The following is a 72,089-nucleotide window of genomic DNA, read 5'->3' as shown; positions in this document are numbered from 1 at the left end:
GATCATTGCTCCTTTGTGGTATGAACTAGTTTGATGACCATTGCTCCCATGTGGTATGAGCTAGTTTGACGACCATTACTCCCTTGTAGTTGGAGCCAGTTGACAGTGATTGTTATGTATTTAAACTTGCATGTAACCTATACGCCAAGGCTCCCACCTTGTTGTAGTTTGAGGTCTGAGCCAGTCGACAGTGATTATTATACATCAGGATTTGCATGTCTCCTATCGACCAGGGCTCCCTCTCGTTGTAGGATGACGTGAGAACCAGTCGACAGTGAGTATTATATCCTGGGCTGCCCACAGTGATCTGTGGTAGAGTGATCTCGTGCAGTCCGTATCTAGATAGCTCTTTCTGTCTGTCTACAGTGATATGTGGTAGAGTGATCTCGCGCAGACAGGAATCCTGACATTTTAGACTGCCCATAGTGATCTGTGGTAGAGTGATCTCGCGCAGTCCCTAGCTAGATAGCTAGATGTTTTGGTCACTTGTATTTCTTGTGGTAGAACGTTGCTCCCACATATGATGGCTTGCCTGTGGTTTTATCCTTGGGTTATTATACCCTGGGCTGCCTACAGTGATATATGGTAGAGTGATCTCGCGTAGCGCATAGCTATATAGCTACTTCCTATCTGCCTACAATGATCTGTGATAGAGTGATCTCGAGCAGTCCCTAACTTGATAGCTAGATATCTTGGTCACTCATGGATTGTTTGTGGTGGAGCGTTGCTCCCACATATGATGGATTGCTTGTGGTGGAGTGTTGCTCCCACATAGGATGGATTGCTTGTGGTGGAGCATTGCTTCGACATACGATGGATTTCTTGTAGTGGAGCGTTACTCCCAGATATGATGTATTCTTGTGATGGAGTGTTGCTCTCACATTTGATGATCTATTACGATTATATGTACTGGCACATGCTTAGGCTTTGCGGTATCCATGTTGCTTATGTGTAGACTCATGTTGCATATATTTGAGATCTTGTCATGTTTTATATATGTACATTTATTATACATGGATATACTGTCATATATATTGCCCAAGTGTTATGAATAGATCTGTTATTGATCCCTAGCGAGTTACTGATCAGTATACTATTTGTGTTAGATCGGTACAGATATGTATATTTGTTATGTCGTATATATATTATTGGATCGAAAGCGCTAGAGGGGGGGGGGGTGAATAACGCTCGTGGCTTTCACTTTCATTTCGAAAAACTTAATGAATAGACGCAGCAGAATAATAACACAAACATAGAAAGGACATCAAGGATTTTTTTACTTGGTTCGGAGTCTGGGGCGACTCCTACTCCAAGGCCCGCACGTAAGAGTGCTTTCGATGGGTAAATATTATAGTTTCGGAAAGATTACAACAAGTACAATAAGTGTAGTTAATAAATTATATCGACAACAAAGTAATCTCAAATTCACAGCTTCTGGTTGTCGGGGTCAAGCTCTGGCTTCGTCGGAACGTCTTGTTGGCAGTGCGCAGTTGAAAGATCACTTAGAATTCGTTGTATCTAGCTCCTGCTCGAGACAAGCTTATAAAGTTCGTTGAGGGCGCCTCCAACACCGTGGAGGGTGCCCTCAAACCCGCTGATTTCGCAGCGTGGATGAGATCTGAAGAAGTCGCCTCTTATCCGCCTGAGGGTGCCCTCAACCTCCATGAGGGTGCCCTCAACCTCCATGAGGGTGCCCTCGCGCCATGATCCAGAGCGCCCTCAAGCTCCATGAGGGCACCCTCGCACCGGTGTCCAGAGCACCCTCAAGCTCCATGAGGGCGCTCTCGTGCCTTGCAGTGAGGTTGCTTCTCCAGGTTCACTTCCTGCAAAATATGTTAGTCCAACATACCCTGCAAAACAAAGTTAGGATAATAGAGATATGTAAAATCAAAGTATTTGACAGTCATCGGACTGTCCGGTTCTGACTTCGGATTCCCGTCCGGAACCCTACGTTGAACCAACTCCTATTTTTCCCTCACCGGGGAACGCATCCTCAGCTACTCCACTCAGGAGAGTTTACCTGTTGTCAGTGTTGGTTGCTACTCGGAAAGCCTAGAGGTTCCACTGTACAAAAATTTTGTACAAAGGTCTGAACCTTTTCCTAGCTACCATGTGTTCTTTTAAATTAAATTTTGGATCGCCTGCGGAACTTAACACGTTTGATCCAAAACTTAATCTATTTGTTCTTTTAGGTTTTGACTTGGATCTCCTGCGGAACTTAACACGTTCGACCCAAATCACCTTAAGTTATTAATTCCATTAAATATTAATTTCCATAATTGGTTCCCAGTACTGACGTGGCGAGGCACATGACCTTCTTGGATATGAGAGCAACCACCACCGACTAGACAAAACCTTTTATAGAAATCTAATATTTAATTTCCTAAAATAACTTTAGGTTAACCGAAAAGAACAATCAAATCACAAGGAAAAAATAAAACAAAAGAACACAACTTCGAAAAACATATTGAAATACTAGAATCGTAAGCCTCTTGTATTTGGTATTATTTCCATAAATAACTAGCATGATGCGGAAAGAAAAATTACTAGTTATACCTTTTAGAAAGACCTCTTGATCTTCTCAGTATTCCTCTTCTAACCTCGGACGTTGTGTGGGCAGCGATCTTCCGAGATGAGAATCCACCAAAGCACCTTCTTCTCCTTTCTTCAAGTTTGCCAAGCACAAAGCTTCCAAAAGATGAAGATCTTTTCCACTAACCAAGCTCCAAGGGATACAAGCTTTCTCCTTCTTCTTCTTCTTCTCCAAGTAGTATCCGCCACCACAAGAGCTCCAAGCCAATAGAGAAGGTTCGCCACCACCAAGAGGAAGAAAGGAAGAGAGGTTGGCCACAACACCAAGGAAAAGAGGAGAGAAATAATAGAGGTTGTTCACCATGAAGCCTTCTCTACCCCTCTTTATAATCCTTGGTCTTGGCAAATAAGGAAATTTAATTAAAACTTCCTTAATTTTTTTCCATGAAAAGGAAAATTTATTTAATTAAAAACAATTTTCCTTTTCTCAATTTACATGGGCCACCATCAAGTTATAAACAAGGAGAGTTTTAATTAATTAAAACTTCCTAATTTGTCTCCGAAATTTATAAAATTTCTCCAATAATTTAATCCCTTCATGATTGGTTTATAAAAAGGAAATTTAATAAATTAAAATATTTCTTTTAAACATGTGGATAAAAAGAAAGTTATCTCTAAAAATTAAAATCTCTTTTAATCTACAAATAAGGAAAGATATCAAATCTTTTCTCAATCTTTTGTAGAAACTAATAAAAGAGAATTATTAATTTTTAAACTTTCTTTTAAATCATGAACATGGTTAAAAAGGAAAGTTTTCTTAAAATTTAAAATCCTCCTTTAATCAACAAATAAGGAAAGATTTCAAATTTTAAATTCTCTTTTAAACATGTAGATGATTTACAAATAAGGAAAGTTTTTACCAAAAATTAAAACCATTCTTTTAATCTACAAATAAGGAAAGAGATTAATCTCTTCTCTTAATCTTTTGTAGAAAGTTATAAAAGGAAATTTTTAATTTTTAAACTCTCTTTTAAAATCATGATATCCACATAAGAAATAATTTTAATAAAAATCCTTTTAATATTCTAGTGGCCGGCCACCTAAGCTTGGGACCCAAGCTTTGGCCGGCCACCTACTTGACTCATCCACTTGGTCTTGGCCGGCCCTAGCTTGGGTTCCAAGCTAGCTTGGCCGGCCCCATTGGATGGGTAAGAAGGTGGGTATGCGGTGGGTATAAATCTCTATATACTAGAGGCTACGATAGGGACCGAGAGGAGGAATTGGTTTTGGTCTCCCGATGAAAAGCATCCCGTGTTCGCCCCAACACACAACTTAATTTCATCAATAATAATTCATTCCACTAAAGAACTATTATTGAACTATCGCACCAATCCCAAATTACATTTGGGCTCCTTCTTATTATGAGCATGTTAGTCTCCCGTGTTTAAGATATCGAATGTCCACTAATTAAGTGAGTTAACGACAACTCATTTAATTAATATCTAGGTCCAAGAGTAGTACCACTCAACCTTATCGTCATGTCGGACTAAGTCCACCGCAGGTTTAACATGACAATCCTTATGAGCTCCTCTTGGGGACATTATCAACCTAGTATCTCTAGGACACAGTTTCCTTCTATAATCAACAACACACACTATAAGTGATACCATTTCCCAACTTATCGGGTTTATTGATTCATCGAATTAAATCTCACCCATTGATAAATTAAAGAAATAAATATCAAACATATGTGCTTGTTATTATATTAGGATTAAGAGCACACACTTCCATAATAACTGAGGTCTTTGTTTCTTTATAAAGTCAGTATAAAAGAAACGACCTCTAATGGTCCTACTCAATACACTCTAAGTGTACTAGTGTAATTATATAGTTAAGATAAACTAATACCTAATTACACTACGACCTTCCAATGGTTTGTTCCTTTCCATTATGGTCGTGAGCTACTGTTTATAATTTATAAGCCGATAACATGATCCTCTTCGTGTGACACCACACACCATGTTATCTACAATATAAATTAATTGAACAACTACATTTATCATAAATGTAGATATTTGACCAATGTGATTCTTATTTCTAGATAAATATTTATACCAAAAGCTAGGCTTTTAGTATACACTCTAACAATCTCCCACTTATACTAAAAGACTAAGCTGCCATATCTGCTGCCATACATCTGATTCCCAACCCTTCAACATGTCCATCAAAAGCTCTCGCCTTAAGGACCTTAGTGAAAAAATCTATAGGTCATCATCTGATGCATTCTAGGCAGCAACAACTTCTCCTCGTTTATACGATTTCTCGTATTGGGTGGTACTTGCGCTCTATTGTGTTTACTTGCCTTTATAGACTTATGGTTTCTTCGAGTTTGCTACTGCACCAATATTATTACAATAAATTGTAATAATCTTTGGACAAACCAGAAATCATATCTAAGTCTATCTTGAGGTTATTGAGTCATTCAGCTTTTATGGCTACCTCAGAGGCTTGCCATATACTAAACTTCTATGGTGGAGTCCAGAAAAACACCTATGCTTATCACTCTTCCATAGTTATGACTTTACCTCCTAAAGTAAACACAAAACCCCGAGGTTGACTTATTATTGTCCCTATCCGATTGGAAGTCAAAATCCATGCAACCCACAAGGACCAAATTAACTGCCTTGTAAGCTAGCATATAATCTCTAGTGCATCTAAGGTACTTCAATATATGCTTTACTACAGTCCACTGTCCTTGTCCAGAGTTACTTTGATATCTGTTAACTATGCCCTTGGCAAAACAGATTTCTTATCTCGTGCATAGCATTCATTAGGCTTCCGACAGCCGAAGCATAAAGAACTGCCTTTATTTCCTTTATCTCCTTTAATGTCTACAGAGACATATCTTTAGATAAAGTTACTCCATCCTGAAAAGGTAAGAAACCTTTCTTGGAGTTTTGCATGCTTTAAAACGAGCAAGGATTTTTCCGATGTATGAAGCTTGGGATAAGTAAAATATTCTTTTCTTGCGATCCCTTATTACTTTGATCTCAAGAATATATACATTCTCCCAAGTCCTTTATATCTAATTGTTTGGACAACCATACCCTTACTTCGACAACATTTTGATATTGTTTCCAACTACCAAAATGTTATCTACGTATAGTACAAGAAATACCACCACGCCCATCACACCTTTTGTATACACAAGACTTATCCGGTTACTAAATAAATCCATAGGTCTGAATTACTTTGATAAACCGGATGTTCCAAGACCTTGAAGCTTTGCCTCAGTCATTGATTGAGCTTTACACAAGATGCTCTTAGCCCTTTGCAATGAACCCTTCCGTTGCTTTATATGGATGCTTTCTTCAAGACTTCCATTAAGGAATGCTATCACGACATCCACTTGCCAAATAGATAAAGAATCCGGATAGACTTAAGCATGACTACCGGTGAAAAAGTTTCCTTTTCATCAAGCCTTGCTTTGAAGGTTTCAACCTTCCTGCTATCCTCTTTTCCTATTATAGACCTTTTACACCCAAAGGCTTTTACACCACTTGGTGGTTCTATAAGCTTCCAGATTTTATTAGAATACATATATTCTAATTCTATTATTCATTACTCTTTGCCAAGATGCTGCATATTTATCTTGGAGTGCTTCGTCATATGTCCGGAGATCAGGTTTATGTCCTTCAGGGATCGAGTCCAAAAACTCTCCCAAAACATGAACCTATTTAGGTTGCCTAACAACCCTCCCACTATGACAAGACACTTTATGCAATTGTGTATCATTTGTGATACGTATTGCAGTTTTCTTGTGGTATCTCATCTTGTACAGTTGGTACTAGGTTAGACATGTCCTTTATTATTTCCTTAAGAACAAATTTACTTATGAGCACTTGGTTCATTATATAGTCCTTTTCTAAAAATCAGTCATTGATGCTAACAATGACCTTCTGATTTTAAGACTATAAACCTACTTTTGTTTATCTAGGATAACTTACAAACAAGTGAACTCCTATCCAACTTATCATTGTCTCTCTTTAACATATGTGCTGGATTACCCGAATCCGAATATGCTTCAAAATAGGTTTTCACCTATTCAGCAATTCTATATGAGTAGAGAGTTCTAACTTGGAAGGTACTATGTTCACTTTCGTTTTCGAGTTTATCCTTAAAACAAATTTGGTAATTTTCTGAATAACTCATCATCTATCTAATTATTCCATAAGAGTCCTTTACCTTCTTTCTACTACACCATTCATTGGGGTGTACGAGATGCAGTTAGTTGGGATCAACTTCGATAAGTGACTCCTAAAATCTCTCAAGAGGTACTTGCCACTACGATCTTCCATAGTGACTTTTTACTTTAACATTTCTCCGCATCAACCTTGTACTCTTTGAACTAATCAAAGTACTTAGTCTTGCGGTACATTAAGTAAATTTATTTGTATCTTGAATAGTTGTCTATAAAATAGACAAAATATTCAATACTACCTCTTGTCTGGATAGTCATAGGATCACACAAATTAGAATGAACCGATTTCAACATATCTTTGACTCCATACCCCTTGGACTTAAAAGCTTCTTGGTTATTTTCCTTCCAAGTAAGACTCGCAGGTTGGAAAGATTTCCACTACCAATGAACCCAAAAGTTCGTCAGCTACCAATGAATCCTACTCAAGTATAACCTAGCTTTAGATGCCAAAGATATAATTGGTTCATTTTCGAAGGTTGCTTTCTCTTAAAATTAGAAGATGTGTTACTAATTTCCATTTGTTGCATCGTGGGAGTTTATTGGATTATAAATTGTCAACCATCATACCAGAATAGATAACTTTCCTATTTTTCTTGATAACAACTTTGTTATCAAAATAGACATAATATCTATAATAGTTTAGAAACCCAAATCGGGTTCTTTCTAAACTTGGTACGTAAAGACAATTACTTAAAATCCATATTTTATTCTTATCAAAGGATAAACATCTCCCACTGCAACAGCTACCACTTTTACAGTAGTGCCCATGTGGACGGTGATTTACCTTTCATTTAGTTGTCGGGTTTCCTGGAACCCTGCAATGAATTGCAGACATGATTAATGACATCTTGTATCTACACTCCAGGTTCTGGTAGATAACACCACTAGACATGTTTCAACTAATGAATTAAATACACCTAAATTGTTCTTAGTTCTAAGAAGATAGTCTACCTTAATGTCCAAGTCCTATTTCCAATCATTACAATTGGGACTACTAAGTCTTTTTCTATAGTATGACTACTAGGGATTGACAAACATCCTAAGAATCACAAAAATATTTGGTCAAGATCAACTCCTTAAAATCTCCATGAATTTTGTGTATACAAAATCGAAGAGGAGATTTTATTCATTAATTTTATTATCTCGTCAACTTTACTTTATGACTGAATAAAATTAATAGTTGATCCGTCTTTGATCAAATATTTGGTCAAAACTCTTTGAATTTAAAATAACATTGATTCTCAAACAATATTATTTAAATTTACCAACACCTCAAACACCGTGAATTTTGCATGCCACGTTAGTGTGGACGATACAAATTCAACATTTGTAAAAGGAGGGTTTTACCCATTAACTATCTTGTCAACGTATCTTTATGACAAATAAAATTATCTCAACACCGTTAATTTTGTATGCCACGTTAGTGTGGACGATACAAAATCAATCATTTGTAAGAGGGTTTTAACCCTTTAATTTTATTATCTTGTCAACCTAGTTTTATGACAAATTAATAGTTGGTTTCATTTGGTCACACAAATAATAGCAGTGACTCATGGGGAGGATACTATTAAATGTGTCTAAGTGTATACCATTACTTGACACTAAGTCCATTAATAAGATTATGCCCCTTCTGTTGGGGAAGATCACACGCTCTTAATTAACTTCCTATAGTCATCCAAAATGGAAGTCTGTTCTAGTGATCCACAAACAAGCTCATCCGTTATGGAGGAAGGCACTCAGAGCCAACGCACAAGCTTGTTTGCATCACTTACAAACCAGTAATGGAGACCATGGGATTTACTTAAAAATCCCTCTCCCACTTAGTTATTTATAAATGAGGAATTTTAACTATGCTAGCCTACTAAATATGTAAACCAACATGCACACACAGCACAATATAAAAGCAATAAATAGAAAATCTAATTTTCAACTATTATGGCTTTTATCTCTAGTTGTCCTCCGTGTGTTGTCATCCCAAGCTGCTGCCATATTTGGCCACCGCCACCGGGTCTAGCTGTCGCATCCATCTTGCTCCTAGTTCCGCTGCGCCTCTGGTCCTCAGAAGGTTCCACGCTTTACAAGATTCGATCCGCGACATAAATAGAATTTTACATTTTTGATCCTATATTCCATAAAAGGAATGTACATGTATCTAGATCAAAAATAAAATCCTAATAAAACTAAATACAGCTCCTGCTGTATTTTATAATACAATCATGCACACACAATAAAATGCCCTTGACATGTCCAAGGGTCCAATCACACACATAATAACTATAAGCCATAATAGTTGGATCCTACATCCACAAAGTTAGCACATCCTACTATTATCCTGCCTAAATTATGTATGACATGTGCATAATTAAACTAATACCAAATACACAGAGGCAAAACCCTAGCTCTGATACCAATTGTTGGTTGCTACTCAGAAAGCCTAGAGGTTCCACTGTACAAAAATTTTGTACAAAGGTCTGAACCTTTTCCTAGCTACCATGTGTTCTTTTAAATTAAATTTTGGATCGCCTGCGGAACTTAACACGTTTGATCCAAAACTTAATCTATTTGTTCTTTTAGGTTTTGACTTGGATCTCCTGCGGAACTTAACACGTTCGACCCAAATCACCTTAAGTTATTAATTCCATTAAATATTAATTTCCATAATTGGTTCCAGTTCGACGTGGCGAGGCACATGGCCTTCTTGGATATGGGAGCAACCACCACCGACTAGACAAAACCTTTATAGAAATCTAATATTTAATTTCCTAAAATAACTTTAGGTTAACCGAAAAGAACAATCAAATCACAAGGAAAAATAAAACAAAAGAACACAACTTCGAAAAACATATTCGAAATACTAGAATCGTAAGCCTCTTGTATTTGGTATTATTTCCATAAATAACTAGCATGATGCGGAAAGAAAAATTACTAGTTATACCTTTTAGAAAGACCTCTTGATCTTCTACCGTATTCCTCTTCTAACCTCGGACGTTGTGTGGGCAACGATCTTCCGAGATGAGAATCCACCAAGTACCTTCGTCTCCTTTCTTCAAGTTTCGCCAAGCACAAAGCTTCCAAAAGATGAAGATCTTTTCCACCAACCAAGCTCCAAGGGATACAAGCTTTCTCCTTCTTCTTCTTCTCCAAGTAGTATCCGCCACCACAAGAGCTCCAAGCCAATAGAGAAGGTTCGCCACCACCAAGAGGAAGAAAGGAAGAGAGGTTGCCACAACACCAAGGAAAAGAGGAGAGAAATAATAGAGGTTGTTCACCATGAAGCCTTCTCTACCCCTCTTTATAATCCTTGGTCTTGGCAAATAAGGAAATTTAATTAAAAACTTCCTTAATTTTTTTCCATGAAAAGGAAAAATTTATTTAATTAAAAACAATTTTCCTTTTCTCAATTTACATGGGCCACCATCAAGCTATAAACAAGGAGAGTTTTAATTAATTAAAACTTCCTAATTTGTCTCCAGAAATTTATAAAATTTCTCCAATAATTTAATCCCTTCATGATTGGTTTATAAAAGGAAATTTAATAAATTAAAATCTTTCTTTTAAACATGTGGATAAAAAGAAAGTTATCTCTAAAAATTAAAATCTCTTTTAATCTACAAATAAGGAAAGATATCAAATCTTTTCTCAATCTTTTGTAGAAACTAATAAAAGAGAATTATTAATTTTTAAACTTTCTTTTAAATCATGAACATGGTTAAAAAGGAAAGTTTTCTTAAAATTTAAAATCCTCCTTTAATCAACAAATAAGGAAAGATTTCAAATTTTAAACTCTCTTTAAACATGTAGATGATTTACAAATAAGGAAAGTTTTTACCAAAATTAAAACCATCCTTTTAATCTACAAATAAGGAAAGAGATTAATCTCTTCTCTTAATCTTTGTAGAAAGTTATAAAAGGAAAATTTTAATTTTAAACTCTCTTTTAAAATCATGATATCCACATAAGAAATAATTTTAATAAAAATCCTTTTAATATTCTAGTGGCCGGCCACCTAAGCTTGGGACCCAAGCTTTGGCCGGCCACCTACATGACTCATCCACTTGGTCTTGGCCGGCCCTAGCTTGGGTTCCAAGCTAGCTTGGCCGGCCCCATTGGATGGGTAAGAAGGTGGGTATGCGGTGGGTATAAATCTCTATATACTAGAGGCTACGATAGGGACCGAGAGGAGGAATTGGTTTTGGTCTCCCGATTAAGCATCCCGTGTTCGCTCGAACACACAACTTAATTTCATCAATAATAATTCATTCCACTAAAGAACTATTATTGAACTACCGCACCAATCCCAAATTACATTTTGGGCTCCTTCTTATTATGAGCATGTTAGTCTCCCTGTGTTTAAGATATCGAATGTCCACTAATTAAGTGAGTTACTGACAACTCATTTAATTAATATCTAGGTCCAAGAGTAGTACCACTCAACCTTATCGTCATGTCGGACTAAGTCCACCTGCAAGGTTTAACATGACAATCCTTATGAGCTCCTCTTGGGGACATTATCAACCTAGTATCTCTAGAACACAGTTTCCTTCTATAATCAACAACACACACTATAAGTGATACTATTTCCCAACTTATCGGGTTTATTGATTCATCGAACTAAATCTCACCCATTGATAAATTAAAGAAATAAATATCAAACATATGTGCTTGTTATTATATTAGGATTAAGAGCACACACTTCCATAATAACTGAGGTCTTTGTTTCTTTATAAAGTCAGTATAAAATAAACGACCTCTAATGGTCATACTCAATACACTTTAAGTGTACTAGTGTAATTATATAGTTAAGATAAACTAATACCTAATTACACTACGACCTTCCAATGGTTTGTTCCTTTCCATTATGGTCGTGAGCTACTGTTTATAATTTATAAGATACTGATAACATGATCCTCTGTGTGTGACACCACACACCATGTTATCTACAATATAAATTAATTGAACAACTACATTTATCATAAATGTAGATATTTGACCAATGTGATTCTTATTTCTAGATAAATGTTTATACCAAAAGCTAGGCTTTTAGTATACACTCTAACAGTCAGTTGATCCTCCAGACCAACTAGACTTTTGCTCAGTGCCCGAGGCTCTAGGATTTTCCGCTGGACATTCGCTCCACGACCCACCCAGTCTTTCACCTGGTTTGCGACACAAGGACTTTTCACCTAGAGTCCTTGACTCTAGGACTTTTGCCCGAAGCCCTCGACTCTCCAAGACTTCTGCCTAGGGTTACCACCCCTTAAGATTTTTCCCTTTGCCTAACCGTAACTAGGACTTTTGCTTTAGGACTTTCCTGCAAGCTCATTCAAACACGTTAGATAACAAATAACCTTAACTTTAAACCCTTTGCCATTATCAAAACTTAGGTTCAATTGTCGGATGCTTCCCGCACCAACAATCTCCCCCTTTTTGATTATGGCAACAAAAATTCAAAGTTAAGTAAAACAAGAGTACAAAAAATATTAAGCATCAAGTAAATTAGAACACTTTAAGTGATTGTAGCAAATTGAGCAAAATGTTCTAGTTTTATTCATTTTAATTCATTTGTTTACTTTAACTTTCTCTTTCTTAATTTTCACTTTCCTCTCCCCCTTTGTCATATATCAAAAATATATAAAGTATAAAAAAGGAAAGAAAGAAATGAATGTTTGCTCCCCTTGAAAGGAAGCTTTGTTACTTGAAACTAGTAGATGTAACCAAGCTAAGTATAGAGAATTTAAGACTTAAAGTAACAACTTAGCAAAAATATTTTTCCTTTCAAAGACAAGTTAAAATGTAATTTTATTTTATACCCAATAATTTTTTTTAAGTAAAAAATAATTTTCCAAGTATAAAAATTTTTATTTTAAATTCAAAAATAATTTTCAAGTTAAAATAAATTTTCAAGTCAAAAAAATAATTTTGTTTTAAAACCAAGTCAAAAATAATTTTCCAAGTCAAAGAATAATATTCAAATCAAAATAATTTTTCAAGTCAAAGTTACTTTTTTAAAAACAAGAAACAACTTGGTTAAAATATTTTTTTACTCCCCCTTGATTCATGCTAGCCAATTAAAAAATTTAAAGTCCCATAGTTCAAGCATGAGTAACCAAATTATTTACTAACAACCAGCTGTCTAACCTTTAGTTACTAGCTGTTTGCCAAGAGGTAGTAACTTTCACTTGATTAGTCAAGTTAAGTAAATGTTCTAGTTAGTTTTGACTAAGCATGGATTACTTAACTTGATTAATATGATTTTGATATTTATTACTCAGACTTATGTCAATGCACAAACATAAGCATTCTTAAGTCCAGGCAGTACCCTATACATCTCACACCATTCTAAGTGTTTTTCATATACAAGCAAGGTAATCCTAGTGTGCTTGTGAGATGCTTTGGCTGAAACTAGGGGAACATGCTTTCTAGAGGGTTAATTCCTAGGCTAAGTCCAATATTTTTGAAAAACTAATAACATTGGGATTTTGAAAATATTTTTCTTACGATTTGAAAACTAAGTAACAAACTAAAATATCAGTTAAACAAATCCAAGTCAATAAAGGATGTTTATCAAAACAAATTAGAATAAACTGTCTATAGATAGGGTATCAAATATATACACAACATAGATAAATATAAGAACTTATCAAGAAGGAGCATCGTCAGTAGGTGGTGGTAATGGTCGCTTAGGGGCCCGGAGAGTTTGAAGAATCTGGTCAAGTCTGGAGGTCACGTCATCTTGGAGAGCAGTCATCTCTCCCCAGAGTGTGCTGAAGTCGTCTGAGATTGACTATTGTAAATGAGCGGAGGACTCCTTGAGACGAGCAAGGCGATCCTCGACGGACAGTGAAGTCGAGGGTCGGGTCGAAGTCGAGAGCTGTACTGGAGGAGGATCCTCAAAGAGATCTGCCTCTGCAAACTCTAACCACTCCTCTCCCTCAGCAGGGGCATAAAAGTCATCTCCTGCTGGAACAGCTGGCAGTGGCCCATCTCTCCAGGCAAGGATCCCCTGAGCGGTGATATCTACATGCACTAGGGCTAACTGACGCTGTCCGAACTCATCGTAAGGACCAAGGGAAGTAACCCTCCCCTAGGTCGTGTTTATCTCTAGGGTCGAAAACACATATGTCAAGATATGACAGTAGGGCATATAGATCTCAAGCCTAGTGATGAGATTGGCAGCACGTATGATGTTATAGAACATATGTAAAGCTATATCTATGTCCAACCACTGACACAGGGCGTATAAAAAGAAAGAATGAGAAGGGCGCATCTTCAGAACGTTCCGAGATGCGATCAGCAAAATGCAAGAAGTCAAGACTCGGTATATAATATAGTCATGGACCCTAAGAAAAAGTGACCTGAAGTCAGTCACTATAGGTGGTCTCTCCTCCCCAAAAAGATACATATAAATAGTATCCAGGGTCATGTGGGAGTAGGGCTCACCAAATGGCAAGTCCCTACTAGGTTAGTACAAAAAGGAACATGTGGATGACCTAAGTGTTAGGATGTATACTAACAGCCTAGCTTTTGGTATAAACATTTATTTAGAAATAAAAATCACATTGGTCAAATGTCTACATTTATGATAAATGTAGTTGTTCAATTAATTTATATTGTAGATAACATGGTGTGTGGTGTCACACACAGAGGATCATGTTATCAGTACCTTATAAATTATAAACAGTAGCTCACGATCAAAATGGAAAGGAACAAACCATTGAAAGGTCGTAGTGTAATTAGGTATTTGTTTATCTTAACTATATAATTACATTAGTACACTTAGAGTGTATTGAGTAGGACCATTAGAGGTCGTTTCTTTTATACTGACTTTATAAAGGAACAAAGACCTCAGTTATTATGGAAGTGTGTGCTCTTAATCCTAATATAATAACAAACACATATATTTGATATTTATTTCTTTAATTTATCAATGGGTGAGATTTAGTTCGATAAATCAATAAGCCCGATAAATTGGGAAATGATATCACTTATAGTGTGTGTTGTTGATTATAGAAGGAAACTGTGTCCTAGTGATCTAGGTTGAGAATGTCCCCAAGAGGAGCTCATAAGGATTGTCATGTTAAACGCTGCAGGTGGACTTAGTCCGACATGACGATGAAGTTGAGTGGTACTACTCTTGGAGCTAGATATTAATTAAGTGAGTTGTCAATAACTTACTTAATTAGTGGACATTTGTTATCTTAAACACAGGGAGACTAACACACTCATAATAAGAAGGAGCCCAAAATATAATTTGGGATTGGTGCGGTAGTTCAATAATAGTTCTTTAGTGGAATGAATTATTATTGATGAAATTAAGTTGTGTGTTCGGGGCGAACACGGGATGCTTAATTTCATCGGGAGACCAAAACCAATTCCTCCTCTCGGTCCCTAACGTAGCCTCTTGTATATAGAGATTTATACCCACCACATACCCACCTTCTTACCCATCCAATGGGGCCGGCCAAGCTAGCTTGGAACCCAAGCTAGGGCCGGCCAAGACCAAATGGTTGAGCCAAGTTGGTGGCCGGCCAAAGCTTGGGTCCCAAGCTTAGGTGGCCGGCCACTAGAATATTAAAAAGGTTTTTTATTAAAATTATTTCTTATGTGGATATCATGATTTAAAAGAGAATTTAAAAATTAAAATTTCCTTTTATAGCTTTCTACAAAAGATTAAGAGAAGAGATTAATCTCTTTCCTTATTTGTAGATTAAAAGGATGGTTTTAATTTTTAGTAAAAACTTTCCTTATTTGTAAATCATCCACATGTTTAAAAGAAAGTTTAAAAATTTGAAATCTTTCCTTATTTGTTGATTAAAAGGTGGATTTTAAATTTTAAGAAAACTTTCCTTTTTAAACATGTTCATGATTTAAAAGAGAGTTTAAAAATTAAATATTCTCTTTTATAAGTTTTTACAAAAGATTAAGAAAAGATTTGATATCTTTCCTTATTTGTAGATTGAAAGAGATTTTAATTTTTAGAGATAACTTTCTTTTTATCCACATGTTTAAAAGAAAGATTTTAATTTATAAAATTTCCTTTTTATTAACCACCATGAAGGGAAAAATTATTTGAGAAATTTTTATAAATTTCCGGAAGCAAATTAGGAAGTTTTAATTCTTGTGTGAATTAAAATTTCCTTGATTAAGGGATTAAAGGTGGCCGGCCATTATAATGATGAAAAGAAAATTATTTTTAATTAAATAAATTTTCCTTTTCAATGGCAAAAGAATTAAGGAAGTTTTTATTAAATTTTCTTTATTTGCCAAGACCAAAGGATTATAAAAGAGGGGGTAGAGGAGGCTTCATGGTGAACAACTCTATTATTTTTCTCCTTCTTTTCTTCCTTGGTGTGGCCGGCCCTTCCCTTTCTCTTCTCTCCATCTTTGTGGCCGAAACCTTCTTTTCTCTTGGAGATCAAGTGGTGGCCGGATCTTAGCTTGGAGAAGAATGAGAGAAAGCTTGCATCCCTTGGAGCTTGGTTGGTGGAAAAGGATCTTCTTCCTTTGAAAGTCTTGCTTGGCCGAAACTTGAAGGAAAGAAGAAGAAGGTGGTTTGGTGGTTCTCATCTCGGAAGATCGTTGGCCACACAACGTCCGGGATTAGAAGAGGAATACGGTAGAAGATCAAGAGGTCTTTCTAAAAGGTATAACTAGTAGTTTTCCTTTCCGCATCATACTAGTTATTTTTGGAAATAATACCAAATACAAGAGGCATACGATTTTAGTATTTCGAATTTGTTTTCGATGTTGTGTTCTTTGTTTTTTCTTTTCCTTGTGATTTGATTGTTCCTTTCGGTTAACCTAAAGTTATTTTAGGAAATTAAATATTAGCTTTCCTTAAAAGGTTTTGTCTAGTCGGTGGTGGTTGCTCCCATATCCAAGAAGGCCATGTGCCTCGCCACGTCAGTACTGGGAACCAATTATGAAAATTAATATTTAATGAAATTAATAACTTAGGTGATTTGGATCGAACGTGTTAAGTTCCGCAGGAGATCCAAGTCAAAACCTAAAAGAACAAATAGATTAAACTTTGGATCAAACGTGTTAAGTTCCGCAGGCGATCCAAGTTTAATTTAAAAGAACACATGGTAGCTAGGAAAAGGTTCAGACCTTTGTACAAAACTTTTGTACAGTGGAACCATTAGGTTTTCCGAGTAGCAACCAAAAATTGGTATCAGAGCTAGGGTTTTACCTATGTGTATTTGGTATTAGTTTAATTATGCACATGTCATACATAATTTAGGTAGGATAATAGTAGGATGTGCTAACTTTATGGATGCAGGATCCAACTATTATGACTTATAGTTATTATGTGTGTGATTGGACCCTTGGACATGTCAAGGGCATTTTATTGTGTGTGCATGATTGTATTATAAAATACAGCAGGGGCTGTATTTAGTTTTATTAGGATTTTATTTTTTCATCTAGTTACATGTACATTCCTTTTATGGAATATAGGATCAATGGATGTAAATTTTATTCTATGTTCGATCTAATTTACATGTACATTCCTTCGAGGAATATAGGATCGAAAAATGTAAAATTCTATTTATGTCGCGGATCGAATCTTGCAAGGCGTGGAACCTTTTGAGGACCAGAGGCGCAGCGGAACAAGGAGCAAGATAGATGCGACAACTAGACCCGGTGGCAGTGGCCAAAGATGGCAACAGCTAGGGTTGGAGACACACGGAGGACAACAATAGATACTATTTATTGCTTTTTATGCTGTGTTGTGTGTGCTTGTTAGTATGCATACTAAGTAGGCTAGCATAGTCAAAATTCCTCACTTTAAATAACTAAGTGGGAGAGGGATTTATTTTTAAATAAATTTCACGGCCTCCATTACTGGTTATAAGTGATGCAATAAGCTTGCGCGTTGGCTCTGAGTGCCTTCCTCCATATCGGATGAGCTTGTTTGCAGATCACTAGCTTAAACTTCCATTTTGGATGACTATAGGAAGTTAATTAAGAGCGTGTGATCTTCCCCATCGGAAGGGGCACAATCTTATTAATGGACTTAGTGTCAAGTAATGGTATACACTTAGGCACGTCTAATAGTATCCTCCCCATCGGAGTCACTGCTATTGTTTGTGTGACCGAAGAAAACCAACTATTAATTTATCAAATAAATAGGTTGACAAGATAATAAAATTAAAAACTCCTCTTACAAATATTTGATTTTGTATACGTCCACACTATCGTGGCATACAAAATTAAAGGTGTTTGAGGTAATTTTATTTGTCATAAAGATTTATTGACAAGATAATTAATGGGTAAAACCCTCCTCTTACAAATGTTTAAATTTTGTATACGTCCACACTATCGTGGCATGCAAAATTTACGGTGTTTGAGGTGTTGGTGAATTTAAATAATATTATTTGAGGAATCAATGTTATTTTAAATTCAAAAAGTTTTGACCAAATATTTGATCAAAGACAGATCAACTATTAATTTTATTCATCATAAAGAAAAGTTGATGAGATAATAAAATTAATGGATGAAATCTCCTCTTTGATTTTGTATACATCCACACTATCGTGACATACAAAATTCATGGGAATTTTAAGGAGTTGATCTTGACCAAATATTTTTGTGACTCTTAGGATTTAAAATGTTTGTCAATTCCCTAGTTGTTATACTATAGAAAAGACTTAGTAGTCCCAATTGTAATGATTGGAAATATGACTTGGACATTAAGGTAGACTGTCTTCTTAAAACTAAGAACAATATAGGTGTATTTAATTCATTAGTTGAAACATGTCTAGTGGTGTTATCTACCAGAACCTGGAGTGTAGATACAGATGCCATTAATCATGTCTGCAATTCATTGCAGGGTTCCAGGAAACTCGACAACTAAATGAAAATTAAAACACCATCCACATGGGCACTACTGCAAAAGTAGCAGCTGTTGCAGTGGGAGAGGTTTATTCTCTAATGGGAATAAAATATGGATTATTAGAAATTGTCTTTACATACTAAGTTTAGAAAGAACCTGATTTCAGTTTCTAAACTATTATAGAATAGATATTGTGTCTATTTTGATAACAAAGTTGTTATCAAGAAAAAAAGGGAAGTTATCTATTCTGGTATGTTGGTTGACAATTTATAATCCAATAACTCCCATGATGCAACAAATAGAAATTAGTAACATATCTTCTAACTTTAAGAGAGAGCAACCTTCGGAAATGAACCAATTATATCTTTGGCATCTAAGGCCAGGTTATATTAACTTGAGTAGGATTCATTGGTAGCTGATGAACTTTTGGGTTCATTAGTAGTGGAAATCTTTCCAACCTACGAGTCTTACTTGGAAGGAAAAATAACCAAGAAGCTTTTAAGTCTAAGGGGTATAAAGATATGTTGGAATTGGTTCATTCTGATTTGTGTGATCCTATGACTATCCAGGCAAGAGGTAGTATCGAATATTTCATCTATTTTATAGATAACTATTCAAGATACAAATACATTTACTTAATGTGCCACAAGACTAAGTACTTTGATTAGTTCAAAGAGTACAAGGCTGATGCGGAGAAACGTCAAAGTAAAAGTATCAAGACACTACGGTGAGATCGTAGTGGTAAGTACCTCTTAGGACAATTTAGGAGTTACTTATCAGAAGAAGGGATTCACTCCCAACTAACTGCACCTGGTACACCCCAACAGAATGATGTAGTAGAAAGAAGGTATAGGACTCTTATGGAAATAATTAGATTGATGATGAGTTATTCAGAAAATTACCAAGTTCGTTTTAAGGATATACTCTGGAAAAGAAAGTGAACAAAGTACCTTCCAAAGTCAGAACTCTCTACTCATATAGAATTGCTGAATAGGCGTAAGCCTATTTTGAAGCATATTCGGATTCGGGTAGTCCAGCACATATGCTGAAGAGAGACAATGATAAGCTGGATAGGAATTCACTTATTTATGGGTTATCCTAGAGAAACGAAAGTAGGTTTATAGTCTTAAAAATCAGAAGGTCATTGTTAGCATCAATGACTGATTTTTAGAGGACTATATAATGAACCATAAGCCCATAAGTAATTTGTTCTTAATAAAAGACATGTCTAATCTAGTACCAACTGTACAAGATGAAATATCACAAGAAAATGCAACACGTATCACAATTGATACACAATGCATCATTGTAGTGGGAGGGTTGTCAAACAACCTAAAAGATTCATGTTTTGGGAGAGTCTTTTGGACTTGATCCCAAATGAACATGAGCCTGATCCCGGACATATGATGAAGCACTCCAAGATAAAGATGCAGCATCTTGAGCAATGAATACAGAATTAGAATATAATAAAATCTGAAAGCTTGTAGAATTACCAGATGGTGTAAAAGTCATTTGGTGAAAATAAGTCTACAATAAGAAAAGATGGATAGACAGAAAGGTAGAAACTTTCAAAGCAAGACTTGATGAAAAAGAAAACTTTTTCATTGGTAGCCATGCTTAAGTCTATCCGGATTCTTTTATCTAGTGGATGTCAAGACAACATTCCTTAAATGGAAGTCTTGAAGAAAGCATCCATATAAAGCAACCAGAAGGGTTCATTGCAAAGGGCAAAGAGCATCTTGTGTGCAAGCTCAATCAGTCTATGGATTGAGGCAAAGCTTCAAGGTCTTGGAACATCCGGTTTATCAAAGTAATCCATACCTATGGATTTATTTAGTAACCGGATAAGTCTTGTGTATACAAAAAGTGTGATGGAAACGTGGTGATATTTCTTGTACTATACGTAGATAACATTTTTGGTAGTTGGAAACAATATCAAAGTGTTGTCAGAAGTAAGGGTATGGTTGTCCAAACAATTCGATATGAAGGACTTGGGAGAATGTATATATTCTTGGGATCAAAGTAATAAGGGATCGCATGAAAAGAATATTTTACTTATCCAAAGCTTCATATATCGAAAAAATCCTTGCTCGTTTTAAGCATGCAAAACTCCAAGAAAGGTTTCTTACCTTTTTAGCATGGAGTGACTTTATCTAAAGAAATGTCTCCGTAGACATCAAAGGAGATAGAGGAAATGAAGGTAGTTTTTTATGCTTCGGCTGTCGGAAGCCTAATGTATGCACGAGATGAGGAATCTGTTTTGCCAAGGACATAGTTAGCAGATATCAAAGTAACCCCTGGACAAGAACATTAGACTGCAGTAAAGCATATATTGAAGTACCTTAGAGGCACTAGAGATTATATGCTAGCTTACAAGGCAGTTAATTTGGTCCCTGTGGGTTGCACGGATTTTGACTTCCAATCGGATAGGGATAATAATAAGTTAACCTCGGGGTTTTGTGTTTACTTTAGGAGGTAAAGTCATAACTATGAAAGAGTGATAAGCATAGGTGTTTTTCTGGACTCTACCATAGAAGTTTAGTATATGGCAAGTCTCTGAGGTAGCCATAAAAGCTGAATGACTTAATAACCTCAAGATAGACTTAGATATGATTTCTGATTTGTCCAAAGATTATTACAATGATATTGGTGCAGTAACAAACTCGAAGAAACCATAAGTCTAAAAGGCAGGTAAACACAATAGAGTGCAAGTACCACCCAATACGAGAAATCGTATAAACGAGGAGAAGTTACTGCCTAGATTGCATCAGATGATGACCTATAGATCTTTTCACTAAGGCCCTTAAGGCAAGAACTTTTGATGGGCATGTTGAAGGATTGGGAATCAGATGTATGGTAGCAGATATGGCAGCTTAGTCTTTTAGTATAAGTGGGAGATTGTTAGGATGTATACTAAAAGCCTAGCTTTTGGTATAAACATTTATCTAGAAATAAGAATCACATTGGTCAAATGTCTACATTTATGATAAATGTAGTTGTTCAATTAATTTATATTGTAGATAACATGGTATGTGGTGTCACACACAGAGGATCATGTTATCAGTACCTTATAAATTATAAACAGTAGCTCACGACCAAAATGGAAAGGAACAAACCATTGAAAGGTCGTACTGTAATTAGGTATTAGTTTATCTTAACTATATAATTACATTAGTACACTTAGAGTGTATTGAGTAGGACCATTAGAGGTCGTTTCTTTTATACTGACTTTATAAAGGAACAAAGACCTAAGTTATTATGGAAGTGTGTGCTCTTAATCCTAGTATAATAACAAGCACATATATTTGATATTTATTTCTTTAATTTATCAATGGGTGAGATTTAGTTCGATAAATCAATAAGCCCGATAAATTGGGAAATGATATCACTTATAGTGTGTGTTGTTGATTATAGAAGGAAACTGTGTCCTAGTGATCTAGGTTGAGAATGTCCCCAAGAGGAGCTCATAAGGATTGTCATGTTAAACCCTGCAGGTGGACTTAGTCCGACATGACGATGAAGTTGAGTGGTACTACTCTTGGAGCTAGATATTAATTAAGTGAGTTGTCAGTAACTTACTTAATTAGTGGACATTTGTTATCTTAAACACAGGGAGACTAACACACTCATAATAAGAAGGAGCCCAAAATATAATTTGGGATTGGTGCGGTAGTTCAATAATAGTTCTTTAGTGGAATGAATTATTATTGATGAAATTAAGTTGTGTGTTCGGGGCGAACACGGGATGCTTAATTTCATCGGGAGACCAAAACCAATTCCTCCTCTCGGTCCCTATCGTAGCCTCTTGTACATAGAGATTTATACCCACCTTCTTACCCATCCAATGGGGCCGGCCAAGCTAGCTTGGAACCCAAGCTAGGGCCGGCCAAGACCAAATGGTTGAGCCAAGTTGGTGGCCGACCAAAGCTTGGGTCCCAAGCTTAGGTGGCCGACCACTAGAATATTAAAAAGGTTTTTTATTAAAATTATTTCTTATGTGGATATCATGATTTAAAAGAGAGTTTAAAAATTAAAATTTCCTTTTATAGCTTTCTACAAAAGATTAAGAGAAGAGATTAATCTCTTTCCTTATTTGTAGATTAAAAGGATGGTTTTAATTTTTAGTAAAAACTTTCCTTATTTGTAAATCATCCACATGTTTAAAAGAGAGTTTAAAAATTTGAAATCTTTCCTTATTTGTTGATTAAAAGGTGGATTTTAAATTTTAAGAAAACTTTCCTTTTTAAACATGTTCATGATTTAAAAGAGAGTTTAAAAATTAAATATTCTCTTTTATAAGTTTCTACAAAAGATTAAGAAAAGATTTGATATCTTTTCTTATTTGTAGATTGAAAGAGATTTTAATTTTTAGAGATAACTTTCTTTTTATCCACATGTTTAAAAGAAAGATTTTAATTTATAAAATTTCCTTTTTATTAACCACCATGAAGGGAAAAATTATTTGAGAAATTTTTATAAATTTCCGGAAGCAAATTAGGAAGTTTTAATTCTTGTGTGAATTAAAATTTCCTTGATTAAGGGATTAAAGGTGGCCGACCATTATAATGATGAAAAGAAAATTATTTTTAATTAAATAAATTTTCCTTTTCAATGGCAAAAGAATTAAGGAAGTTTTTATTAAATTTTCTTTATTTGCCAAGACCAAAGGATTATAAAAGAGGGGGTAGAGGAGGCTTCATGGTGAACAACTCTATTATTTTTCTCCCTCTTTTCTTCCTTGGTGTGGCCGGCCCTTCCCTTTCTCTTCTCTCCATCTTTGTGGCCGAAACCTTCTTTTCTCTTGGAGATCAAGTGGTGGCCGGATCTTAGCTTGGAGAAGAAGGAGAGAAAGCTTGCATCCCTTGGAGCTTGGTTGGTGGAAAAAGATCTTCTTCCTTTGAAAGTCTTGCTTGGCCAAAACTTGAAGGAAAGAAGAAGAAGGTGGTTTGGTGGTTCTCATCTCGGAAGATCGTTGGCCACACAACGTCCGGGATTAGAAGAGGAATACGGTAGAAGATCAAGAGGTCTTTCTAAAAGGTATAACTAGTAGTTTTCCTTTCCGCATCATACTAGTTATTTTTGGAAATAATACCAAATACAAGAGACATACGATTTTAGTATTTCGAATTTGTTTTCGATGTTATGTTCTTTGTTTTTTCTTTTCCTTGTGATTTGATTGTTCCTTTCGGTTAACCTAAAGTTATTTTAGGAAATTAAATATTAGCTTTCCTTAAAAGGTTTTGTCTAGTCGGTGGTGGTTGCTCCCATATCCAAGAAGGCCATGTGCCTCGCCACGTCAGTACTGGGAACCAATTATGGAAATTAATATTTAATGAAATTAATAACTTAGGTGATTTGGATAGAACGTGTTAAGTTCCGCAGGAGATCCAAGTCAAAACCTAAAAGAACAAATAGATTAAACTTTGGATCAAACGTGTTAAGTTCCGCAGGCGATCCAAGTTTAATTTAAAAGAACACATGGTAGCTAGGAAAAGGTTCAGACCTTTGTACAAAACTTTTGTACAATGGAACCATTAAGTTTTCCGAGTAGCAACCAACAGTACTAAGTCCTAGACTAGTGCATAAAAGGATGGGAGAAAACTGAATATCCCTTCCACCAACTCTGGTGGAGTAGGTTAAATTATCTACCCTATCTAGATTATTATAAAACTGTGCACATAGGTCATGATTAACTGCATGACTACAGTAAACCAGCTTATCTAGCTGGTAGTGCTCAAATATCTGGATGATAGATGGACAATACTTAGTAAAAAAGGATCTGCTTAAGTAACGACATTTTAATGCAATAAATTTATGCCTAAGAAATTCTATCCTATGCCGCTCAGAGGGAAACCTAGGATCCCAGGATGGTGTGCTACTAGAAGCAGCATCTACATTCCTTCTCTTCCTATTTTTACACAAGCAAACACATAACAAAAAGTACAAAGGAAATACATATTGATGTAGTAAACAAAGTAGGGTATACCTAGGAGGCATTTTGGGGTCGTAAGGGAGGAAATATGGTGTTGGAGGGCGTGTCAGTGTGAGTTGAGTCGTGGTTAGGGCGTGAAAAATACGAACAGAAATGTTTATGTTCGCTGGAAAAAACGGCGTTGAGGGCGCCCTTAACCACCTTGAGGGTGTCCTCAATGGGTTATGGGGGGTGCCTCCAACTGGTGGGAGGCGCCCTCCAGGGGTTCGTCGGGAATTTTTCCCGCCGCTCACGAGGGCACCTCCTTTTGTTTTGGAGGTGCCTCCGTGAGGCGCCCTAAGCGGGTTAAATAATTTTATTTATTTATTTATTATTACTTTGATTTATTAGTTAAGTTTTAATTTAAGTTAAATTGATTGTTAAGTTAAGATTGATTAAAATTGTTAATATTGATTAATTAATTTAATATTATTTATTAATTAATTTAAAATTATTTATTAATTGAGTTAAGATTATTTATTAATTGAAATTTGATTAATTGATTTTATTTGAAAATGTTAATATTGATAAGTTGAAATTGATTAAACTTGATTAATTGATTTTAATTAATTCTAAATTATACCTAGGTCCATCTCTCTCATTTCTAAATTATCAATCAGGAAACCTTATGGATTTTGTGAAATATTTAGTTTTATCTTTTGATTTAAATTATATCTAAAGATTAATTTACATTTGAGTTAGACTAAGGTTTTTCAATTGGTCAATTAAATACACATTTCAAAGATTAGCTTAGCTTCCAAGCTGTGGCGAGGCACTAAACCTTTTTGGGTATGGATCATCCACCACTTCTAGACAAAGCCACTAAAAGAAATTAGATATTTAACTTTCCTTTTGAAATCCCTAGGTCTAACTAGTCAAGTGTAAATTATGCCTAGGTCCTTATCTAGCCTAATTTAAGCATGCATAATAAAAGCAGTAAAGAGCAATCATCAAATAATTCTAAAAATGGTCTTCCAATTGGCTCCCCCAGAATCATAGTCTCGATATGGTCTATCAAGGTAATGGATTTGATCCTTGGGGATCCAATATTGTCCAAGTCCAACTTGATTAACCAAGTTCGACTTGGGGACCCATGCTTGGACTAATTTGCTATTATTTCTATTTACCAGAGATAAATATGACTTGTATTTTCTTTTAGCCTTGAATCCAAGTCCGGATCGGTTGTAAACGGCTCGCTGTTTTCCAAGAATCATATCAAGATTCTTGGAACCCAGAGTAAACCATTCCAATGTGTCATTTAGTTCCTTGACTTGATTTTTTTAAGCTAGAATTCTCTTCCTCAAGCTTTTGGACTTGAGTTGAGGTTCCAGTCTGATCAAGATCAGTCAAGGAGCTAGGGTTAGTCACTTCTTTAAGGAATGTTACTTCCTTTTGAAGTGACTTGACCCAGACATTCGATTTAGTTAGCTTACGCAACAAATAATTAACTAAACTGTATAATTTATCTAATTAACAAGCACTTACAGTGGGGTTAGGCCCTTCGGAAATGGATACAGATCCGTGGCTTCACTCGGACTCAACTTCCGATTCGTTCTCGGTCTCTGATTCATCGATGTGTTCCCGAGCCGTCAGTGCAAGGAAGCTCATCTGCTTGAGCTCTTCATCGGAACTTCTGAAGAGGACTCGTCCCATGTGGCTTGTAGTACTTTCTTCTTTCTCTGCTTCTTTGCTTCTTTTAGGTTGGGACAATTGGCCTTGATGTGTCTTTTTTTATTGCACCCATAGCAGGTTACTTCGAATTTTACCTTTAGACTTGTCTGTACCTTTTTGGACTGAACCACCTTCTTGATATCCTTCCTCATGAGCCCCTTCTTCTTTCTATAGAGCTTGCATACTAGGTTGACGAGTTCGGCTTCTATCTCGTCGTCGTCATTATCCAAGTTTGGTTCTTCTTCGGACTCGGGTTCGATCTGATGCTTCTTCCTTGCTTCCTTTGTCTTGCTTGTACATGCAAACAATGCAACACTTTTCTCGATCAGTCACGCATTAGTCTGTTTATGTAATTCGAATTCAGAAAATAACTCATCTAATTTAATTAAAGACAAATCCTTAGAAACTTTGTAGGCATCGTCCATGGACGCCCACAAAGTGTTCCTCAGAAAGACATTAAGCGCGTACCTTATAACGTCGCAACTCTCCACTTTCTGTTCGATCGCGTGAAGTCCGTTCAGTAGATCTTGAATTCGCGCATGAAGCTGGCTAGCTGTCTCTCCTTCCTACATTTTGATGTTATACAATTTATTAAAAAGTAAGTCACGCTTACTTACCTTTGTGTCAGACGTGCCCTCGTGCAGCTCGATCAGTTTCTCCCACAATTCTTTTGCGCTTGAGAATGGGCCGATTCGGTTCAACTCCTCCTTTGTAAGCCCACATTGGAGGGTGTAGATTGCCTTAGCGTTGACCTCGACTTTCTTGATTATGCTTGCGTCCCAGTTCTCACATGCTACCTGTTTTCCTGAGCCGTCGAGTGGAAGTGCGATCCTAGTCTTGATGATCATCCACATCTCGAATTGAGTTTAGAGGTATGCCTCCATTCGGCCCTTCCAATAGTCGAAGTGCTCACCGGTGAAGAGCGGAGGGCGGGCTGTGCTATAGCCTTCTTGATGGGCTATTATACCAAAGGGAGATCTCGCACATAGGAAAAAAATAAAAACTTGTTCTAAGACTTAGTCTTGGATTTAGTAGTGCGGAATAAAGGAAAATAAAATATGAACTCGAGTGGTATTGCACCAACTTCGAGCAAAAAACTTCGATTACAAAAACAAAAAAAACGGATCAGAAGGCTGTAATTATACCGATTCCGATTGACTTCGAAAAATCAGAAAATTACTATGAAAATATTGCTTGAATGGTGGTTGCACCAATTCGAAGCGACCCCTCTCTGATACCAATTGTTGGATCGAAAGCGCTAGGGGGGGTGAATAGCGCTCGTGACTTTCACTTTCGTTTCGAAAAACTTAACGAATAGACGCAGCAAAATAATAACACAAACACACAGAAAGGACACCAAGGATTTTTTACTTAGTTCGGAGCCTGGGGCGACCCCTACTCCAAGGCCCGCACATAAGAGTGCTTTAGATGGGCAAACACTATAGCTTCGGAAAGATTACAACAAGTACAATAAGTGCAGTTAATAAATTATACCGACAACAAAGTAATCTCAAACTCACAGCTTCTAGTTGTTGGGGTCAAGCTCTGGCTTCGTTGGAACATTTTGTTGGCAGTGTGTAGCTGAAAGATTACTTAGAATTCGTTGTATCCAGCTCCTGCTCGAGACAGGCTTATAAAGCTCGTTGAGGGCACCTCCAACACCCTGGAGGGCGCCCTCAACCCCGTCGATTTCGCAGCGTGGATGAGATATGAAGAAGTCACCTCTTATCTGCCTGAGGGTGCCCTCGCGCCAAGATCTAAGGAACCCTCAAGCTCCATGAGGGCGCCCTCACACTAGTGTGCAGGGCGCCCTCAAGCTCCATGAGGGAGCCCTCGCACTAGTGTCCAGGGCGCCCTCAAGCTCCATGAGGGCGCCCTCGCGCTAGTGTCCAAGGCGCCCTCAAGCTCCATGAGGGCGCCCTCGTGCCTTGCAGTGAGGTTGCTTCTCCAGGTTCACTTCTTGCAAAATATGTTAGTCCAACATACCTTGCAAAACAAAGTTAGGATAATAGAGATATGTAAAATCAAAGTATTTGACAGTCATCGGACTTTCCGGTTTTGACTTCGAATTCCCGTCCGAAAACTCTAGGTTGAACCGACGCCTACTGTTCTTTCACTGGGGAACATGCCCTCACGTACTCCACTCAGGAGAGTTTACCTGTTGTCTGTTGATCCTCCAGACCAACTAGACTTTTGCTCAGTGCCCGAGGCTCCAGGATTTTCCGCTAGACGTCCGCTCCACGACCCACCCAGTCTTTCACGTGGTTCGCAACACAAGGACTTTTCACCTAGAGTCCTCGACTCTAAGACTTTTGCCCGAAGCTCTCGACCCGCCAAGACTTCCGCCTAGGGTTACCATCCCCTAAGACCTAGGGTTACCGCCCCCTAGAGTTTTTCCCTTTGCCTAACCGCAGCTAGAACTTTTGCTTTAGGACTTTCCTACAAGCTCATTCAAACACATTAGATAACAAATAACCTTAACTTTGAACCCTTTACCATTATCAAAACTTAGGTTTGATCGTCGGATGCTTCCCGCACCGACATATATATAAATGATCATATTCTTATTTCCCTACTGAGAGTATATATCTTTGATCGCCTTACAAACTTGTCCATGCACTACCATTTATCTATTATCCATGGAGTTACTTGGACTCACCACCCCTTTTACTAGTTTTTTTTCTCCATGAAGTAGGTAAAGGATTTATGGAGTTGCTTGGAGGATCTTGGCTGTCAGTCCCATGTCACATTTAAGATTAGTTTTCCACTGCTATTTCATTTTGCGTTATTTGTATGTTGTATTTGGATTTAGTATTGTTTTATGTTGTTTTGCATATGGTTTTGAGCTTTGTGGCCACTTTAATTCATTTTTGGATTTTATTGTAGTGTAATCATGCCGGCATGTAAACAATCTATTATCTTGTATAGTTTTGTGTTTGTGCTAGCCGTGTAGGTTGTGTATCTTTTGTGACTTCCGCTGTGTTTTGTTTCAGTCGTGTGAGTTGTTTATCAACTGCATGGTTGTATTTACTTCCAGCCACGTGGGTTGCTTATAAACTGTGTAGTTGTGTTTACATTCAACCGTGTAGGCTATTGATAGCTTGTAAGTATCCTTGTGACATTGTATACATATTTCATTTGTCACTGCTACAGGGGAGGTGCTATCCGATTTTCATCGGATAACCTTACCCTCAGGGTGTGACATTTATTCTGCTGTGTTTTACTCTATATGATTGTTTTATGTGAAAAGTGTGAAAAAGCCACAAATATTATTCACCCCCTACGCAATGATCCGATAATTGGTATTGGAGCATGGTCACTCTGAATTGGTGAAACTACCATTCAAGCTCCTTTGTTCTGGTTTTTACATCTTGACATTTTCAGAGCTAATCGAAATCGGTGCTATCACCCCTTCCGATATTTTTTCTCGATTAAGTTTATTGTTCCTCGAAGTTAGTGCAACACCACTCAAGTTCTTCAGTTTTCTTTATACCACACCAGTAGCCCAAGACCAAGTCTTGGAACAAGTTTTCTGATTTTTGTTGTGCGAGATTCTTTAATAGATCATTAAGAAGGTTATAGTACCGCACGCTCGCCCCTCTTCTCCAGCGAGTACTTCGATTACTGGAAAGACCAGATGGAGTACCAACTGAAGACCCAAGTGGAGATATGAATCATGATCCAGACCAAATTCATACTCCCCATTGAAGACAGTGTGCCATCGCCTGTGACAAGTGGGATGCACAAACAAGGAGAAAAATTGAGACAGATGCAAAAGCGACATGTACTCTCTCATATGCAGACTAACAAATGAAGAGCTTGATCAAGTTGGAAAGTTCAACAACGCTAAGGAGCTTGGGGAAAAGTTGATTGAGCTTTATGAGATTCCGTCAGAGCCACAAGACCAAGTCAAAACTGAGTTTGAATCTGAGTATGATTTCCCAGAGTCAACCTCTGAACTAGACTCAGAAGAATTGGATCAGACCAATTTTATAGCACGAATGGCTAAGGAGGAGTTAGTTGAATCTGAGTTCAAATTCGAGACGACAACAGTCAAGGGGAAGAATCCCATCATAGATATAAAAGATAAAATAGTAAATTTAAATTTTAAATTTCACATAATTTATTTTAAGTGTAGGGAGAGAGGTCACCATAGAAACTAGTGCCCCACTCATAAGATTCGGACTGTATAACCGAAGGAGAAGGAGAAATCGATGCCAAGAGTCCTGAAAGAGAAGAAGCACATTGAATGCTTCAAGTGCAAATGGATGGATCATTACAAAAGTCAATGCCCAGAAAGAAGACCCAAGAATCCAGGGGGAGAAATCAAGGTTAGTAAATTTACATTACATGAAAATCTATTTTTTTTACATATTAGTACCCTAACCAATCATTGTTGCTTTGGTTTAGATTTCTCTCGAAAATTAGATATGCATGCTAATAATGTAATCAATAAAGTTGATTAAAATTTGACTAAGAATAACTCAAAATTATTTAATAAAAATAAGAAAATAATTTTTAAAAAATTAGAAAAATAAAATAGTATTTTAAAATTGATAAATTAGAAAAGATTATTAATAATTTAACCAAATCACAAAATCTAGACTTGGATTACAAGTCTAAAGAAAAACATAAACTCTACAAACCAATATATCATCAAGTACCTTTTAATTATAAAACTAATCAATAAACCATAAGTTAAAACATAAAACTTAAAACTTAAAAGCTCAAATTAAAATACAACTTAAAACTTAAAATTAACTAATAATTGCTTGACTTGGTTGATCTATGCATAATTGCTATAACCATTCGTATGCTTAATTAATTGATAAATGTCATGACATTCATAATTACTAAGTACTTTCCTTATTCATGCTTAGATTAGGGTATATAAGGACTTAAACTTAATCGACACTTAACTAGTTAGACCTAAGATTTTCAAAAGGAAAATTAAATATTTAATTTCTTTAAAAGGTTTTTTTTCTAATACCCAAGAAAGTCTAGTGTCTCATCACAGCTTGGAAATCGATTATCGAAATAGATATTTAATTGACTAATTGTTAAACCTAAGTCTAACTCAAATGTAAATTAATCCTTAAGTTTCACTTTAAATTAAAGATAAATCATCTCACAAAGCTCATAAGATTTCCTAATTAAAAATTTAGAAAATGATGAGATAAATTTAAGGTAAAATTGAGAATTAGTTTTTAACCTCAATAAAATTTAAATTAACCCAAATCTTAATTAAATCAAATTTCTAAACTTAATTATTTTTTTAAAACTCAAATTAATTGTAATATCTTAATTAACATTTGAAACTAAAATTAGAATTTAAACTTGAATATTTTTTAAAATTTAAATTTGAATATCTTTCAAAACTCAAACTTAAATACTTTGCTCAAAATGCAAACTTTAATTTTCAAAATTCAAATTTAAAATTTCTGAAATTCAAACTTAAATATTTTCAAAATTTAAAATTTAATTTAAAATATTTTTTTAGAATTTAAACTTAAATATTTTTCAAAACTTAATCTTAAATATTTTTTCAAATTTAAACTTAAATATTTTGAAATTCAAACTTAAATATTTTTTAAATTTAGAGATAGTCTTCTTAAATTTCAAAATTAAGATTAACTTAACTCCATCTCATACAAACTCATAAGCTTAACGTGTTTGATAACTTAGAAATGGTGAGTTGGAAAATCAGGAAAATAGATAATTTTTTTTTTATTTTAATTACTTTTGTTACTCATACTTGAACTCTGGGGTTATACTCATGCTATTAGTCTTGGCTATTTTTTTTTTTTAATTTCTGAGTTTTTTTTAACTAAGAAGAAGGAGAAAGAGGTTTTTCAAAAGTCAAGTTTTTTTTAACTAAGTTATTAAAAAAAAACTAATTATTTTTAACTAAGTAGAAAACAAAGTTTTTTTTTTAAATAAAGTTCTTTTTCAAAACCTTTAAGTATCTTTGCAAAGATACTAAGTCTTTTCAAAAGCTAAAAAAAAATAATCTTTCAAAAATAAATTATTTTCAAAAGTCAAGTTCTTTTTCAAGATTTTTACAAAAATGCTAAGTATTTTCAAAAGATAGTTTATTTGAAACCCAATTAGTTTCTTCAAGAAATCTTTTTCATAAGTAACTACTCTAGTTAAACTTCCTACTTGATTTTTTTTAGACTCTCGTTTTCAAAGTTTTTAAAAATAAAATTCTACTATCTCAAACGTAGAGTTTGTCTCAAAATATTTTTCAAAGAGTAAGTGTTCTTTCCAAGTTTAAACTTTGTTACAAAAATTAAGTATTTAAAAAACTATTTTTCTTTTCTTTTCTCTCTAAATTGTTTTTGATGAATGGCAAAGGGGAACTAAATTGAAAAGATTTCTTAGTCTTTCCTTTACAAGTTACTTAAACACTTGAACTTATTCTTAAAAAGTTCTTTTTTGTTTAATATTAAATTACTATGAAAGTTCTTTTTGTTTAAATTGCTTTAGTATTAAATTACTATATTCTTTTCCTTGAACTGCTATATGATTTTACTTAATTTTTGAACTAGATAATCATAATAAAAAAAGAGGGGATTGTTGGTGCAAAGAGTACTAGACGATTGAACCTGTGTTTTGATAATGACAAAGCTAAAAGGTTCAAAGTTAAGTTATCTTGTGATCTAAAAAGTTGAACTGAGTGTGTAGGGAAGTCCTAAGTGATGTTAGGCAAAGGAAAGTCCTAGTTGACACTAGGCAGGTGGAAAATCTAGCCGTGGTTAGGTAATGAAGTCTGAGTATGAGGGATTGGACAAAGTCTTGGCGAGTCGAGGACATTGGGCGAAATCCTAGAGTCGAGGATGCTAGGTGAAAATCCTAGGGGTCGCGGACAACAGGTGGAAGACTGGACGGGTCAGGGATCGGACGTTCAGGATGAAGTCTTGATGTCATAAACACTGAGCAAAAGTCCAAACGGTCTAGAGGACTGGTCTGACAAAAGGTAAACTCTCATGACAGGAGTAGGTGAGGAAATGTTTCTCGAAGAGGGAATAGTAGGCGTCGATCCGACCTAGAGTTTTAGCAAAACTCAAAGTAAGGATCGGACAGTTTAGAAGCTGTCAAAATTATTCTTTATGTATTATTTGCCTATTATTCAACTCTATTTTGCAGGAAGACTAACATTTTGTAGGTTAGGATTTTGCTTTATTCCATTGACCGAATGTCGAGATCAATCAATCAAATCCCCAAGCAAAAAGATCATATTCCAGCTTGTGATAAGGTTTTGACTAAGGGATCGGTTGACTGAACAGGGAGGTTTAATCAATCGAACGGTGGATAAACAGTGAGTTGATTGGACCAGATAAGTCAGCGAGGATAGAGGGGTTAGTCAATCGAATGGTGAGATCGGTCTACCAAATGAAGATTTCATCCGAAGTGACAACATCTAAACGGAAAGCTGGGCCGATATAGAAGGATCAGTCTACCAATCAAGATGGATCGGTGGACCGATAAAAGTCAAATCATGAACAGTGATCTTGAGATCAGTGGATCGGATCAGGTTCAACTTGACTATAAAAGGAAGCTTCGACCAACACTTTCAGAAAATGAATTCTCACAATCTCTCTATTGTGTGCTGCTCAAAAGACAAGTTAACAAAGCCGTAAGGCTGCTCCAACAAACGAAACTCGAAACTCCAACTCTTTAAGTCGTCGGTATAATTTTCATTTATAGCATTCAATTATACTTGTACTTGTCTTTATAATTCTACGGATTGGTAGTGAATTGCCCAAAGTAAACACTCAATGAGTGTGGGCGTTGAAGTAGGAGTCGTCAAAGGCTCTGAACCAAGTAAAACCAAAAGTGTCAGCATTGCTTTATTTTCTTTTATTTATTCCACTACGTTTTACTCTATACAATTATTTTACACAAAAAGTATGAAAAAATCATGAGTGCTATTCACCCCCTCTATCATAAGGATCCTACATTTAAAACTTAAAGGAAAATTCTACAAAACTATAATTAGACCTGCTATGTTATATGAAGTTGAATGTTGGGCTATGACTCGAGCACATGAACAAAAGATGAGAGTTGTAGAGATGAGGATGTTAAGGTGAATGTGTGGGCATACGATGATGGACGGAATAAGAAATGAGAGTATATATTAGAGAGAAAGTTGGAGTTGCATCTATGGAGAAAAAACTCTGAAAGATACATTTAAGATGGTACATCCATGTGTTCAAGCTACTAATAAATGCTTCAGCTAGGTGATATGAAACTATGACAAACATATATATTAAACGAGGAAGAGGAAAACTAAAAAAGACTTGCTTAGTAACAATAAAATAAGATAAAATTTATTTAAATATAGATGATGATATAGTAGGAGATGTAGCTCAATGGCGTAAAAGGATCTATATAACCGACCCCACCTAGTGGAATAAGGCTTTGTTGTTATTGTTGACTGTAAATAACATAATGTTGGATCGGTAAGACACTATAGGAGGGGGGATGAATAGCTTTCGTCATGTTTTCAAAAGTCACAAGAATACCTAGCGGAAAAGAATCATAAAAATACAAATGCTAACACAAGTAGTTTTACTTTGTTTGGAGCCTTTGGCGACTCCTACTCTAAGACCCGCATTCGCTGAATGCTTTCGTTGGGCAATCACAATAATCACGGAATTGTTATAAGAGTAAGTACTGTTAGAGTGTATACTGAAAGCCTAAGCTTTTGTAGACATTTATTTTGAATAAAGAATCACATTTGGTCAAATTGTCTACATTTATTTGTAGTTGTTCAATTAATTTATATTGTAGATAACATAGTATGTGGTGTCACATATAGAAGATAATGTTATCAGTACCTTATAAACTATAAACAGTAGCTCACGACCAAGATGGAAAGGAACAAACCATTGGAAGGTCGTAGTGTAATTAGGTATTAGTTTATCTTAACTATATAATTACACTAGTACACTTAGAGTGTATTGAGTAGGACCATTAGAGGTCGTTTCTTTTATACTGACTTTATAAAGGAACAAAGACCTCAGTTATTATGGAAGCATGTGCTCTTAATCCTAATATAATAACAAGCACATATATTTGATATTTATTTCTTTAATTTATCAATGGGTGAGATTTAGTTTGATAAATCAATAAACTCGATAAGTTGGGAAATGATATCACTTATAGTGTGTGTTATTGATTATAAAAGGAAACTGTGTCCTAGAAAGCTAGGTTGAGAATGTCCCCAAGAGGAGTTCATAAGGATTGTCATGTTAAACCCTGCAGGTGGACATAGTCCGACATGATGATAAGATTGAGTGGTACTACTTTTGGACTAAGATATTAATTAAGTGAGTTGTCAGTAACTCATTTAATTAGTGGATATTCATTATCTTAAACATAGGGAGACTAACATACTCATAATAAGAAGGAGCCCAAAAATGTAATTTGGGATTGGTGCGGTAGTTCAATAATAGTTCTCTAGTGGAATGAATTATTATTGATAAAATTAAGTTGTGTGTTCGGGGCGAACACGGGATGCTTAATTTTATCGGGAGACCAAAACTAATTTCTCCTCTCGGTCCCTATCGTAGTCTCTTAGTTATAGAGTACTATACCCACCTTCATACCCATGTTATAGGGGCCGACCAAGCTAGCTTGAGGACCAAGCTAGGGCCGGCCAAGCCTTGGTCCATGGGTGGCCGGCCCTAGCTTGAACCCAAGCTTAGGTGGCCGGCCCTAATAAAATAGAAAAGAATTTTAATTTTAAAATTTTCTTATATGGAAGATATAATTTAAAAGAAAGATTAAAAAAAAATTAAAATATCTCTTTTATAAGTTTCTACAAAAGATTAAGAAAAGAGATTAAATCTCTTTCCTTATTTGTAGATTAAAAGGATATTTTATTTTTCTTCTTTGTAAATTATCCACATGTTGAAAAAATAAAATTATAGAAATTTCTTTTTATCAACCATGAAGGGATTTTAAAGAGAAATTTTATTTTTTAAAATTTCCGGAAACAAATAAGGAATTTTAATCGGTTGATTGAAAATTGCCTTATTTGCTCTTCCATGATGTGGCCGGCCATGACATGGGCTATTAGGGAATTTTATTTAATTCTTCCTAATTAATTCATGTCAAGGAAAGTTAAGGAAATTTTATTGTAACTAAATTTCCTTATTTGCCAAAGCTAAGGATTATAAAAGAGGGGGCCTCTATTCTATTTTCTCCCTCTTTTCTTCCTTGGTGTGACCGGTCTCTCCCTTTTCTCTTCTCTCCATCTTTGTGGCCGAACCTCCTCTTCCTCTTGGAGATCAAGCGGTGGCCGGATCCTAGCTTGGAGAAGAAGAAGAGGAAGCTTGCATCCCTTGGAGCTTGGTTGGTGGAATAAGTTCTTCATCCTTTGGATGTTTTGTGCTTGGTCGAAACTTGAAGGAAGGAGAAGAAGGTGCTAGGTGGTTCTCGTCTCGGAAGATCGTTGCCCACACAACGTCTGAGATTAGAAGAGGAATACGGTAAAAGATCAAGAGGTCATTATTCACAAAGAAATGTATAACTAATAATTGTTTTCTGCATCATGTTAGTTTTTGTTTCTTTGTAAAAATACCAAATACAAGAGGCATGCGATTCTAGTTTTTTTTCGAATTAGTTTTCAAAGTTGTGTTCTTTTGTTTTTTTCTTTTCCTTGTAATTTGATTATTCTTAGCGGTTAACCTAGGGTTACTATGGGAAGATTAAATATTTAATTTCCTTAAAAGGCTTTGTTTAGTCGGTGGTGGTTGCTCCCATATCCAAGAAGGCCAAGTACCTCGTCATGCAGTACTGGAAGCCGATTTTGGAAATAGATATTTAATTGTTTTCATGACCTAGGTGATTTGGATCGAACGTGTTAAGTTCTGCAGGAGATCCAAGTCTAAACCTAAAAGAACAAATAAATTAAACTTAGGATCAAACGTGTTAAGTTTCGCAGGCGATCCAAGTTTAATTTAAAAGAACACATGGTAGCTAGGAAAAGGTTCAGACCTTTGTACAAAATTTTTGTACAGTGGAACCGTTAGGTTTTCCGAGTAGCAACCAACAATTGGTATCAGAGCTAGGGTTTTGCCTTTGTGTATTTGGTATTAGTTTAATTATGCACATGTCATACATAATTTAGGCAGGATAATAGTAGGATGTGCTAACTTTGTGGATGCATGATCCAACTATTATGGCTTATAGTTATTGTATGTGTGTGTGATTGAACCCTTGGACATGTCAAGGACATTTTATTATGTGTGCATGATTGTATTATAAAATACAGCAGGAGCTGTATTTAGTTTTATTAGGATTTTATTTTTGATCTAGATACATGTACATTCCTTCGAGGAATATAGGATCGAAAAATGTAAAATTTATTTATGTCGCGAATTGAATCTTGCAAGGCGTGGAACCTTTTAAGGACTAGAGGCGCAGCGGAACAAGGAGCAAGATGGATGCGACAACTAGATCCGGTGGCGGTGGCCAAAAATGGCAGCAGCTAGGGATGACAACATACGGAGGACAACAATAGATAAAAGCCATAATAGTTGAAAATTAATTTTTCTATTTATTGCTTTTATGCTGTGCTGTGTGTGCTTGTTAGTATGCATGTTAAGTAGGTCCCTTAACCCACTCGGACTTCCTGTCAAATCTCAACTAATCTGGACTTTAACCAATTGTCAATCCAATTAGACTTCCTTTGCTAGATCTCAACCAATCTAGACTTCTTTCTATTAGATCTCAACCAATCTGGACTTCGTGCTAGTTATCAACCTAGCTGGACTTTAGCATGGTGTTTCGATTTTCTAAACCCATCAAGTTCTACACACTTAGTAAAAGGTTAGACAAATAACACATCTAACTTTAACCTATTTATTATACATCAAAACCTGATTATTAGTGCAACTTACATCTACAATCTCTCCCTTTTTGATGTAATGACAACTTGGGTTAAAGTTAGAAAAAATAAATGCAAATAAGCATTAAACATGCAAATCAAATTAAGTTTAAATTTGAGTAAAGTGAGTTGATTTTTCCAACCTAACCCACTATCCTCTCCCTTTGACATACATAAAAAAAAAATGTAATACATTAAACACAATTAAATGCATCCATGGGTATGCTAGAACAATTTAGATGTTTTAAATAAAGCACATCACTCATGTAGTTGTTCTATGAACTAATTTGAAGCTAGTTTTTTTTTTTTAAAAAAAATCCAATAAAAGTTGGCAACTTGATTTTTAAAATACAAAAAAAAAGAGTAACAAAAGTTACAATGAATTTTTTTTAAAAAAATTTAGAAATTTTCGAACAGCTGAAATAAAGTTTTAGTAAGATAAATAGATTTGCAAACCAACTTTTTCAAACAAGGTTTCCAATAATACTTTCAAGTTTTCAAATAATAATTTTTTCAATTACTTTTTAAAATAAATTTTTTAGATAGATCTTTTTAAGGAAGATAGTTTTTACAATATAAATTTCTCAAACAAAATTTTTCAAGTAATATTTTTAAGAAAAAAACACATTTTTCAATGTGCTTTTGAAAATGTAAGTATTTTTTAAACCATTTTTCTAAATAAGTAATTTTAAAACAATGATTTTTTAAAAGAAAAAGTTTTCAAATATTGTCAAAGTCATTTTCAAAAATATTTTTTAAAAAATAAGTTTGGTCAATTTTTAAAATAGATATTTGAAAAGTAGAATAGTAAGTTTTTAAAAGTCATTTCTGAAGTCAATTTTAAAATATTTTTTAAAATAATTTCAAGATAATTTTTTAAAATAATTTCAAGTTAATTTTTCAAATATATACTTTTCAATATAATTTGTTGAAACATTTATAAAATATTTTTTAAATAAATTCAACAAATTGGTTTTTGAAACATTTTCAAAATATTTTCTAAAAAACTACCCATTAATTTTGATTAACCATTAATTATTAATTAGTTATCTCTAAAGATTAATCTAGGATTAACTTAATTAAATTAAATGTCAGGCTAAATGAAACAATTTGTCACAAGTACTCAATAATAGTATAAGATACGGTAAATTTAAATAATAAGTGTTATTAGATAAATAATTTTATTAAATTTTTCAAAAAATTTTAGAATTGTTTTGAAATTTAAACAAAGTATCTATGCCATATTTTAGGAGGATAAATTAGTTAGGCGGTGAGGAAATCTGTTTAATATATCATATTGGATAAATTAGTTAGGCGGTGAGGAAATCTGTTTAATATATCATATTTGAGAGTTGATTTATTTAATTAATCTAAGTATATAGATTACAAATGTTAAGTTTATTCTCCTCATCTCGATTCATTTCTTCTCCCTCTTTCGTGCCCTAACATCGAACCACTCCGGTCACTTCTCTCGATCCATCACCGCTAGCACCTGAGCGCCGCTCACCGCTACCCTTCCCATGAGACCAGATCGTGTGAGGCCAGATTCCTCATCCTCTCCTTGTGTTTGCGATGCTTGATTTGCCCGACGCCACCGACCACGCTATGCTGACTGTCACGAACCCAATCGCCGTGTTGCCTTGACTGCCAGACATCGGTGCCCTAGCTCCGATTCCTTTCTCCTCGATTCTTCTCACTGTCGTGGTCTGATCCATCACCGCTGACGACTCTCATCGGCTGGCCTGGTCGGGTTTCCTCCGTAAGCATGGGTCATTGCTGTTGGCCCCTTTCTGGCCACAAGTCTCCATCGTCCCTTCGGTCATGCCCTAGTTTTGGATCCACTGCCGTTGCTCTCTCCATCCGAGATCACCTCAGCTATCAGTTGCCACTCTTCCGGCCATAAGAAGGTACGATGTGCCCTTTTCATTTATGTTCTTCCTTCCATTTAATTGTTGACCATAGAGCTCATCTGATCTGCATATGGGTTGCAGATCCAACCTGTAACACTACGACCTTGCTAAATTTTGGCTAGCAAGTATTCTTTTAGGGTACTTGGCATAGAGGACAGTAGCTTCATAATCCTCCGGCCACAGACATCGAATGGCTGACATCAACAGAGCCTTAATCTATCATCGCCGCATGTCACCAGAGCTATCGTCAGAGCCCTGTTTCTCCTCACTCTCTAGATTTGGAGAGGACAATCATCAACGATGCCATCTTCCTCATCATATTCGAAGTAGAGAGCTTCTTGTTCATCACAACTATGATTGGAATCTCCATTGAGCTATTGTAGATCAAATTGAGACAATAAATTAGATCTGACCAGATTGTTAGGATTAGTATGTGCTTATGGTTAGTTTGGGACTGATTTAGATTTTTTGTATAAGATTTAGGTTCATTTTGGTACTAGATTGATTAACTAGGTGATGATGGGGAGTTGTGCTTAGAATTGGAAGTTTATTGAATTGAATCCATATTTTCTATATTGATTTGGTTAATTGGTTGAGGATGGAGATTGGTTGATAAACTGGAATTGATTAGTGGATTGGTTGATTTAGAGGAGTACAAGATCATTATTAGAATCATTAGATTGATATTGTGATTAGTGGTGATGGGTTGGATTTATATTATTTCTTGTCAGCAATATTGAATGGATTGTAATTAAGGATTTATGAATGAGAGTAATTGAAGCTAATCATTAATGATAATTAATGATCAATTTGAATAAGATTTTTCCTATGAGTTTGGATCTTTGAGTTTAGCTAGTTGTTGTATATGTAATTAGTTAAATTGTATATTATGTGATTTGCAGGACTTTGATTCAAGATGAGCGTCTCGACGTGGGATTGTTTAGCATATATAATCAACATATAAAGGCAGGTACTTCTTGCTATTGGTGCGGTTAGCACTAACGGTCTAACTCAGGTTTTGATGAATGACAAATTATGTTAAGTTAGGTTTGTTATTGTCTAACACTCTGATCGAGTGTGCAGGCAAGAAGTCCAGACAGGTCGACGGGCTGACCGGATGTCTGACATGAAGCCCAGCTAGGTCAACGGGCCGACCGGATAGCTGGCGAGAAGTCCAAGCGGGTCGACGGGCTGACCAGACGCTTGGCACGAAATACAGCTAGGTCGACGGGCTGACCGGATAGCTGGCAAGAAGTTTAAACGAGTCGAAGGGCTGACCAGACGTCTGGCAGGCGAGTAAAGGTAAGTCACTGGAAGGGAGTGACTGTTAGGACGCATTCCTGGGAAGGGAACTTAGGCGCCAATCCGACTTAGAACTATTTCAGAACTCTAAGTCGAGATCTTGACTAGATTCCGGTCTTGAAAAGACGGAATCTAAGTGTAGGACCGTTGGGCCGGCTAGAGGGGTTGGTAAATAACCTGTCAATTAAAAACAAACAACCCTTCCTCGAACGATTAAGCTAACACTTGTAAAATGAATTAAGCAGATAAATAAAAGCATAAAAGTAAATACGAGGCACCAGATGTTTACTTGGTTACAACCGATGTGGTTGTTAATCCAAGGAAGATTAAGCTCAAAAACTCCTTCAGGCGGAGAAGCCTCTTACAACGTTTAGGCACAGAAAATAGAAGCTTAACTACAACTTAAAGCATACAAGTGTTTGGAATAGAATGATCGTGATTGTTGAAAAGCTTCTGGACCAAGGCTATATTTATAGCCTTGGTCGGGGCGCCTGGGCGCCCTGCGGGGATAAAATTTATCCCTGACGGTTGGATCGAGTCAAGCTCGATCCGTGAAAGTCCTTCCGGCGCCGAGCCAAAAGTCAACCCATTGACTTTTGGTCCGCTCTCTTCTCCGGGTTCACCGCCCGGTCCGGTCTTTCGCCCGGCTCCGCTTGCTTAGGTGATCTCGACATCCGGAATAGGGCTCACCCAACCCATCTTCCGGTCTTCTCGAGCGTGCTTCCTCCCGGCTTCTCGGAATTACCGCTGTCCCTTCTCGTCCACCAACAGACTCATCCGCAGATTGGCCCCTGGCCGCACTCGGCCGACCTTCGCTTAGCTGCCTCTTGCTCCCGAACAATCTTCCGCCCGGCCAGATTTCTCGGAACCACCACAGACTTCCTTCTCGTCTCACGGTACTCTTCCGCAAAGACTGTCCCTGACGCACAGGTCCTTCTCGCTAATGCCTTCCGCCGAGTACCAGTGCTCCTAAGCTCCCGCACACTTAGACACAAGGTTAGAAACAACGCAGACTATCTTAACTTGTTGATCACACCAAAACAACCTGGGGTTCCAATAATCTCCCTTTTGGTGTGATCAACCCAAGTTAAGCTAGGGTCAACACAGATATAAAATAAAATTAAGTCAATTAACTTAATTTGCAATTTAAGTGCAAAAGGGTAGAAAAAATTAGATTTCAAAAAAAATTTAATTTTCAATATTTCTACCTCCCCCTAGACTTATATTTTCTCTTCTCCCCCTTTGATCACAATAAAATGGGGTACAAACGAAATCTAAGGGTTGACATTAAAAATTTTTTGAAACTATATTTCAATAATTTTCAGGGAAATATTTCTAAGTCAAGACAAATTTCTAAGTCATTCGACATCAAGATTAAGAAGTTTCTAAACAGAAAGCTTTATGCAAGAAAATTTCAGAGAATTAATAACATAAAGAGAAATTTTCTATGCATTTATTTATTTATATTTTTTATGCTTTAATCAGAAGGTTTAAATTTCCATTTTAATTTATCAGAAATTCTTAAGTCACACTTTTTTTGATTTAAAGCAAAAAATATTAAACATGCAACAATTTGTATCATATTAATTTCTATTATTTTTTGAATTTCAAGTTCACAAAAATATTTCGATAGCATAGATTCTAACTTGATAAATTTTTCGACGCTATAAAAAATTCTTTCGACAATGTGCAAAATTCGTTTGAAAGAATATTTTGTAATTTGCAAGAATTTTTTAATAAAAATTCTAATTTGTAGGAATTTATTAATAATAGATTTCTTAATCCGAAACACTTTTTCGATGACTCATTTTCTGAATTGCAAAACTCTTTCGAGAAAGTAATTTGTAATTCGAAAAAATATTCGAAGAAAGTTTTTGACATCATTTCTAATTTGCATAATTCTTTCGAAAAAATATTTTGCAATTTACAAAAGTTTTTTAGCAAAGTTTCCAACTTGCAAAATTCTTTTGTTAAGATATTTTGAAATTCGAAGAACTCTTTCGATAATATTTCAAATTTACAAGATAAGTTTGACAATTGATTTTCTAATATAAAAAACTCTTTCGATGATTCGGAAAAATTTTCAGGCAATTCTTCGATTGAATCATTCAATTGATCAGAGGTTCGAGTCCATACCTGACTTACCTTGTTAGTAATTGATTCTCCCCCTATCGAGTTGCTTTCTTCCGAAGATTCTCCCCCTTCATCGATCTCGGGATGTACTTCGGCTATTGTAGTACTTACCTCGATTTCGGACTCTTCTGTCGGTGGCTCGGTGTCTATTGAGGTGTCAACTTCGTAGAGCTGCAAGAACTTTTCCCAAAGTTCTTTTGCGCTTTCATAATCTGCGACCTTTTTGAAATCTTCCTTTGGTATTACATTCAGAAGATAATATTTTGCTCGCCCATTTGCCATAGACTCCTCACGTTGCTTTTCGTTCCAGAGGCGTAGATCGAGTCCTTCTCCGTTCGTGTTCTTTGGTTCTTCATAACCAAATTTCATTATTAAAGAAATATCAGAATCTGAGTTAAGGTATACCTCCATGTTTTGTTTCCAGATGGAAAACTCCCCCTCGAATGCAGGTGGGTAGTCGCTAGCTCCGGCCATTGTTTTGTTGCTTCAGACGGCGGTTAGTCCTTCTGAGGCGTACTCGGTTCTGATACCACTTGTAGGACCGTTGGGCCGGCTAGAGGGGTTGGTAAATAACCTGTCAATTAAAAACAAACAACCCTTCCTCGAACGATTAAGTTAACACTTGTAAAATGAATTAAGCAGATAAATAAAAGCATAAAAGTAAATACGAGGCACCAGATGTTTACTTGGTTACAACCGATGTGGTTGTTAATCCAAGGAAGATTAAGCTCAAAAACTCCTTCAGGCGGAGAAGCCTCTTACAGCGTTTAGGCACAGAAAATAGAAGCTTAACTACAACTTAAAGCATACAAGTGTTTGGAATAGAATGATCGTGATTGTTGAAAAGCTTCTGGACCAAGGCTATATTTATAGCCTTGGTCGGGGCGCCTGGATGGGTTCCGGGCGCCCAGGGGAAATTTATCCCCAGCGGTTGGATCGAGTCAGCTCGATCCCGTGAAAGTCCTTCGGCGCCGGATGGTTCCGGCGCCTGACAGCCCGGGCGCCTGACAGCGCCCGAGCCAACTCTTCTCGTTCACTCGCCCGTCCGGTCTTTCGCCGGCCCGCTTGCTTGGGTGATCTCGACATCCGGAATAGGCTCACCCGAACCCATCTTCCGGTCTTCTCGAGCGTGCTTCCTCCCGGCTTCTCCTGGAATTACCGCGTGTCCCTTCTCGTCCACCAACAGACTCATCCGCAGATTGCCCCTCGCACCCCTGCCGACCTTCGCTTAGCTGCGTCTCTTGCTCCCCGAGCAATCTTCCGCCCCGACTTTCGTCCCCCTTCTTCTTGTCCGCCGGTGTACTTTTCCGCAGCACCTCGTCCCTCGGACGCACAGCGTGCCGTCCTTCTCGCTAGCTGCGTCTTCCGCTCGAGTACCTGTGCTCCTAAGCTCCTGCACACTTAGACACAAGGTTAGAAACAACGCAGGACCTAACTTAACTTGTTGATCACACCAAAACAACCTTGGGGTTCCAACACTAAGTCATACTCTAAACTGTGCTAACACTTCGTTTTGCAGGATATACATTGCCTCAGACTAACCTTGTCTTGCAGGAAAAGGAGCTTCTGGAGAAAGGGGGTACAAGCGCTCGGAGGGGATCCGGGTGCCCGGAGGCAAGTTCTATTCAAGACGCGGCGTCGACACATGGAGTTCGCTGGTTGAGACTGCTACGTCACACCAGGGCGCCCGGAAGGGATCCAGGCGCCCCGAGCATCCTATAAAAGGAGGGTCAAAGGCGGAGCTCAAAACAACTCAGAAAAAACAACCTGCTCACTTGTGCTCTTGCGACATTGCGAAGATACTCCGACCACGCGCTACTTTTGTGGTTCTTCTTTTGCTGTCGGTATTATTTTTAATTTACTTAGCATTCCTGTACTCAATTTGTATTCAGACTTTCGAATTGCTAGTAATTGCCTATCGAAAGCACCCTCGTGTGCGAGCCTTGGAGTAGGAGTCGCCAAAAGCTCCGAACCAAGTAAATCCTTGTGTTCCCTTTGGCTTGTCTTTTGTCTTTCCGCTGCGCTTACTTTGTTCGAACGTTTTTCAATATTCACCCCCCCCTCTATCGATTCTTCACGATCCAACAAGTGGTATCAGAGCAGGTATCGCTCTGATTTGGTGCAACCACCAATCAGACAAAGGGGGGATATGTTTTAAATTTTCATTTATTTTTCGTCTTTGGTTTTAAGTTTTTCGTATAAATTCCAAACTGGTATTATTACATTTTTGGAAATTTTTTCGTTGCAATTAAATCTAAATTGGTGCAACACCAATTTAGCTCTTTTTTCATTTCTTAATTCTTCCCGCACTACTAATCCAAGACCAAGTCTTGGGATATTTTGTCTAGTTGTTTACTTGTGTACAGGATGTCTTAGATCGAAGGTTTTAGCACGGTGCGCCCTCCCCTATTCAACGGGGATGATTTTCTGTACTGGAAGAAAAGGATGAAAGTCTATCTAACGACAGACTTCGATCAATGATTTAGCGTCACAAAAGCCTATAAACCGCTAGTTGACAACTCCGGAAATCTACTTGATCCAGAACAATGGACAGTAGACATAAAAAAGAAGGCGTCAACAAAGAACAAAGCGATCAATACATTACAATGCGGATTAACAAGAGAAGAACTGAACCGGGTCGGACCGCATCAGAATGCTAAAGAGCTATGGGATAAATTGATCGAGCTACACGAAGGAACTAACGACGCTAAGGTAACAAAAAGGTATTTAAATAAAATATTTAATATAAAAATGCAGGAAGGAGAAACAGCGAGTCAGCTGCACATGAGGATCAAGGATATCCTCAACGGCTCCATGCGATAGGCTACCAGATGGATAACAGAGACCTAATCAGGTACGCGTTAAATGCATTCCCACGCAATAGTTTGTGGGCATCCATCGTGGATGCCTACAAAATTTCTAAGAATTTAACTAAACTTAAATTAGATGAATTGTTTTGTAAATTGGAGTTACATGAGCAGACTAACGCCGGAGCCAAGAAAGGTATTGCTTTATATGTAGGTTCCTCTAAGAAGAAAAAGCCTGAACCCGAAAAAGACTCTGACTAGCGCTCTGAAGATGAAGAACACCTGGTGAACCTGGTAAGGAAGATGTTCACCAGGAGGAAGAGAAGCTTCAGCAAGAAGGATCTACAAAAGATCAGTTCTCCAGCCGATTCGAGGAACGTAACATGCTTCGGATGCAACAAAAAGGGGTACTACAAGAACGAGTGTCCAAAACTGAAGATCGACAAAACGAAGCCGACCAAAAAGAAGGCCCTCAAAGCGACATGGGACGACTACTCCTCGGACGAATCGGAGGCCGAAGATCAAAAGCACCAGAGCCACCTCGCGGTGATGGCCCGTGAAGCAGAGTCGGAAGACGAATCGAAAGACGGGTCCGAACCCGAATCGAGCCATGAGTCCGTACTCGTTTCCGAAGGTTCCGAAGAGGTATACCTAAATTTAAATCGAAAGTTTTTTAAAATTATTTCTTGCTTAAATAATAAGTTAGTTAAATTAGAAAATGAAAACAAATTGCTCCTTTAGGAAAATCAAATCCTCAAGGAACAAATTATAAATAATAAACCAACTCAAGATCTAACACTTGAGGAGGAAAATTCATCATTAAAATTAGAAATTAATAATTTAAAAAATATATTAGAAAAATTTACTACCAGATCAAAAAATTTAGACTTAATCCTAAATAATCAAAAAGTATGTTATAATAAAACCGGACTCGGATATAAGTTAAACTCAAATAAAACTTTTAAATCATTAATAACCCAATACAAACTAACGAGTAAAGCCTAGGTTCCGAAAGCGTGTTTGATCACGCAAGTAGGACTTAACCAATACTATATACCTAAAGAAAAAAAATATATTATATAAATCTGAATAAACCAAATCAAAACCCAAAATACAAACCTAAACAAAAAATTTCAAAATCTAAATATTTTAAAATTCACCAAAGCTTAGACTATCACCAAGTAAATTATAACTATAAAAGAAATAGACATAAACCTAGAACTAAAAATTAAAGTAATGACCAATAATCCAGGGGGAGATTCCAAAATATCTGGCACCTCCAAAACTAACCTACCCGACAGGGTAACCCTAACCAACCTACCCGACAGGGTAATTAGGACTAGTTAAAAAGGGTTCAAGTTTAACTTGAAAAATGGTACTGGTGAAGTTTTGGATGATAGTACGTTAGGGAACCTTAGTCTATGCATGTCTAGGAAGATATGGCTTCGACCTGGTGCATTTGGCTAAGTAGAACTGACCGAAGCTACCCTTTATGGATCCTAACCAATTAGACCAAGGTTTTGTACTAAGTCCAATGGATAAGACTATTTGGAAAACCTCGAAGGCATGGTTACTCTAATGATGTCCAAGTGACTCACCATAGCCAAGAAGTTTATCCAGAGAATGTCTATTTGTTGAACCCAAAGCTAAACCTGAATCTAACATAAATTAAAACCAAACCTTAAAATTGAACCTAACTCATCTCACAAAATTATAGGATTTTCTGATTGAAAACATAGATCGGGTGAAATGACTAAGGACCTAAATGAGATGAAATTAAAGTAAATTAAATTAAATTAATTAAAATTAAAGTAAAGTAAATTAAATTAAATTAATTAAAGTTAAATTAAATTAAAATAATTAAATTTAAATTAAATTAAATTAATTAAAATTAAATTAATTAAAATTAAATTAATTAAAATTAAATTAAATTAATTAAATTAAATTAAATTAAATTAATTAAATTAATTAAATTAAATCAATTAAATTAAAATTAACATGCTTAAATTAAAATTATTTTTTTTAAAAATCTAACTTTAAAAATTATTTTTTTTTAACTTAAAAATTTTATTTTAAAAATTAAATTCTTTTTAACTTAAAAATTTTACTTTTAAACTTAATTTTTTTTTAACTCAAAAATTTATTTTAAAAATTAAACTTAATTTATTTTAAAAAATTAAACTAATTTTTTTTTTAACTTAAAAATTTTATTTTAAAACTTAAATTTTTTAACTAAAAATTTATTTTAAAAATTAAACTTAAATTTTTTAACTTAAAAATTTATTTTAAAAATTAAACTTATTTTTTTTTAACTCAGAAATTTATTTTAAAAATTATACTTAAATTTTTTAACTAAAAATTTATTTTAGAAATTAAATTTAAATTTTTTAACTTAAAAATTTATTTTAAAAATTAAACTTAAAATTTTGAACTAAAAATTTATTTTAGAAATTAAACTGAAATTTTTTAACTAAATATATATTTTAGAAATTAAATTTAAATTTTTTAACTTAAAAATTTATTTTAAAAATTAAACTTAAATTTTTTTAACTTAAAAATTTATTTTAGAAATTAAATTTAAAATTTTTAACCTTAAAATTTATTTTAAAAATTAAACTTAAATTTTTTTAACTTAAAAATTTATTTTAGAAATTAAATTTAAAATTTTTAACTTAAAAATTTATTTTAAAAATTAAACTTAAATTTTTTTAACTTAATTTTTTTTTAAAATTTTTTTAACTTAAATATTTATTTTAACAATGAAACTTAAAATTTTTTAACTTAAAAATTTATTTAAAAATTAAACTTTGTCTTAACTTAAAAATTTATTTTAAAAATTAAACTTAATTTTTTTTAAAAAAAATTATTTTAAAAATTAAACTTTTTTTAACTTAAAAAATTATTTTAAAAATTAAACTTAAATTTTTTTTAACTTAAAAATTTATTTTATAAATTAAACTTAATTTTTTTAACTTAAAATTTTATTTTAATAATTAAACTTAAAAATTTATTTTTTATACTTTTTCTTAACTTAAAAATTTATTTTAAAAAATTAACTTAAATTTTTTTAACTTAAAATTTTTTATTTAACCTAAACCTGAAAAAAAATAAAACCCCGAGTAAAAAACCAGGGGCGGGCGCCCCTGGTATACAGACCCGGGGCGCCCGAAAGGAACTCCGGGAGCCTCGCCCCACTTGATCCCTGGCGCCCGGAATAGGTCTGGGCGCCCGTAGCCCCCTAATTATAGGGGGGCAGGGGCGCCCCCTACAATTGCACCTCCAACCTTTCGTTAAGGCTCCCTCCGAGTTTGATTGCGAGAGTGATTAAAATTAAATTTTATCTTACTCCGTGGTTAATACGCTGTTGCGAATCAACCAAGGTCATCATTTCTAACTGATATTTTGCGATGACTCCTCGGTAAAATTCTTTTCCCTTGTCTAAATATTTAAGTTGTTGCATGCTAGTTTGTTTGTTACTTAAGAATATTTTTTAATTTAGGAAACGTTCTAAATTTGGTGCTGGGCCCTCCACTGCTAGTGTTGACCTTAGGTTTCCTACTGACGAACTTAGGGTTAAGTTTGAATCAACCATTTATATGGCCATTAGGACTAAATGTCTAGATCGAGCGTTCTTTTTGTCACGCCCCAGAGGAGTCTCTGTCCGAAGAAATTTCGACAGCATCTCCCCTGTACGGCGGACAATCTGAAACTTTTCTACAAGCACTATATACCTCAGCCACATGCGGCTGGAATAATAACAATAAAAGAAAACAAACACCACGCAGTTAATATCAAATTCAGCCTCTGGCTGACACAACCACGCAGTAAAAAAAATAAAGCAGCCCACTCGGCTGTACCAAAACCAAAACACAAAACTGCTAGCCGGCTAGGCTTACACAACCAACAACAAATACAAAATACCACATAACGACATCAACACTCCAAAAACAAAACCGGAGTACAGAGCTAAACAAACTGATACATAAACAAACAAAACATACGTGAAATCGATAAGTCCTCTGATGTGACGTGGGGACCAGCAGACAGGATACTCCAAGCGACACCATAAATAACCTGGTACCTGAAAAATATAGAGTCCACGGGGGTGAGTTCAACAACTCAGCGAATACCAATAGACATGCCTAGTAAGATATATCTAACAGCAATAAACATGGAATACAGCTTCCTAATCATATATCTAGGAAAGATGTAAAACTGAAAGGTAACTAAGGAAGCTGTACTCACCAGGAACTCCTATCCAAACAAAAGGGTCGTCAAACCGAAAGTGCCCTAAATCCTGTATGCATGTCAAACATATGCAGCAAATAAATGCAGCAAACACAATCACAAGAAATAAATGCATCAATGCATATGATGTCAATGATGCGTCCTGGTCACCCCTGACGCCAGTCAGTCATCTCACACACAAATGGCGAGACCGAGTGGGTAGGGTGTGACAAACGTGCACCCTGTCGTCACTGCTCCCGATGAGTGACCGAGTGGACGGATGTTGTCGAACTCCTGTCCCGTGACCCCAAATCATAAATGGGGAGCTCAATGCCTCAACTCCCGACACGATGACGGGAGGAATCTCGGCTAACACGTTGTGTCACACTACCCACGAGCGGACCAACGAGCCAAACAAAGTCCTCGCCGCAACACACATTGCTCGAATCGACCACTAACCCATGAGTGGTGGTGTGCAGATCCATGTAATGGCGATGTGCTCAACAATAATGGAGTCGACTATCGACAAACATGCAATCATGATGCATGACACTAAGCATGGCAAAACGATCAACATAACCATATCCATACATACAAAATGGGTACTTAAAAGCGATGGTCACATACCAAGATCTAGAGTACATAGGTCAGATAGAATATCAAAATCCTATGTCCCGAACATAATAAGTATGGAATATCCCGATCAGCATAGAAAATCCATATATACATAATATGGGTACCACAAGATCAAGTAAGTCAAATCCACGGATCTAGGGTATACAAATCCTCTAAGGTATAACAACCTAGACCCAAATCATATCCCTCTTCCATAGCATATGTACCAACAATATACACAGATCAAAGAATCAGGGTCTAAACACCCGAATCATATATGATATACAAATAGAGGTACACAAATCTGATATGGCCCAAAAACCTAAGTATCAGATAATCTAGATACACAGGCCAGAAACAACAATCCAAATCCTAGTCCTAACCTCAGTAAGCATGGTATGTCACTCTAGAAACTAAGATACTCATGGTAACAAGATAATCATGGCAACAAATCACGAGATATAATTACGGATACATCACAGGTGACAAACCTAACATGCTATGGATATCAAACAGTGACATACCAAAGGCAAACATGTTCATTGCATGTAGTTATAAAATACTATACATATCCAATGACAATATCATAAAAGATAAGTCAAGAGGTACCCGCCTCAAATCGCAGGTCCAATCCAGTCAAATCCAACGTCTCGTCTCAAACCAAAGTCCTGTATCAATCACAGGATTATAATTTAGCTAATTATATATGCAAACAACTAGCTAAATCTCAACTTAACCTAATTAGGGAAAACCCTAATCAAATAACCCTTTAATCCTATAATTGATCATGTGACCTACTACATCATGTATCAAAATTTACTATACCATGCCTCAAGCTGCACAGATTAACAACCTCAATCCTGAAAATAAACCAATCCTCTGTTCATAATTAATACTTAAATTCTTAGAACACATAAACTAATGATCCACTTAACCAATCCAGTTCACTACCATCCACTACTAAGCATCATGAATCAACCTCAAAACTTACCCGAATTCAAATGGGTTGTTGATAGCTCACCATCAAAGGATGACTTTAGATCGGAAGGTTGGCCGAAGCCATGGATCGTCCACGAACAGCACAGCTAGAGCTGCAATGGCTAACAACACCTACAAAGATTCCAAAACAAGTCATTCCTTGAAATCCTCATTCCACATCAATTGAAATCAAAGTTGAATACCAACAATTCCAAACTTGTATCCCACAAACTCTGTTACCTCACTGGCACAACACTTGGCACCTTCTCCAGCAGTGATGAATCCATCCAACAACCAATTCATCTCAAGAAAGCCTGTACACTGGGGTAGGGATCTGGAAATCCGGCAAACATTCTGATCAGATGATAAACTACAGCAACCCCCGGCCAAGATCAGAACAAGGAGAGGTAAGGAAACAACCATACCTTCTTGGGCCAGAAGAGGCGATCGATGGCTGAGTTAGACTCGGAGCTAGGGCACGGCTGGGATGCTCAGGTGCTCGGCAATCGGCAGCAGTGGATCCGGAGGAGACTACGAGATTAGTACTCAACGATACCGATCAGTGCTAGGGCACGGCGACGGAAACTCGGTCGAGGGTGACAGCGGCGTTGCTCAAAGCTATGGCACAGGCACTATGGCAGAAGAAAAATGTCGCGAAGAGGAGATCGGAGGCGCCTACAATCGGGGAGTCAGTGTCGGCGCAAGAAGAGAAGAAAGGAGACTCGGTCGGCGGTCGCTCGAGCATCGCCGGCGCTAGGGCACAAGGATGGGGCGCCGGCAAGGCACAGTGGCGTTGCTGGCGGCAGTGGGCGTCGCTGGCGCAAATAGGAAGCAAGGTTCGGCTCGGGGAGGAAGTAGGAGAAGAGAGGAGGAGAAAACTGCTCGGCCGGCGATTAGGGCACCGAAGGAGAAGGTGCGCGGCGGCGTCGGGAAGAAGAAGGAAAGGGTGCGGGGTTTGCTCGGGTTCGGCGACAAAAGCAAAGGAAAGAAATAAAGAAATAAAAAGGAAAAAGATATATAAATATAATCTTTTCCTCGCTTAAATCGGGTAGCCTAAACAGGCTTTTCCGGATCCGGTTCTTGTCCCCGTTAACTCGTCCATACGAGCTCCGAAAAATTTTCGAAAAATTTCCAAAAATTCCGGAAAATTCCCTTATTAATATTCGCCTATTCTCGGTATTTTACATTCTCCCCCACTTATAAAACTTTGGTCCCCAAATTTCGTTATCTACCATCAGCAACAACAGATACAGAGTATAAATGCTGAACGGTAAATAAATCACATACCTCAAGTGAAAAGATGGGGATATCGAGCTCGGATAGTATCCTCGAGCTCCCAAGTAGCCTCCTCGTCCGAATAATACTACCATCCGACTTTAACCAGCCGAACAATCTTGTTCCTCAACTGACTCTCTTTCCAGTCCAGAATCCGTACCAGAATCTCCTCATAAGTGACGTCAGGCTGAACTGAAACTAAGACATCTATCAGCACATGTGTCGGGTCAGGTACGTATCTACTCAGCATAGATACGTGGAATCTATCGTGCACGCCTACCAAGGACGGTGGTAGTGCTAGCCAGTATGCTACCGCTCCAATCCTCTCCAAGATCTAGAAAGGTCCAATATATCGCAGAGCTGGCTTACCTCTGAGGCCAATCTTTTCACCCCCTTTCGTGGGTGAAACTCGCAAAAAAATATATATGGTCGCCTCCAGAGAACTCTTAGAGTCTCCGACTCTGGTCTACCTAACTCTTTTGGCAGTCTTATACCTCTGACATCCTTTGTCTAATAGTACGGACCAACTCTGCCTCATGCTAGACTCTATGAGGTCCCAACAACTAGGCCTTCCCAACCTCATCCAGAGGGTGGGTGTCCGACAAGGCTACCATACAACACTTCAACGGTGGCATTTGGATCGTCGAATGCAAACCATTGTTGTAGGCGAACTTTACCAATGGCAAATGGTCCTCCCAACTGCCTCCGAAAATCCAATACACAAGACTTCAGCAAATCCTCTAGAGTCTGAAAGGTCCACTCTGACTGTCCATCTGTCTGCGGATAGAAAACTGTACTGTAACAGAGCTCAGTGCCTAAAGGCTGCTGTAGACTCTGCCAGAAATGAGACGTGAACCGAAGGTCTCTATCCGAAATAATAGTCAACAGAACATCACGTGATCTGATGATCTCCCGGCAAAATAGATCTACCAATCGATCCAGGAAATCAATCTTCCGGATCGCTAACGAGTGCACGGATTTGGTTAATTAATCAACAATTACCCAAATCGCGTCATGTCCTCGTCGTGTCCTCGGCAACCCTATCACAAAGTCCATGGTAATGTGATCCCACTTCTACTCAGGAATAGAAATCCGCTGAAATAAACCGACAGGTCTCTGGTGCTCGGCCTTCACTTGCTGACAGACAAGACATTTAGCTACAAAATCCGCGATGTCTCCCTTCATGTCGTTCCACCAACAGAAACACCTCAAATTTCTGGGTACATACGGGTACCACCAGGGTGGACAGCAAATCATGAGCGATGAACCTCCGGAAGTAACTTCCATAAGACCGGATGAGACTGGAGTACGCATAATCTGCCTCGAAAGTGTATAACACCCTCCTCGTCTCGTGAACTTGGCTCACGCTCGAAACTATCCTACCGCAAATAAACTATAACATCAGCAGCCTAGGGCTCTCTGATCCTGTTCTGATCGACGACTGAGCAACCCTGGTAACAATAATACCCTGCTCTGTCTGTCCCTTCTCCTCAAGGTCTAACTCGGAGAAGCCCTGAATCAAGTCTGTGACCACAACTCCGTGGCAAGCTAAAGTCCCTTTAGACTTCCATCTAAGTACAACGACAACTACATTAGCTTTTCCCCAAATGATGGCTAATGGTACAATCAAAATCTTTCAGGAACTTCATCCACCTCCTCTGTCTGAGATTAGGTTCCTTCTAAGTAAAACAGATATTTGAGACTCTTATGGTCAGTGAGAATCTCAAATGTAACGTCATATAAATAATGTCGCCAAATCTTCATGGCAAAAATAATAGCGACAAGCTTCAGATCATGTACAGGGTAGTTCTTCTCATGCTTCTTCAACCGACGAGAAGCATAGGAGACTACTCTATCGTGCTGCATCAAAACAGCGTCCAAACCCAGTAGAGATGCGTCGGTATAGAGCACGAATTCATCCTCTCTAGAAGGTACAACCAAAAATCGGAGCCAACACTAAACTCCGCTTCAGCTCCTATAAGCTGGTCTTGCAAACCTCAGTCCAAGTGAACTTCACGCCTTTCCTGATCAGGCGTGTAAGTAGCATAGCAATCCGTGAGAAACCCTCAACGTATCTCCAGAAATATCGAGCCAAACAAAGGAAGTTGCGAGCCTCTTATATCGACTCCGTCTACTCCCAACGGTAATAACCTCGATCTCCTGTGGAACCACGGTATACTTCTACTGGTGACTGTGTGTCTCAAACATCTCACAGAAGACAACCAAATCAGCACTACTGATAATCACATATAGATGTTCTCATCGAATCATCTCTAGATCTATGCAAAGGTAGTGTACGTGACTCACCTCGGATCCGAAATAGATCACATCATCGTCAACAAAGACAATGGAATTCGATCCAAACATCCTCGAAATACCAGAATCATCAAGTCTCTGAAAACATCTAAGGCACTGTAAGCCTATATGGCAAAATCAAGACACATAATGTCCGTATCACAGACATTCCTAACCATAAGATCCTCAACAATAAATAGATCTTATCACCAACGATATAAATCACCAAAGAATATATCCTCTAGTGTGAGAGCAATGCTCTATCACACGAAATACCACATATGTGGGAGCAACGCTCTACCACAAGAAATCCTCCATATGTGGGAGCAACGCTCCACCACAAATAATCCAAAATATGTATCCACAATAAATATGAGAGCAATGCTCCGCTACAAACAATCCGCAATATGTAGGAGCAACAAACCACTACAAAACAATCCCTAAATATGTGGGAATCCAGAATATGTGGAAGCTACGCTCTACCACAAACGATCCATAACATGTGGGCAATACATAAGTACCCAAGTACCTAACTATCTAGCTAGAGACTGCACAAGATCTCTCTACCACAGATCACTGTGGTTAGCCTAGGGTATAACAACCCAGTAAGCAAATCAAATCTATAGTCAACCCTATCAATATCATAGTGGGTCACCCGCTGATAAGAAAATGGGTTGACAAGGTAGTCCAACAAATGACATAATGCAGACATTCCACATCCTGCATCTAACATAACACCGATTTAAGCAACATATTTTAAATCCAATCTACCACACAAACCCTACGCCACCTTCTAAGTTATCCTACAAGGTACTTACAGTCTAACTTTAAAGTAACCACGGAATATGATAAATCAATCCTCTAAAGACTGACCAAACCAACAACGATATACGGCTAATTCAGTCTTTTCCCACGTCAGTAACAGTCATGTACTCCAATGTGCTCATAATATCCAACTAAGCACGAAAAATCAAAAGATTCGAACCTCTAAAAATAGAGTATAATTATCCTCTACTGATCAAACCAACAAAACTAAATCAATCATCTTCTAACTAATCAAGAATACCTTAATCCTCCACAAGCAACTAAGGTATATCAATATACGACTACCCAGATCAATAAGTGTAAATCAGACTCCTACTGACTGATCTAACAAGAGTAAATCAATATTTACTGATGAAATTAACTAAAATAACATGATATACTACTGGCTAGGTCAACATAAATAGGTAAATACTATCCACTACATAGCTAATAAAGAGGCTGGTATGTGCCTCAATCTGCTAACCAAATAGTAGTAACAGAAGCTAAAGCTACTAGGGGTATGATATGTAAAATCACCAAAGCCTATAATCCTTAATCTCTATTAAGGTCAATCAAGATCAGTGGATAACCCATCACATATAATATATGCTACAACAACCAGACAAGCACTAGTAAAGAGTGCTAATACATGCCATAGACTGTAATAATGAACAGGGCATAAACTAACCAAAAAGATAGGATAACATATACCAACATACCTCCTACAGCTTGGAGATGTCGCTGCCAGTCCCAAAATCCGAAAAGTCACATCGAGAAGACCAAAACACGAAATCGAAACACAGAAAAATAAGTCGATCTCGATACCAAATAAATTGATATCATACATCTCGAAAATCCGTAACATAAAAATCATACAAGTATCTTTAAATTGTCACGCCCAGAGGAGTCTCGTCAGAGAAAAATTTGACAAGATCTCTCCTGGACAATCGAAACTTTCTACAAGCACTATATACCCCAGCGATGGAATAATAACAATAAAAGAAAACAAACACCACGCAGTTAATATCAAATTATCACTACCTGTTGCACAAATTGTGCACTCATTTATTGCATCAAAACCAAACACAAAACTGCTAGCCGCTAGGCTTACACAACCAACAACAAATACAAAATACCACATAACGACATCAACACTCCAAAACAAAACCGAGTACAGAGCTAAACAAACGATACATAAACAAACAAAACATACGGAAATCGATAAGTCCTCCGATGTGACGTGGGGACCAGCAGGATACTCCAAGCGACACCATAAATAACCTGCACGAAAAATATAGAGTCCACGGGGTGAGTTCAACAACTCAAAGAATACCAATAGACATGCCTAGTAAGATATATCTAATAAGAATAAACATACAACTTCCTAATCATATATCTAGGAAAGATGCAAAACCGAAAGGTAACTAAGGAAGTCAGACTCACCAGAACTCCTATCCAAACAAAAGGGTCACAAACCGAAGTGCCCTAAATCCTGATGCATGTCAAACATGCAACCAAATGCAAAAAACACAATCACAAGAAATAAATGCATCAATGCATATGATGTCAATGATGCGTCCTGGTCACCCCGACGCCCAGTCATCTCACACACAAATGGCGAGACCGAGTGGGTAGGGGTGTAAATGACGACGTCACTGCTCCCGATGAGTGACCGAGTGGACGGATGCTGTCGGAGTACTCCTGCCCCGTGACCCCAAATCATAAATGGGGAGCTCAACTCTCAACTCCCAGACACGATGACGGGAGGAATCACGGCTAACACGTTGTGTCACACTACCCATGAACGGACCAACGAGCTAAACAAAGTCCCTGCTGCAACACACACTGCCTGAATCGACCACTAACCCATGAGTGGTGGTGTGTGCAGATCCATGTAACTGGCGATGTGCTCAACAACAATGGAGTCGACTATCGCACAGCATGCAATCATGATGCATGACACTAAGCATGGCAAAAACTGATCAACATAACCATATCCATACATACAAAATGGGTACTGTAAACGCGATGGTCACATACCAAGATCTAGAGTACATAGGTCAGATAGAATATCAAAAACCCTATGTCCTGAACATAATAAGTATGGAATATCCTGATCAGCATAGAAAAATCCATATATACATAATGTGGGTACCACAGTATCAGTAAGCCAAATCCACGGATCTAGGGTATACAAGTCCTCTAAGGTATAACAACCTAGACCCAAATCATATCCCTCTTCCATAGCATATGTACCAACAATATACACAGATCAAAGAATCAGGGTCTAAACACCCGAATCATATATGATATACAAATAGAGGTACACAAATCTGATATGGCCAAAAAACCTAAGTATCAGATAATCTAGATACACAGGCCAGAAACAACAATCCAAATCCTAGTCCTAACCTCAGTAAGCATGGTATGTCACTCTAGAAACTAAGATACTCATGGTAACAAGATAATCATGGCAACAAATCACGAGATATAATTACGGATACATCACAGGTGACAAACCTAACATGCTATGGATATCAAACAGTGACATACCAAAGGCAAACATGTTCATTGCATGTAGTTATAAAATACTATACATATCCAATGACAATATCATAAAAGATAAGTCAAGAGGTACCCGCCTCAAATCGCAGGTCCAATCCAGTCAAATCCAACGTCTCGTCTCAAACCAAAGTCCTGTATCAATCACAGGATTATAATTTAGCTAATTATATATGCAAACAACTAGCTAAATCTCAACTTAACCTAATTAGGGAAAACCCTAATCAAATAACCCTTTAATCCTATAATTGATCATGTGACCTACTACATCATGTATCAAAATTTACTATACCATGCCTCAAGCTGCACAGATTAACAACCTCAATCCTGAAAATAAACCAATCCTCTGTTCATAATTAATACTTAAATTCTTAGAACACATAAACTAATGATCCACTTAACCAATCCAGTTCACTGCCATCCACTACTAAGCATCATGAATCAACCTCAAAACTTACCCGAATTCAAATGGGTTGTTGATAGCTCACCATCAAAGGATGACTTTAGATCGGAAGGTTGGCCGAAGCCATGGATCGTCCACGAACAGCACAGCTAGAGCTGCAATGACTAACAACACCTACAAAGATTCCAAAACAAGTCATTCCTTGAAATCCTCATTCCACATCAATTGAAATCAAAGCTGAATACCAACAATTCCAAACTTGTATCCCACAAACTCTGTTACCTCACTGGCACAACACTTGGCACCTTCTCCAGCAGTGATGAATCCATCCAACAACCAATTCATCTCAAGAAAGCCTGTACACTGTGGTAGGGATCTGGAAATCCAAAAAAATTTCTGATCTGATGATAAACTACAGCAACCACCGGCCAAGATCAGAACAAGGAGAGGTAAGGAAACAACCATACCTTCTTGGGCCAGAAGAGGCGATCGATGGCTGAGTTAGACTCGGAGCTAGGGCACGGCTGGGATGCTCAGGTGCTCGGCAATCGGCAGCAGTGGATCCGGAGGAGACTACGAGATTAGTACTCAACGATACCGATCAGTGCTAGGGCACGGCGACGGAAACTCGGTCGAGGGTGACAGCGGCGTTGCTCAAAGCTATGGCACAGGCGCTATGGCAGAAGAAAAATGTCGCGAAGAGGAGATCGGAGGCGCCTACAATCGGGGAGTCAGTGTCGGCGCAAGAAGAGAAGAAAGGAGACTCGGTCGGCGGTCGCTCGAGCATCGCCGGCGCTAGGGCACAAGGATGGGGCGCCGGCAAGGCACAGTGGGCGTCGCTGGCGCAAATAGGAAGCAAGGTTCGGCTCGGGGAGGAAGTAGGAGAAGAGAGGAGGAGAAAACTGCTCGGCCGGCGGTTAGGGCACCGAAGGAGAAGGTGCGCGGCGGCGTCGGGAAGAAGAAGGAAAGGGTGCGGGGTTTGCTCGGGTTCGGCGACAAAAGCAAAGGAAAGAAATAAAGAAATAAAAAGGAAAAAGATTTATAAATATAATCTTTTCCTCGCTTAAATCGGGTAGCCTAAACAGGCTTTTCCGGACCCCGTTCTTGTCCCCGTTAACTCGTCCATACGAGCTCCGAAAAATTTCCGAAAAATTTCCAAAAATTCCAGAAAATTCCCTTATTAATATTCGCCTATTCTCGGTATTTTACACTTTTTTACGTTCTTGCGTTCCAGCTATAGAGGTTATAAACCACTATAACTTACGTAACCTTGTTGACTGTACCAGTCCAGTAAACATAGGCTTGTGTGCTGAATTTTATAACAACCTAGTGAAAGTAGATGACCTTACCTATGTTACTAGGGCAACTAGCACTGATATCACGCTATCCCCTACTACCATCCGGGACTTTTAGGAGTTACGACCATCTACCTGTCTCTTTCAACGCTATCCTTCCAAGGATCTACCATTTGGAAATCCCTACTCGCATATTACTCTTGATACGATTTATTCGTATTTTTTTTTGGGAGAGCGAGTACCTACTGTGACCCAGTTTAGGTCAGTTGCCCTTCGAGTCCAGGACTACGCCCTTTATAGGGTCTTAGTCTTTTGCATTCTACCATTGAGCATTCGCGACATCGCGGTGATGCATCCATTCCACTCTTTTCTTCTCTATGCCCTGTGTCATAGGTTAGATATTAACATCAACCTACATATCTTTTCCACCATTATCTACTCGGCTGGATACGTGACTAGTGGACGAGTTCATATGCCCTACTGTCACATTCTGACAGCATATATGCCCTCTTTGGACATTGATGTCACCAGAGGTGACATCCGCCCTATGACCGAGTTTGACGTTATAGGAGCTAGGAACTTTTCCCTAACTGGTGTCCATATAGATGATGAGGATATCATGTCTTGGTAGAGGGGGGCACAGCACCAGCCCGACCCAGATGCCCAGCAGGAGGAGGCAGAGCAGGATGAGTTTTTTCTCGCACTGTTTCCTGACGAGGCCGCTCCTGCCCCACCACCAGCTCGAGCACCACGTCCCGCTCCTCACACTCTAGCCGATCGAGTATCCGGACTAGAGAGAGCATGTCGAGCCTCCAGCAGGAGTCCTCCGAGTTTCACCGAGACATACAGCGAGAGGTCTCCGACCTACGACGAGAGGTGCGACAGGAGGTCTTCGATCTATGACGAGATGTGCGGCAGGAGATCTCCAACCTGCGACGAGACCTACGAGAGGATGACCGGACCCGACATACTGAGCTGTTGGCACTACTTCGTTCTTTGGGTTCCGAACCACCTCCTTCATCATCTCAGTAGTTGTGATTGTTATATAGTTCTGTTATGACTCTATTACAGCTCTTGTAGTACATCTTGATCTATTGATTATCATTTCAGATTTGATTGGTTCTGCTCTAATTTAGTAGATTAGGATCATTAAAATTTAAACTGCTTTCAAAATGATTGTTCTAAATCCTAGGTTAAAATTATTTTATTTTTTAAGACTTTCCTATTTTTAGAATTTCAAAAAGACTTTTAGCCTTAGATTAGGTCAATCCCTTAGAAATCATATTCCCCTAGGACTAGTACTTGAGCATCTCACCAACACCCTAGGTTTACCTTGCTTGTGATTGACAAACATAGAAAGGGGTGAGATGCATAGGCAGATTGCTTAGACTTAAGATGCTTATATTAGTGCATCGACATAAGTCTGGGCGTTAAATACCAAACATATATTAATCAAGTTAAATTATTCAGTTTAGTCAAACATTAACTGATTACAATGCATTTAACTTGACTAACCAAGTGAAAGCTGCTATCTTTTGATAGTTAGCAAGTACCTAATTGGTTAGACAACTATTTTGAATGTCAGGTTTAGGGGGAGAATTAAATCAAATTATTTTTACACTTATCACCAAAATTATTTTCTCTTTGAGTACCTAATATATTCATTTTTGAAAACTAGCTTTTATAAAACTAAGCTTTTAAAAATTAAATTTTATAAACTAAGTTCTTGAAAATTGAATCTTTTGCAAACTTAGTTTTGAAAAGTAGATTTTTCAAACTTAATTTTGAAATTTTGGTTTTGAAAACTCATTGTTTCAAAATTGAAACTTATTTTGAAAATTTAAACCTTGATCTTGAAACTTTGGTTTTGAAAACTCATATTTGAAAAGTGTTTCAAAGTTGAAACTCTGATTTTGAAAACTCATGTTTGTAAAGTGTTCCAAGTTGAAACCTATTTTGAAAATTTAATTTCTTGAAATTTGGAACTTAAAAACTTATGTTTGAAAATTAGACTATCTAAACTTAACTTCCCTAAACTTATACTTGAAAATTAGCTTTTAAAAAAACTTTTTGCAAATTCATTTAATTTTACAAAAATTATCTTTAAAAAAAAATATAACTCAAAATATACTAGGTTATGTTGCTACATTAGTTATTTTTCAAAACTTAGTTATGATACAAAAGTTAAATTACTATGTGTTAAAATTTAAAACTCCCCCAAGTTATCTTGACATCGTTTCTTACAACTTTTATACTATCTGAATTTTGTATTGGTTACTTAACTTATGTCCTTATTTGATGAATGCCAAAGGGGAGGGATAGGTGGTTAAGTTAGAGCAAACAAAATGTCAAATTTAAAAACTAACTTAAACCTTAAAAATCATGTTGGTTTTGTTACTTGTATATTTTTTCACTAACTTAAGCATGTTGTCATTCCATCAAAAAGGGGGAGATTGTTGGTGCGGTTAGCACTAACGGTCTAATTCAGGTTTTGATGAATGATAAATTAGGTTAAGTTAGGTTTGTTGTTGTCTAACACTCTGATCGAGTATGCAGGTGAGAAGTCCAGACAGGTCGACGGGTTGACCGGATGTTTGGCACGAAGCCCAGCTAGGTCAACGGGCCGACCGGATAGCTGGCGAGAAGTCCAAGCGGGTCGACGGGCTGACCAGACGCTTGGCACGAAGTCCAGGTAGGTCGACGGGCTGATCCGATAGCTGGCAAGAAGTCCAGATGGGTCGAAGGGCTGACCGGACGTCTGGTAGGTGAGTAAAGGTAAGTCACTGGAAGGGAGTGACTGTGAGGACACATTCCCGGGAAGGGAACTTAGGCGCAAATCCGACTTAGAACCATTTCGGAACTCTAAGTCGAGATCTTGACTAGATTCCGGTTTCGAAAAGACAGAATCTAAGTCATACTCTAAACTGTGCTAACACTTTGTTTTGCAGGATATACATTGCCTCAGACTAACCTTGTCTTGCAGGAAAAGGAGCTTCTGGAGAAAGGGGGTCCGGGAGCCCGGAGGGGATCTGAGCGCCCGGAGGTCCGGGCGCCCGGAAGGGATCCAGGTGCCCGGAAGGGATCCAGGCGCCAGGAGGCAAGTTCTATCCAAGACGCGGCGTCGACATATGGAGCTCGCTGGTTGGGACTGCTATGTCACACCAGGGCGCTCGGAAGGGATCCAGGTGCCCCGAGCATCCTATAAAAGGAGGGTCAAAGGCGGAGCTCAAAACAACTCAGAAAAAACAACCTGCTCACTTGTGCTCTTGCGATGCTGCGAAGATACTCCGACCACGCGCTACTTTTGTTGTTCTTCTTTTGCCGTCGGTATTATTTTTAATTTACTTATCATTCCTGTACTCAATTTGTATTCAGACTTTCGAATTGCTAGTAATTGCCCATCGAAAGCACCCTCGTGTGCTGGCCTTGGAGTAGGAGTCGCCAAAGACTCCGAACCAAGTAAATCCTTGTGTTCCCTTTGGCTTGTCTTTTGTCTTTTCGCTGCGCTTACTTTGTTCGAACATTTTTCGATATTCACCCCCCTCTATCGATTCTTCACGATCCAACACCTGCTTTGTCTCTTTAGTACTTTGACCTTAGTGCATAAGCTTTATATTTGGATAGTTGATGTATTTACTTTGACTCCACTTATATTTTTCTTGTGCTTGATACTTATCCACTCAATCTTTAAGATAATCGACTTGATATCTGTATAGTCTCACGTTGCTATCCATGATATTTAGAAGATATTAGATACCATGCTTACTTGCTTTGAATGTTGTTTATTCACATACTTTATTAAGCATGCTAGCTTCCTGTAATATACCTGATTTTTTTTATATGTATATATGATGATTGCTGCATCTTGTGCATCATGTCATTGCATGCATGTCGACGACCATGTCTCCCTTGTGATTGAGAGGGTCGTTGGCCAGAGCCGCATGCTCGGTCACTCATGGGTAGTGGTAGCTGGAGCAGATGTCGCTTGTCTTGTCGTGCCACACTTGGACACTCATGAGTAGTGGTAGTTGGAGTTGTGAGCAGCAGGGACCCCCTTCGTTATGTAGCTAGATAGCTACTCAACAACTGTCCACTCGGTCACTCAAGAGTAGTGGTGGCCTTTGACTATTGTACAATTATCTTCGATCCAGCCTCTCGACCATATAAGGGCCGTGGTGCAGAGGGGTGGGCGGGGTGACCATCCGTGCAGACGCTGTTATTATTATACCTGTTGATGTTGTTGATTGCTTATTTATATAGTTGTTTTATTATATTCATGTGATATGCTTACATATGTTGAGTTATATGCTTGTTGCATGTGCTTAGACACTAACTTACTAGTTACTAGTATATATATACCTCACATGTCATCCTTGTAGTTATAAGCAATACTATAGTAGATCTTTACTACTCCTGACCTTCTATTACTAACTTAGGATATGGTATAGGTATGGACATTTATTATGATATCATGGGAGTATTTGATATTTTTCCTATGAGACTGTATACCTTTGTATCCCTAGTTCTTTATTATTTTCATGCATTATCTATCTATTACCCGCTGAGTCCCAGCACTCATCACCCCATAAACTGGTTTCTTTTGCCAGGTAACAGGTAAAGGATATATGGAGTCACCTGGAGATTCTATCCACTAGTCCCATGTCACATCGAATGACTTCTTCTGTTATTGCTTCTGTTCACATTATTGGCTTTGGACTTGTTCATGTATATGGATCTTTTGGTATGGAGTTTAGCTGTGGTTTCTTATATTTGGTTGATGTTGTTATTATGTCAAGCCGGACCGACTCACAATTAGTTGTATTGTGGTTTTGCGTTCGTTATTTTATGACTTCCACTGTGATTTGCTATAGTCGTGTGGGATGCTTACTATATAACTACGTGGTTATGTTCTTTTTGTTCCAGCTGTGTGAGTTGTGTATATAACTACATAGTTGTGTATGTTGTAGCCACCGTGTGGGTTGTTGTTGATGGCTTGTGAGTAGCCTTGTGACAATATATATTGGTTTCATTTATCACTGCTACAGGGGAGGTGTTGTCTAATTTTCGTCGAACAACCTTACCCTCGGGGCGTGACAATTTATTGATATCAGAGCTACAAGTTTATGAGGCCTATATTATCCATGTTTTGGATTTCATGATTTATTTTCTCGATGTGACTTTACGAGTTTTGGGACCAAGCAGTGACAGGACATCTCCAAGCTATAGTAGGTATGCTTGTGTACTATTATCATACACTTCTGTTGGTACTTGTCTAGTTATTTGTAGCATGTATGGCATGTGTTGGGTCAACCACTATTTAGGTTTATCAGTTCCTACTAGAGATTAGGGATTACAGTCTCATGAGATTTCTTCTACCATACCACCAGTACTACTGGTTTCTACTATTACTAGTTGGATAGTGGATAGTATCTACTAAATATCATGTTGGCTTGGTTAATAGAGTATCAATTTACTCATGTTGGTTAGATAACCTAGAAGGCACATTAGAGTACATGACTTGTACAAACGTAGAATGTACTGAATTAGCCATATGCCATTGTTGGCTTAACTAGTCTGTAGAGGATCAATGTATCTTATTCCATGGGGCCTTTGACCATAGACTGTATGCACCTGGTAGGATAACCTAGAAGGTACATTTAAATAGATGACCCCTATTGATGTAGAAAAGTGTAGAGCTAGCTGCTTAACACTTACGTGATACATCTGTTATATAGGTGTATGAATTGGTGAGTATATTCAGATATATAACTTGTACTAGTGTAGAAAAGACGATGTTAGCTGCGTATCTTTTATGTGATCAGTCACCACATGAAGGAAAAATGCAGAAAATAACTTATAGGAGCAATGCATCTCGTATTGATGATTCTATTGCTCTAGAGAGACAATATTTCTCTATCTCCTTCTGTATAGCTTGTTAGGAGTTCTTGAACTGGAAAAGGAGGAATCATGGTATAATGGTTTATAATGTGATGGTTAACTGGCTCGCCTAATGTTGTTCCATGGGAGATCCTGACTCACGAACCGATCAAATATGGGTAGATATCCTAGGTGGTATATATAGATATATGACCTATAATGATACGGAGAATATGGTGTTAGTTGAATAACACCTAGTAAATCCGACCGTTAATGAGGGGAAGTTTCAGATCATGATCTTCGAGGCGCATAGTGACGATCAACAGTTATGTATGTTAGCTATTTGTTAATAGTGCTTCTCTACCCTTGTGTGCATTGCTCGTCAGTAGATGTTACTGAACCTTAGGTGGAACAATTATAGTATGATGTGTTACAAGACAATGGTTAGTCGACTTAACTATCATTGTCTCCATAAGTAGCTCAAGACCTTGACCACATGATCAGTTACTAAAGGTCTTGAAGTCTACATCTCTGATTAGAGTGTTCGACATTTTGACGACAATTATCAGAGGACATTTTATGGGTATGATTATGAGATTTGTGGTGATATTCTCTAATGGGTAGACTTTCAGTAGGAGGTTGAGTGACCCTTTAAATTTTGGGTTGTCATTCCTTTACTATGGATATTTGAGTATTTGAAAGAATGAGATTTGACATACTTTTTGGATAGGATTAGTAGAGTTTTTATACTCATATCTCATGGATTGATCGTATCTCTACCATTGAAGAGTTGTTGATTATCGATTAGGAAGTCAAGGGATATCCCTTGGATTTCAGTAGTCGTACATTTTTGGTAGGATAATGATATATTTCTACATCTTGTTAGTACCTCAAGATAAGAATTGGTCACTGTGAAGCTATCAAGTTTGATTGATGTCGAGGATGATTTGAGATTGGAGGATATTATGAGATCAGATGTTATGATATGTGGTTTTCTAATGATATATTAGTAGATATTTGATTTGTTGGTTTATTATTTGGTATTTGTTATTGATAGTGACTTGAGGAGTAGCATGCCTGTAATATTTATGGATTTTGTGATTTGTAGTTGGCGATCAGAGTACAGACTAGTTGCCGGTGATCTTATGGTTGAGTGTGCCTGTTGTATGGATATTATGAGTCCTTGCCATTTAGGCTTACTAGTGCCCTAAATATTTTCATGGACTCGATGAATCTAGTATTCCTATGAAATTTGGATAAATTGCCATTGTTTTCATTGACGATGTTGTGATATATACCTGATCCGAGGTGGATAACGAACAATATCTTCGCATACTTCTGGAGATGTTTTGACGAGAACATCTCTATGCGAAGAATGTTGGGCTATTTGTGGGATTTTTGGGGACACATTGTCTCTAGCAGGGGCATATCAGTGGAACTACAGTGGATAGAGGCTGATACCAGTTGGGAGTAGTCGAAGTCTGTACAGGAGACTCGCAACTTCCTTGGTCTGTCTGGATATTACCAAATATTTATTGAGGGTTTCTCTAGCGTTGTTATGTCGTAGACTGTGTTAGGACCAAAATGTAGCTAGAGGGGGGGGTGAATAGCTCGGCGTGATCTCGTGCTCGTCGTTGCTTGTTTCTTGTGATGAAATGCAGCGAAAAATACAAAGAAACAAACACACAACGCTAAAGCTAGAGATTTACTTGGTATCCACCTCAAGAAGAGGTGACTAGTCCAAGGATCCACACGCTCACACACCCTCCACTATGTAAACACTCCTTTTCGGTAACTAACGAAGGTGGAGAAGCCTTACAAGCTCACAGTACAAGAAGAAAGGGAAGGGAAATACAATACAAGCAAAAGCTTACAAGATATGCACAAGAAAACCCTAACCCTAGCTTTTCTTCTTGTTGAAATTCGCCTCTTGACTTGGACGTGCACCAGCACTAGCCTCCAAGATCCTTCAAGATCTGGTGAAGAGAGCAGGAGAGGATCGCTGTGTCGCGTGGAGAAGAATCGAGAAAGTTCTACCGAGAGAAACGCTCGCCAACAGTTATATCCTGCGCCAACGGTCAAATCTCAATCGATTGGATTGCTCCCAATCGACTGGGGAGGCTTTGGATCGATCGACCGATCGATCCAGAGCGCCTCTGTGCTCCTGAGAATTGCCTGGATCGATCGGCTGATCGATCCAGGGCTTATCGCAAAAATCGCAGCTCCCAATCGATTGCCCGATCGATTGGAGGCTCCCAATCGATCGACCGATCGATTGGGAGGCTTTCTGTTCGTGCGACACTTCTCCCTAATCGATCCACTGATCGATTGGGAGGAGGCTTGTCACGGGAACTCACCCAATCGATCAGCCGATCAATTTGACATGAGCCAATCGATCGGCTGATCGATTCAGCTCTTGTTTTTGCCCAAAAACAAGTCCAAAGTCCCCTACACCAACAACCGGTTAACCATGACCTGTTGGTTCATCATGCCTAGCATTCGGTCACCCTTGACCTGCCAGGACTGCCTAACCAAGTGTCTGGTCCATCCCTTTGACCCACTTGGACTTCCACCAAATGTCTGGTCAACCTTGACCCATCTGGAATTTCTCGTGCCAAGTATCCGGTCAATCCCTTTGACCTACTTGGACTTCCCAATACCAGATGCCCGATCAACCTTGATCCATCTAGATTTTCCTTGCATGACTTCACTCACCAGGACTTTCCTTCTGCCTAGCTTCACTCACTAGGACTTCTCCTCTGCCTAGCTTCACTCACCAGGACTTTCCTTACTGCCTAGCTTCACTCACTAAGACTTTCACCTGACTTCACTCACCAGGATTTTCTTCTGCCTAGCTTCACTCACTAGGTCTTTCACCTGGCTTCACTTACCAGGATTTTCTTCTGCCTAGCTTCACTCACTAGGACTTTCCACCTGGCTTCACTCACCAGGACTTCCCTTCTACCTAGCTTCACTCACTAGGTCTTTCACCTGGCTTCACTCACCAGGATTTTCTTCTGTCTAGCTTCACTCACTAGGCTTCTCCTCTGCCTGACTTCACTCACCAGGACTTTCCTTACTGCCTAACTTCACTCACTAGGACTTTCACCTGGCTTCACTCACCAGGATTTTCCAGTCAAGTATCCAGCTAACCTTAATCTACTTGACTCTTCTTCATAATCTCCCCACATGAACAATTGCACCTGCAATCTCCATGTCTTGTCTTCATGTATTGTCAAACATCGAAATCCAAACATCAAGACTCAAGCTTGATCCAATTCAAGCTCAGTCAACCAGGTCAACCTTGATCTTGGGATATTGCATCAACAGACTGGACTATTCAGAAAGGATATGGAGCTTACTTGGATATAAGCTTGTGAAACCAGTTTCAGGAGTTGAAATGAAAAGCTGATAACTACATCCATCTTAGTTTTACCATCTGGTGTAGATGGATTTATACTCTACATAGATGTATCATACCAAGGGTTAAGTGCAGTTTTGAAGCAACACGGTCGAGTAGTTTCATATGCTTCTCGACAGTTGTAAGACCATGAGAAGCATTATCTGCCTCATGATCTGGAGTTAGTAGCTAACATTTTCACGTTGAAAATGTGGTGACATCATTTATATGGGATTTACTATTTTCATGGGAGTTTATGTGTGCTTTTGAGCCACATCCTGTCCGGAAGGAGCTATTCTAGGAAGCACACTAATCCAGATTTGGGATATATTTGGATGGTACCCGAATGTATAGAGACTTGGAGCGTTCCTATTAGTGGAATGACATGAAGAAAGACATTACGGATTTTGTAGCTTGATATTTAGTATGTTAGCAGGTGAAGGCTGAACGTCAAAAATTAGCATGATTATTTCAGTAGATACATATACTGGAATGGAAATGGGAGCTTGTTACGATGGACTTTGTTGTGAGATTGCCCAGGATACGAAGAGGATATGATGCGATTTGAGTAATCATTGACTGGTTGATTAAATTTGTTTCAGTAGATACAACTGATCGGCAGGACGAATTCTTCGGATTGATTAATAAGGTTATACTGTAGGGAGATTACCAGACCTCAGGGTATATCTCCGAGTATTATATCGGATAGAGATCCGCGATTCACATCACGATTCTGGTAGAGGTTACAACATGCTTTGGGTACGAAGCTCTGTTTTAGTATAGCTTTCTACCCTTAGACAGATGGATAGTCTGAGCGCATCATACAGACACTAGAGGGTCTGTTGATAATGTGCATTATGGATTATAGAGGTAGTTGATTTACCTACAATTGGCTGGGCAGCAATGTGGGAGTAGCGGAAGCATAGTGAGTTCATAACTTACAAAGCCATCACTACCTACTTGGAAGTAGATTAGGTAGGTTTATAAGGGAATCTTTGATCCTTTATGGTTGAAGATTTGTTTATGATTCTAGGATGGAGTAGAATATGAGTTTGTTGTTTGGTTGTTACCCTCAGATAAGGATCTCTGAGTTGAGTAGTAAATTTGGGGACCAAATTTTTATTAGTGGAGGAGGAGGGGGATATAAGATACGATAAATTTAAATAATAAGTGTTATTAGATAAATTACCTTATTAAATTTTTTAGAAATTTTTCAGAATTTAAACGGAGTCTATATGACACATTTTAGAGGGATAAATTAGTTAGGCTTTGAGGAAGCCTGTTTAATATATCACATATGGGAGTTGATTTATTTAATTAACATAAGTATATAGATTATAAATGATAAGTTTATTCTCCTCTTCTTGATTCATTTCTTCTCCCTCTCCCGTGCCCTAACATCGAACCACTCCGGTCACTTCTCTCGATCTATTGCCGCCAGCACCTGAGCGCCGTTTAACGCTGTGTTGGGATATGTTTGATGTGGTGTGCGCTAAAACACGTTTTGTAAACATGCACAGTGAAAAATAAAATAATAATAATTCCTAAATTATTACATCACACACGCCACACACATACAAGGATACAACATGCTAAACATGATCACATAATTAAATTTTTACGTAAAGTAAATTTACACTAGGTATACCTTATGGATGACTTGTAATGAGAAGAGCATCAACCGTAGCGATGTTGTCAAACCTTGCCTCTATTCGTATCTATGCCGAACTTCTCAAGACAACTCCTTGAGTGCAAGCCTCTCCTTCAGAAGTTACTAGCCACAAGCGAAGAAGATGGATCAAGAGGAAGAGAAGCTCTCCCTTGTGGTGGTCATAGCAATAAGAGGGAGCTCCTCTTGTTGGCGGTGGGAAAGAGAGAGAGGAGTGGGAGAGGAGAAGAGAAATTGAGTTAAGGTTTTCCAAATGTTGGAGTGTATACTAAAAGCCTAGCTTTTGTATAAACATTTATAAGAATCACATTGGTCAAGTGTCTACATTTATATATACCAAATGTAGATGTTCAATTAATTTATATTG

At 37.5% G+C, this 72,089-nt stretch overlaps 1 long non-coding RNA gene across 1 annotated transcript; it reads left to right on the top strand.

Moving 5' to 3' along the window:
- The first annotated feature begins 39,561 nt into the window (after positions 1–39,561).
- On the top strand, positions 39,562–40,653 carry LOC121987662. Its single transcript, XR_006113687.1, has 2 exons — positions 39,562–40,077; positions 40,162–40,653. It is a non-coding gene; the product is annotated as an uncharacterized LOC121987662 (long non-coding RNA).
- The last annotated feature ends 31,436 nt before the right edge of the window (positions 40,654–72,089 follow it).

The sequence above is a fragment of the Zingiber officinale genome, chromosome 5B (assembly GCF_018446385.1).
Source record: "Zingiber officinale cultivar Zhangliang chromosome 5B, Zo_v1.1, whole genome shotgun sequence".
Taxonomy (NCBI): domain Eukaryota; kingdom Viridiplantae; phylum Streptophyta; class Magnoliopsida; order Zingiberales; family Zingiberaceae; genus Zingiber; species Zingiber officinale.
This window is presented reverse-complemented; position numbering and strand designations above follow the sequence as displayed.